This window comes from Furipterus horrens, unplaced genomic scaffold (assembly GCF_987537825.1).
Source record: "Furipterus horrens unplaced genomic scaffold, mFurHor1.1.pri manual_scaffold_6, whole genome shotgun sequence".
Classification (NCBI taxonomy): Eukaryota; Metazoa; Chordata; class Mammalia; order Chiroptera; family Furipteridae; genus Furipterus; species Furipterus horrens.
In genome coordinates this window covers 168,071,873-168,143,961 of record NW_028327176.1, presented here as the reverse complement: position 1 = coordinate 168,143,961, position 72,089 = coordinate 168,071,873, and the positions used below count along the sequence as shown (strand labels likewise).

The following is a 72,089-nucleotide window of genomic DNA, read 5'->3' as shown; positions in this document are numbered from 1 at the left end:
GAAGAGGAGGCTCCTGGTCTCTCAGCAGAGAGTGAATGGCAGGAATCCATCTTGGGCCCCTGCCCCCACACAAAATGCCACAGTGTGGTGATAAGGGTCACCCAGTTGTGATGAGTGCATGGGCCTCCACCCCCTATAGCATAGGAGGTGTGACAGCCCTGCTCAGAAAACAAAAGTAAACACAAAACTGTCAGGATGGCACAGATCATTATAGAGATCCCGGTTATACAGCTAATATCTAATCTAACCACTCAGCAGATAGGAAATCTTTTTGAGGCACAGTTCAGAGCTTTGGTTATAAAAATGCTTACAGACATAACAGCAGATCTTAAACAAGGCGGGGAAGGAATGAAGGCTCGTCCTGCTGAAATGATCGAAAACACATATGAAACTAGTGGTGAGGGAAAGAAAATCAGGGATCAAATCAACAAATCAGAACATAGGGAAGGAACAGTCAACCAGTGCAGAAAGAGGAAACAAAAAGTGAGGAAAATGAGGAGAGGCTCAGAAACAAATAGGTCAGCTATAATTGGGCCAATATCCAAATCATAGGGTTGACAGAAGATGAAGAAGAAGAAGAACTAGAAATCGAAAAAGTATGTGAAAAAAAAAAACAATGAAGCAGAACTTCCCTAATTTGGGGAAGGAAATAGACTTATAGGTCCAGGAAGCACAGAGAGTTCCAAAACAACTGGACCCAGGGAGAACCACACCAAGACACATTATAATCAAAATGTCAAAAATTAAAGCTAAAGAGAGAATCTTAAAGGCAGCAAGAGAGAAGAAGAGAATTACATACAAAGGGGTCCCAATAAGACTCTCAGCTGATTTCTCAAAAGAAACTTTGCAAGCAAGAAGGGACTGTCAAGAAATATTCAAAGTAATGAAAAGCAAAAACCTACAACCATGATTACTCTATCCAGCGAAGCTGTCATTCAGAATAGAAGGTCAGAGAAAGTGCTTCCACGACAAAGTAAAACTGAAGGAGCTCATCAGATCCAAAACACTGTTATATGAAATGTTAAAGGGACTTGTTTTGGAGAAAGAGGATCAAAACTATGAACATTAAAATGAAAATTGTATCACAAAAACCAACAACAGAAGCTAGGAACCGAAACAAAGGCAAACTAAGTAGGAAACAAGAGTGGGAAAAGAATTATAGGTATGAGGAACATTATAGGGGGAGGTCAGCAGGGAGGGGGAAGGGGGTAGAGAAAGGGAGATGGTACAGAAATTAAGAAGCATAGTAGGAGGGAGTGGAGTAGACAGGAAGATGTCGAGAAGAACTATATGCACAATCAGTGGGCATGGACTAAGGTGGGGGACAAATGGTGGGGGGTCACTGGATGGAGGGGAACAAAGGGTAAAGAAATTGGGACAACTGTAACAGCATAATCAATAAAGCATATTTTTTTTAAAAAGGACTTATGATCAATTATTCTCAATTATTTCTCTTGTTGAGACAAATGTACACAAATAACCCTAAAGCAGAAGGGATACATGAAACTCACTGAAAAATTAAACAAAAGACTTTATAAATCCAGTGTGTTTAATTTTCATCTTTAACTAATTGACAGGATAAATTATGATGCTGTGTTAAGAAGGAAACAAATTATTGAGACCTGTGAATAGTGTAAACTAGGTCCCTTGGTACTCATTCAGTGCTCATTTGCATAACATACAACATGCAGAAGTAGTTTCTATTTGTAGTATAAAATCTGTCATCTTTGCAGATAGAAGAGGATTCTGCATACCTATGTCTACCTGCTACAAAAAGGACTTATTCCCATAAGTGATTCTGATTCCTGCCTCTGTAAGTAGCTGGGGAACCCTAAGTTCAATTTATTAGAATTTGCTTAAAAATTTTACAGACTAGTGTTAAGATAGATAAGATACTTTTTCACATCAGATATTCCTCCGAAGATGTATAAATACTGTGTTTTAGAAATTGCGAAGGATGCAAAACTGAAACAAGGCAATTTCATTCTTTCAATTCGTTGCATACGAAATTTTTTTTCTTGGGAAGAGTTGAAATATAATTGAAAAGCTTAATCTGTTGATTTTACTGTCAATTTATTTAATCCTTAAAGAGGAGACCGAGAAGTTACTCTTTACCTAAGTAATGATTTGTTAACAAGAATTAATTTTTTGCTTGGCTCAGACTCATAACATTAAATATCATTTTACCTTTAACAATAGGTAACTTATCCAAGTGGAAGAGACACCTTCTCAATAATTGTATAATACCTCCTGTGAAATAGCTATTTTTTCCTTTGAGAAAACATTTAGCTTACATCTTTCTTCTCTTTTCTTAAGGGTAGCATCTTAACTCGTTTCCCAAGTTCCAGTCAGACAAACCAGGGCTAGCAGAAGTAACTCTTATGAGACCTTGAATCCTGTGCTATATTTGATTTCTCAGGGTGCGTTTGATTCAGTACTCAGAAAAATTGTACTACATTGCCCTTTAGTTCCTCTCTAGATCTCACTCCAACTGTTTAGCAGATAAAGATCTATTTATTTATTTATCTGTTTATTTATTTATTTTGGGGGGACAGGTGGCCTGATGTTAGAGAGAGAAGGAAGAGTAGGAACCATAAATGAGCGCTGTCCCCAACCAAGGTGCTGAAGACCACCCCCTGGTGTTCTGCTACCAGGTAAATGGATCTTGCCCCAGGACTGTCCATCCTCTGGGCATCCAGTTGACCATCTACCTGGCCTGTGCAGCAGGCATAATGATTACAGTCCTAGGAAATCTGTTTGTGGTGTTCACTGTGTCCTTCTTCAAAGCACTGCACACTCCCACCAACTTCCTGCTGCTTTCTCTGGCCCTGGCTGACATGCTTCTGGGTCTGCTGGTGCTGCCGCTCAGCACCATTCGCTCAGTAGAGAGCTGCTGGTTCTTTGGAGACTCTCTCTGCCGCCTACATACCTACTTGGACACCCTCTTCTGCCTTGTCTCCATCTTCCACCTCTGCTTCATTTCCATTGACCGCCACTGTGCCATCTGTGAGCCTCTGCTCTATCCCTCCAAGTTCACAGTTCGGGTGGCTCTCAGGTACATCGTGGCAGGGTGGGGGATGCCAGCAGCTTACACGGCCTTCTTTGTCTACACAGACGTAGTTGAGAGAGGACTCGGCCAGTGGCTGGAAGAGATGCCTTGCCTGGGCAGTTGCCAGTTGCTGTTCAATAAGTTTTGGGGCTGGTTAAACTTTCCTGTGTTTTTTCTCCCCTGCCTCATCATGATCAGCTTGTATGTAAAGATCTTTGTGGTTGCTGCTAGGCAGGCCCAGCAGATCAGCACCTTCAATAAAAGCCTGGCTGGCACTGCCAAGCGTGAAAGAAAAGCTGCCAAGACCCTGGGCATTGCTGTGGGCATATACCTCTTGTGCTGGCTTCCTTTTACCATCGACACGCTGGTGGACAGCCTCCTTAACTTCATCACACCCCCTCTGGTCTTTGACATCTTCATCTGGCTTGCGTACTTCAACTCAGCCTGCAACCCCATCATCTATGTCTTTTCCTATCGGTGGTTCAGGAAGGCTCTGAGACTCGTCTTGAGTCCAGAGATCTTCTCACCTCGAACACCTACTGTTGATTTGTATCAAGAATGACTCCTTTACTGGCTTCAGGTGAACAGCTGGGCTCTGCAGGAAGGCTACGTGGTGCTGTGGCAGTGGATGAAGAGATGAGTTCGTGGGCATGCTTCCAGGGAGCCTGGTTTAAGTGGAGGAGAAACATCAACTTCTTAAGTTGGAAAGAGATATAGCACTCCCTTCATTCAAGGTTTCTATAGTAGAATGCAGGAAAGAGAGAGGGGGAAGGAAGTCCTCTAACTATTTATTGGATAGGTTAAAACTCTGTGAAAATATTTGGCTCTGCATTCATTGCTCCATTGAGACAAGTAAGATACAGAAGTGGAGGGAGAAGATCACAGAGGTCAGTATATCTGAATTCTCCTCCTGGTTTTGCCACTTGGCAGGGCCGGGTGAGACTACTTCAGTCTTTGACTTCCTTCCCTATCACCAAGCTTCCTCCTTTTAAAAATGAGGGGCATGTACTGTTTGTTTCTAAGGTGTCCTGAAGCTCAAATAGCATATAATCTAACTTTGGGAAGCATTTTTTGAATCCTAATTTCACCTTACTTTTCATAGTCATAGCCAAGTGTTTGGAACATTTTTCAAAATGTCCCCTTTAAGATCCCTGTCTCCTTGGAACCCAATGACAATGTATGCCAGTTTTGTCTATTTCAATGATCTCTGAGTAAATGTATTATAATTTTTAATATGTTATATTTTTGAAGGAATATTTTCTTCCTTTCCTTTTGTAATAGAAACTTTAAAATATGTGAAATATTTTCCACAAAAAAATAATAAAAATAAAAGTGATAATGAACCACATCTCGCCATTTTAGTTTTCCTCCTCTTTTTTTTTAATCACACAAGTTATAACTACTATCTTTTAATTTTATGATAGCATATTATTTTCTTTGGAAAAACAAATACTTATGCCATATTCTTGCTCAGAACTGAACCAAATGTTTTTCAGGAACTATTACTAGTAAAGGTAATGACACCTTTTATGTGCATCTTGCTTCTGGTTTTTTCCTAAATCTTTTTCTCTGATCTCTAGTCATTCTACTTCCACTTAGGTTTTGTTTTTGTTGTTTGTTTGTTTGTTTTTCAGATTAATACTTGTTTATTTGGAAAACTTTGTAAGTTAATTTGTGGTCTCTGGTGCACAGATGTACAGATACATGTAGTTATAGATAAAGATACGGACATATCAATCTCAGTAAATAAATAAAGTCATATTTTGAAGTTGGCTGAAATAGATTTATTCCATCTATTTCCTTTTATGTGCTAAAAAAATAACCTCTTGACACAATTCTTATTTCTAATTTTAAAAATATTATGAAATATTTTAATGTATGTCAAATGCTTAATTTTCTTTGAAAGTAATTATTCCTTTCCATTTAGCTCTTAATCATTAAGAGACAATTAAGTTACAAATGAATTATAAAATGTTGACACATTAAGAAACTAGGAACACTTTGTCTTAGATATAACAATAAATATAATTTGCAAAGTATAAGTCAGTCATTACTTTAAAAACACATTTCCCTCTTACCATCCTGGAAATAAATTCACACGCATTCCCAATCCACTGGGCATGGCACTGTCTGTCCTGGAAGTAAGAACACTCAGCTACTTCACAGGGTGGAATTTGCATATTAGTCATTTTCAGAGGAGCAGGAAATGATTCTGCTTTCCTCACATCATAGTTTTCTGTTAGAGGGAGAAGGCTGCATTAACCAAGCAAGATTCCATGATAGAGAGAAGGGAAGGATGGAAAGGAAATATTCTATTTACTGAAAACCTAAGCATCTCATTAACAGCCCACAAACCCTGCGAAGCAGATATTATCAGCCTTATGTTACAGACGAGGCACACAGATATTCAGTGATTTACTCTCTTTTTGCTTAAATACCCTGGCTTACCTACTATGTCTCTGAGATATTAGAGAAAACTGGACAGCTAATAAATTTGTGGGTAGGACTAAAATTTAAAAGCAAGAAGCAGACTTCAGCTTCTAGTGAATCACAAAAACCCTAGAACATGAGTGTCGTGGCACAATGTTCATATCACCAACGAGCCAGGGGAGGGTGAGAGCAAGAATCACACCCATGGTGACATCACAAAAGGGCTGCAGGATCTGATGGTTAACAGGTCAGTCTCCTGATGCCAAAATTTGATGCCCAGCCCCTTCATCACCTTTGATATGACAATAGGATGCAAGAAGCAAAATTGTTGCACCCAAAATATCTGGTTAGGCCCTGGGATCAATGATATTGCCCTGAGACATGAGTAGAATGTGCATGGTGGTCCTTTCCCGTTCAGGGGTAATAACCTTTTCTCACTCTGTCTCTCTGAATGAGAATTAACTAAATTTAAGGCACGTGTTCTTAATTTTTTCTGCCATGAACTTCTTTAGCACTTTGGTAATGACCGCAGACCTGTTTCAGAATAAGACTTTTAAGTTGATTAAAAAGTTTAAAAATCACATAGAATTACAAAGGAATACAATTATATTGAAATACAATTATCAAATTACCTCCTAAATTGCCAAGTTTGCAATATAATCATATATGTGCTTCTTTATGAAAGCATTAAATAACCAGGTGCAATAACTGTTGTAATTATGTAATAGTCATGAGCATAAGTGAAATCTCATGATATCTGCAAGAACTATACTGTGATTCAAAAACTGATTTCAACTGGTGACAAAAATCAGAGATAGTGCCAACATTACTGTGGTTTATTTTGCCTCCATTCAAAACAAAAAGAAGCGCTAAATTTCAGTTACAGATTAGTGAATAAAGACATATTTTTTCATCTAAGTTCATGGACACCTTGACTAAAGACTCTCTTTTAAATGTGAATACCAGATTCCTCTTCTGAGAGTGATGCCTTTGTGCTCAAACATGAACAGGAGGCAGTAGCAGTCAGACCTCTCTATTAATTGCAACAGCCCGCAGCCTGATAAATGCTCATCTTCATCTAGAACATTCCACCAGAAAAGAGCTCAACAAGAAGAATCATTTCTTGATGTTTTTGTACTTGTTTAGATTTTTTTTTTAATTCCCTGTTTCACAAAACAGCCTGATATTTAATTCCAAGAAGGATCCTTCTTGTTTTATATGAGCCTGACCATTATTTCTTCTCTAAACATCTTCTAACCAATTTAATCAAACCAGGGTATGCAATCTATATGTCCAAGGGTTTTGAGCAGGGCAATTTCCATAGCAAGAGCCCTTCTGTATTGCTTCTGAATAGCTATGTTCCACAGTTAGTTCTACAGGGGCATCAAGAATCAAGAAGTTACACCAACAGTTACCCACAAAGTGTGTCAGAGAATCAGGCCCCCTCTTTTATGCACTTTTATAGTTTGTGTAGCTTTTTTCCCTGGAACTGTAACAGCTGCAAGGTTGGAATTGTAGAGAAAGCCTTTGATAATCAAAGGGGAGAGTTTCACCATTCTTGGTCCTGACCTTTGGCCCCTATCACATAATGCCACTGAGATTTTATCTTCTATACTCCTCACCTTAATTTTATGCTCCTTTCCCACTGCAGCCTACACTGCTCCCTACCCCCTTGGAGGACACAAATGTCTCAGATCCACCAATGCTGTGTTTGGCCCTGTGACAGGCTTTGATCAATGTATGTTCAAGCTAGAGCATGAAATGTAATTGTGTGGTTCAGTCCAGCTCTTAACTTTCTGCTATGGTCTCAAGAGTAACTGCTCCGTAGCCTGGGTTCCAGAAGGAGGAGATGCAGGAGCAGACCTGCGGCTCACCTGCAGCTGGGAGCAGAGCAGCTGTCATCACAGCCCTCACGGAACACAAGCAAACAGTCAGTGTTTGTTGCAGAGCATTGAGCTTGTTTGTTATTGGAAAACTGACTAATCTACACAAAATGCCAGTGACTGTGTCATGGTGTCCCACTCTGAACTCAGCATAGAAGTAACTGCCAGTCTCGAAAGTGATCTTCCCGTATTTTCATATTTTGACCACATCAAGTATATTATGAGATATAACACCAGCCACCCTGGAAGAGTTTGAAACCAGAGGGCAAGCTTTCTTAAAAACTAGTATTTTGTATATACTTTTAATCCTTCTGACTTAGGACAACTTAGGGGTTTCCTTCCACTGCGGGTGTGGGTCCTGAACAGCAAACCCAGGATTGTTCTGAGGGCCTTACATATGTTATGAAAAATTCAGAGTGTATAGCCCTCACCTACCTCTCTTAGTGCTGAGGTTCAGAGAAATATATTCACTATTCAGACTCTCAACTAATATTTATTGAGAACCTACTATGTGCCGAGTGTGATGCTACATTCTGTTGGATTCAAAATTCTTGAAATGTCATCATTGTACTTAAAAAATCTTTCAGTCCAAGGGCATGGCAACAACTAAAAATAAGAACGAACAAGGCAGAATAAAAAAAATCAGTTCCCAGTACAGTTACAGCAAAGAGCTACAATCCTCAAAGAGGGAGCAGGCACTTATTTCTGGAAGGACCAATGTTCAGAAGTGAGGGCTACAGAGTCAGGCAGGCCTGAGCAGATTCAGATTTAACCCCTTCCTCTTGCTGGTATCTTAGGCAAGTTCTTTGCCTCCCAGAAGCCTGTTTTCTCATCTGAGATAATACCTTTCCTGCAGTGTTGGGAAGACGGGGTAAGATAAGCACATAAATAATTTGTCATAGTAGCTGACTCAGGGAGTGCTCCAGAAATTGTCTCAATCACAAAGACTGAAAAGAGGAAGGGACATTTGAACTAGGTTTTAAAGATGGGTAGTTTCTTAAGGGGTTAAAAAGGCAGGGAAATGTATTTTAAACAGGAGGATCAGAATAAAAATTAGTATGTACTTCATTTAAAAAAATCTATCTTGGGGGGAAAAATGAGACAAGTGTAATAGAACAGCAATAAAAAATGGAAAGAAATAAAAACAAAAATAAAACAATAAAAATAAAAACTTTAAAAATTTATCTTTATTAAACTTGAATTCTTATTCAAAAAAATTCTGTGAAAGGACAGGGTTCAAACAGGTTGAGAAGACTGTTCTAGGTCACAAAATTGACACAGAGCAGAGCTGAGACTTGAACCATGGCTGCCCTCGCCGGTGTCAATGAGCATTCTAGGAAACCAGCCTGCTTTTTCCCAGGAGCACAATTTGAAGGACTTGTCTAGGGTCTTGTTGACCATTGTAAATGCTCACAGAGCTGGATCATTGAAGGTACTTGAGACAGTACAAATAATGTGTCTTTTTACATTTTTATTGTTCTTTTTAAAAGAAGTTTTTTCAACTATAAAAACAATATCATCTATTAGAGAAAACTGAAAAGTATCAAGAAGCACAAAAGAGGAAAAATAAACTCTAATTCCCACTTTCTAGAGACAACTGATATCAATATTTTATATATTTTCTTTAGTCTTTTTGCTCAAAGTATGATGTTTGTATTGTGATTGTATTTAAATGTAGTTATTTTGTTCTGAGGTCATGGTGATTTGTAAATCTGATACTCATTTTCTTGATGTCCAGGAGAAGGTGGCATCACTCTGTCTTCTGCCTCTTGGTCACATCTCTGCCACTCTGACTCTGCTCCTCCCCTCCTTCCCTCATAAAGACACTCGTAATTACATTGAGCCCATGTGGATAGTCCAGGAAAACCTCCTCATATCAACATAACATCAACAAAGTCTCCTTTGCCAAGTAAGATAACTTAGTCATAGGTTCCAGGGATCAGGACACTGATGTCTTTGAGGGGACATTGTTCTGACTGCCACCAGTACCTATGATTCCCCTCTCATATATTTAATCCAAGATTTTGTAATTTCACTATCACTAACACAAAAGGCTGTAGTGCTGAGGCCACCTATGCTCATATGTTCTTGACTTAATAATGACTGAGTTTTCTTTACTTCCAGTTACATGTTTTTAATTCTGGATTGAAACAGTATGAATTTAACCTGAAAGCACAGCTCACCTAGTAACCAGTACTAAAAAAAATCAGAATTTCAAGCAGGGAGGCATATCAATGGTTGTGTATGTAAGTCCAGTTTCCTGGATAACATCAGATTCAAAAATAATCAGTAGCTGAGATAACAATTATAAAGGGGTAGATCCCAGTTATTGAGTCCTAAGAACAAAAAATCTTGCTGAACACCAAATGTTAAATGATTTAATAGCATATTCAACAAATTCTTCAGACATGACCAACTTACTACTTTTTAAAAATACATTTATATGCATTCTCCTAATGCTAGGGCATGGCTTTTAATTTTATTTATCCACTCAACTAACTGAAAGAAAGCAATAACAAAGGAACAGAGTGTGTTTGTGTGTGTGTGTGGGGGGGGGGTCCAGTAAGAACTGCCTGGTTTTCTCACGGTGATTCTTAAGAAAGTGTCTGACCTCATGGAGCTTACACATTATCCAGAGGGACAGACAAAACACAAGTCAATATATAAATAAGGTTATAACAAACTTAAAAGTACAATTAAGGCAACGAGAAAACAAGTTAAATGAAAGGCTAGAGAGATACCAACATTAGCTAAGACAGTGATTTTTGTGAGGAGGTGAAGTAAAAGCTGAGGCCTGAGGATGACAAGGGGACACGTCAGCGAAGACCTGAAAGAAAGAGCAATGCAGGTAGTGAGGTAACCTGTGCAAAGCTCCTGAGACGTGTTGTTGGGGTACTCAGAGGGTAGGAGTGGGGAAACATGGTTGGAGCATAATGGGGTGGGAGAGAATGTAATAGGATGTGGTCAGAGAGTTTTTCAGGATCAAGGCTATTTGAGCCCTGACTGGTGTGGCTCAGTTGGCTGGCCGTTGTCCCGCAAAGTGAAAGGTTGACGGTTCAATCCCCGAGAGGCAACGGATCAATGTTTCTCTCTCACATTGATGTTTCTCTCCCTCTCTTTCTCCCTCCCTTCCCCTCTCTCTAAAAATAAATAAATAAAATCTTAAAAAAAAAAAAAAAAAGACTATCTGAGACCTCACAGGCTATAATAGAGAGTTAGAATATGATTATAAATATATCAGAAATTGAGCTTTGGCTTTGAACTCTGAGACTATCACAGAACCTAGAGATTAGGCTCTGATGCTGGAACTAGCCAGGAACTTACAGAAGCTGTTTTTTTTTTTTTTTTAATGTGTGTTGCTGTGGCTAAAATTACCTGTAGTATGCTCTGTCCTCCTATAGCCTCCTACATTCTAGCTCCGCATGGTAAGGCAGCACTGCCGATGAGATTCTAATTGTACTTTAATGAAGGCTGGTTGACTTTATGTGTTTCTGTTGGTTGCTCAGAGACTGTAACAGAAACTGGAATATAGTTGGATTTACGGATGTCTTGTGAGGTCTTAAGCCCCCTGAATCTCCTAATCACTCATTTTAAAAAGAATACTCTCGAATTGCACTAGTAAATATATCATATCTGATAGGCCTTTCTTTAGAACTTTACATGTATAGAAGTCTTTGTATTTTTAGCTGCTAAAACTTTGTCTTTTTAGTAATAAATAAGTTTAGAATTTGATCAAATACTTTTGTTGCATTTCATCAGAATCATAAAAGTTAATTTGTCAAAATGATGAATATATTAATAGATTTCCTAACATTAAGGCAAACTTTTATTTTTAGCCTGGACTAAAATCATGATATATTACCGATGTTAAAAGTCAATGTATATAAGTCCTTCATGTTGAGAGCAAAATACTGAAAATAAAAAAAAAGGAAGGAGACTCAATATTATGAAAGTTTACATTTTTTTCTAGAACTTTTTATCATTAAATATAAAATTATTTTTAGTGATAGGGTTAGACAAATCTTATTAATAGCCTAAAGCTGGATTTTTCTTAAACATTGATCATTAAAATTTTTCTATTTAAAAAAAGCCAAATAAAGAAGTTGGGATATTTTTAAATGTAAAAGACTAATAGATCATTATTTGATGGGTGAAAATAAAGAATTAATCATTCATCTGCTTAAAAAGGTATCTTTATGGACTTACTAAGTGCAAGGTACTAATGTGGACAAATAATTATCAGCAAAATGAAAAGAACAAAACAATTTAATATTTTCAGTAAAAATCAAGTTACTCTATATGTAAAGTGTAGGAATATATCTAAAAATATATCTAAAGGCTAAAAATATCTAAAATTACTGTTCATTTATTGGAATAGACTTAGTTATAAATATAGGGTGGGGAAAATGTAGGTTTACAGTTGTATGTGAGCAGTTTATTCTTGTATTATTCTTTATTAATTATTGTTTTATTTTCAATATGCATAATTGTAAATCTACTTTTGCCCTACCTTGTATAGTTATCAGAAAAAAAGAACATGTATTTTACTTTTAATGCTCACTTCAAGTTAATACAATTTTTAATTTATATTTGTTTTTTTAAATATAAATGTAATGAAGAATCATTAAGACTGATATTTAAATATGTTGATTATAGAACTGTATACTTGAAACTTATGCAGTTTCATTAACAAATGTCACCTAAATAAGTTTAACAAATATAAATAAATAGCTTATAATGTGTCAAAAATGAAGAACAAAAACATAAGTCAAGGGCACTGTAGGCGAAAAAAATAAACATAGTATCTTACAAAGTTGTAAACACATGAGGCATTCATGAAATTGAAGTAAGCATCAATTATGACATCAGTAATAAATAAGTGCTGTTATAGCTATACCCAGTTAAATTGGTAGCTCTCTGAGAGGACCTAGGTAATAATAATGGTCTATTCTGTCTTCATAATTTGTTATTGGTGGATTACTTTGAACCCTGCCACTAATGGATATAATTGCTCTACACTGAGGCAAACTACAGGAATTGTCCTGTAAGCTTCTATGTATGAACACTCGGTTTCAATACTGAAAATTGCACATATACACAAAGCTCCATATAGTGTAACAGTTGTACTTTCAGTATCAATTAATTGAGAAAAATGCATGTGAACAAAAGCTATTATGAATTCAGTAATGCTTTTAAATAAATTTGTACTTTATTAATAAAAATAAACATGTATCCTATTTTTGACTTAATTTTTATATTTACACTATTGCAGATGTCCCCATTTTCCAGCCCACCGTTTTTCTATTTATGTAATTCACACTTGAATCTCTCTCTGAGTACTAATAAGAATTGTTTAAAGACATCTTATTTTCTCTACTTTATCTGTGTTCCTTCTTGGGTCAGTTGCCCTGTTTGTTCTTCTTGTTCATTTTTTCCCCTTTTATTAATTTCCTCAGTTATTCTGAATTAATCAGCTAGGATTTATACTCACCTCTATCCCATCAACTTATTCTTTTCTTCATTAATTTATTTTCTTGGTTTTGAGGGAACTTAATTCATAATATAGAAAAAATTTAATTAACAACATAAATTATGATGCTTGAAAATAAAATCCCTAAAATAGTAGGTAAATGTAGGAAGGGGGTTGGAGCATGTCTTTATTACTGAACTATTTCAAAGATAACACTGGGGAACACAATTTCTGTTGAGTTAGATCTGACACTTATTTTCGACTAACTTTTGGCATCTGACTCCAGAAACGACCCCAGTTTTTCTCTGTCATGTCAACTTTTTAAAGTACAGGGTATCCTTCTTTTGTTCCAAGAATCATACAAAATATACATACAAAGGAAAATAAAGAAAAAGTTACCTGAATATACTGTTTATTTAGAGTCATTTTATTCATATAAAGGTTATATATTGTTACTGTAAGTCAAATTGTGTACAAGTAGAAAAGTTCTGGTACCAAACATGCATATTAAGGTAAAATTTTATGCTTATATTATTTTGAAGCTCTCCAAGAGTTTCTGGACAATTTTGGTGCAATTCTGTGCTTGTGTATTTCCAAGAAAGTCCTTGACAAAGTTTTTGAATGACAACCAAGCATTATTTTGGAGTTCTGACATTGTCCCAATGAAATGTCCATCTTTAATGAGCTGCCAAATCTGTGGACCATCAAACACACTGGCCTTTATCTTTTCAAATGACAGGCTAGGAAATGCCAAAATGAGATACTTGAAACAGTCTCGTTCAGTTGGCAAAGCTTTAACAAATTGCTTCATGAGACCCAGTTTTATGTGCAGAGGTGGGAATATAATGTTCTTTCTGTCAACAAGTGGCTCGTGTAAAATGTGTGGGTCACCGGGTTTGAGGTCAGATCTTAGAGGCCAGTTTGACTCCACCCAATGCTTCTCACAAGCTCTGCTGTCCCACATACACAGAAAACAGGGATACTTGGTGTATCCGCGTTGCTGACCAAGAAGGAAGCAGACCGTTTGAAGGTCAACACAGATGATTCAACTGTACTTGTGATATTGCAACAGATCAATGACTCTCTTTATGTCTTTATATTCTTCACAAAAGCAAACTGAATGGCCAATTGGGACTGCACCAAATAAATTGCCATTGTGGAAGAGGACACACTTTAAGCTCCACTTTGAGCTATTGATGAAGAGTCACCATTCAGTTGCATTATAGATTGGAATTCCCAATTTCTCCATTAAACCATGTATGTTATGACAATATGCAAAGCCACCATCACTTCAAAAGTACTGCAGAAATGCACTTTCTCTTGATTGAAAGTAGGATACCTTTGCTCCTTTTTCAAGCAAGTTTTTCTTGTGCAGTCTTGATGCTAGGAGCTCTGAAGCCTTTTTGGATAGTCCCAAATCTCATGCCAAATCATTCAATTCATGGTGATCGAATCCCTTACAAACTGAGTCATCTTCAATTTCAAAATCTTCATCATTGCTGTCACTTAGTTCATCACCATACTCCTGTTTTTCAAAAGAGAGTAGTTCAGTGAAAACTGGCACTGGGATTTCAACTGAATGAGGCACTGGACATATAGCTAATGATAGACTAGGATCCTCTATTTTACATTTATTCTTGTTATATCCTGACGTTTTCACTATACAAAAGTAATAGTCACTTGAATGATCTCTGGGCTCTTGCCAAACCATAGGTATACCAAATGGCAATTTATCACATGTTTCCTTAGTCCACAACTGTAAACTCTCGACACACTGCTTGCACACCTTGTGAAGGGCCCAAGACTTATCTTGATCACCAGTTTTACTTTAAAATATGCAAAATAAGCTGGTCTGACAAATGCGCTGATGTTTGTCCTTTGACTGGGAATGGTGAAACTGCCACAGATAGAACAAGACGAATCAGGGTTGTTTAGGCACTTACGACGAGGAATAGCAGAGGCAGACATGATGAGAAATAGCAGAGGCAGACATGATCTGAAGGAAAGGAAATAAATACGTATGTAAATTTAAAAATTGATTATGCTAACTCCTTGTATACAGACAAGAACTCAGACTACACTTTGGAATACGATTCACTAAATAGAGCGGCACACAACCTCTCACCATACTGTCTCACATGTAACTCAATAGCCTAGACAAGTATAAACCTGTCACTGGTCTCCAAGGTCATCCCCTACCCCGTCTCACTCAAGGGAGGTTAGCTCTCAGCCAATAGAAGAGCACTAGTGCTTGCCTTGATACAGTCTAGAGTGGTTGCATTACAATAAGCTATACAGAAAAAACTTGACGTGATAGAAGAAAACTAACTGCATTTTAAAAATCAGCATGCTTACTTAAGTCTAACACAGATGAAAAATCAAACTCAACAGGAATTCTGTGAAAAATTGTTCCCCACTGTAATATCTCCGATGTGCTTTGCTGTCCTGTTTTTTTTCTGTACTCTGCTGCCCCTTAATGGTCACTCCGAATAATGCTGGGTTGACCAAACAAGGAGTCAAAAACTAATAGCTAAGTGCCTTAGAGGTGCCTGTTTAAAAATGACCTCCTCCCAAAAACAAAGGAAAAGGAGAAGGAGGAGGAGATAAGGAAGGAGAAGAAAAAGGAGGAGAAGGAGAACAAAAAGGAGAAAAGAAAATGGTAAAAAAGAAAATGGAAAGGAAGATACTTCCACCAAATATTTTGAAAACATGCCAGTTAGATGTCTATCTACTACTCTCTCCCTTCCAAGGCACCCTTCTGTGAAACAACTCAAAGAAAGGTTTTTAAACTTTTGCCTTCATTAGAATCACATGAATGGTTGTTTAAGATTTTCAGGCCCTACATCCAGAAGTTCTCATCTCTCAGACTGAAGTAAAATCAGAAATATGCTTTTTAAATCAAGCACCCCAAATGATTGTGGCATTCCACATAATACTTTTTGAGAAATACTGCTCCAGGAGAAGTAGCACTGTTGTAAAGAAAAGTGTTCTAAACTTGAGTAGAAATAATCCATTCATTCCACCACACTTGCTGAGCACCTTCTAGCCAGCCAGCCATGCTAGGAGCAAAGAATGCAGATAAAAGTCACAGTCTGCCCTGGAGGAGAAGTGGGGGAGGGCACAAACCTGGGGAGAGCTGGGTTTGGTTCTATTGTAGAAAGTTCCCTAGTCAAAGAGGCTCTGAAGTGAGTTAATCAGGACAAGTGGGATTCAAGTTCCTAATTTCTGTGACCCTGTACACATCTCCAAACTCTCTGAGCTTATATTTATTATTCATAGTGATACAAAGATATCAGATCAGGTCGCTGGGGAGGAGTGAGGGAGGAGTTGTAGGAGGAGGTTGCCTGAGGCAATGGTAAACAGTTAGCACAGGGAGTGACAGACCTTCCTACCCTAGTGGGGACGGTGCCAGTCTAGGCCAGGATTGGCTGAGGAGCTGGATACCTTCAGATCACATGGAATTATGGGCTGGAAGATTTAAACAGAAGGAGGGCAGAGACTCACTCTCCTTCTCTTTCTCAGGGCTGCCTACATGATTGTGCTTCAGCTGCCTGCATTTCCCAAACGATAGTATTTTAAATGCGAGAAGGAACTCCAGGCACAGTCTAGGACTTGTCCAGCCTGGAGGAGGGTTTCAGGCTAACTTTTCTCTGGGTGTCCTAGAGGGGATGGGCTCTGAGGCAGAAGCCAACCACTCTTCCAAAATTGAGTAGCTTTTGTTTCTTATGGTGTTTTAGCCTTAGTTGATAAGCTTAAGTGATTAAAGCTGTAACTAAAGAGTTAAAGATTTTAGCCTTAGTTGGTAGGTTTAAGTGACTAATGCCTGTGGAAAGCTGTTATTCCAGAATGACATCGCTTTTGAATAAAGACTCCTTTCCTTACTCACCAAACTTCTGCCTCCAGAATTTTGCCTAGAGGGTGACTGGGGGCAGCAGGACCCCACTTGCTGTTTGGTAATAATATAAGAAAAAGAAACATTATGAACATGTGGGTTTGTCATTGTTTGGCTGTTTCTGGTGCTTTTCACTTTCATTTCACAGTGTACTTACAGTTTACAGGGGTTAAAGTGTTTGTACCAGGTAAAATAACTGACCCCAAGATACCATTCACTGACTCCAAATAACTCCCACCCAATGTTTTATGGCTCTGTGGGGGAGGAACAAACTTTCCTCTACCCTCAAGGTAGATACTGATTACAATCGTTGTGGGCAGCCCTCTGTCTCGAGAGACGATGGTGTAGCTTCTTAAGAGTCTATCTGCACTGCCGAGAATGGCTGTGCAGTCCGACTCGGGAGTGACATGATATCTGTCTCCTCCGTGTTGAATCGACATCTTGCGATGACGCTGGAGTGTCCTCTCCAGTGAAGCTGAAGCTACAGAGACTGGGCAGGGTGATATGGAGGGTCTGCTGTTGCCCATGCAGCAGACCCCCCCTCTCTTCGCGGCTGAAGGGTCCAAGGGAAAGACGGAGTCAATACAGCTTGGCTTCAGGTGCGCCGCAGGAGTTGCCGGTGTTGACTACAACGTCAAACCGCCTTAGGGACTCCGGCTCCGGATTTTCTGTCGGGGTTTACTCCCTTAGCCTTTCCCCTGAAGAGGTATGCCGCAAGGCAGAGGAGGTTTTTTGGAGTCAGAGTTTTCCTTCTCTGATGTGCCCTGACTGGAAGATCGAACCAGCGACACTTAGCTCGCAGGCCGACGCTCAATCCACTGAGCCAAACCAGCCAGGGTACTGATTACAATATTACGCGTATATTACAGTATGGACACTACACGCTAGTGTGCATTAGCTCATTTAATCCGCCTAACAAGCCTATGATGTAGGTAGATTTCTATTTCCCAGGTGAAAAAACTAAAGTACAGAGATACTGAGTTGCCCAAGATTACATGTCAACAAATGCTGAAGCTGGGGTTTGAACCCAGGCGGCCTGACTCCAGAGAGCAACCTTCATCACCACACTCCGTCTGACTCTCTGTTACCTTTGTTATTGCCACAGTGTTATGTGTGTGCAAGTATCCTTAATGAATCTCGCTTACAGATATTTGTTCCCAAATTGCTATTTAAAATAATATTATGATATATATTATATGAGCACACTTGTCCAAGCATTTTCTCAGTATAGATTTTTTAAGATGAGGTTGATGGGCTTAAAAGGTAATACATTACAGGCGAAAGTTTGCAGAAAGGCTGTGTCAGTGTGAAGCACTGCCACACTATAAGGCAGCGTCCATCCCCACAGAACACGTACCCTCGTCGGCACTGTGTATTACCATTCTTTCTCATATTGCCAGTCTCTTCGGTGTCTGACAATGCTGAATGATACCTGAGCCCTGCGATGCTGAAAACAGTGATAATTAAAGAAATCCTCACATATCTGTGTTCTGGGAAGTGACTTATTACACATAATCACCTTTCTTCCAACAACATAGATAAGAGACATGGAATTCCCTTCCCCAAACACCCCAGCTCCTGTTCATTTACCTATGACAAGGCCAGAGAGACGGGGCCAAATTCCCATTCTTTGCTTCATAAATGATTAGCTAAACTTCTGGTAGATACAGATCAATCAGAACGAAATGCTTGCTAACCAAACTTTGGTTAAGAGTCTCCTCGTCCCTCAGGTGCCTGAACTTTGGTCCAGCCTCACAGCCTGAGCCAGCCAAGAGCCAGCTCCTCCTCAACGGAAGCCCCTCCCGTAATTGACTGGCTTCAGAGGGAAACATTTTCTGATCTTGTCACATCCATTCATTCCAAGTCCCCGCACCCAATCCTTTCTAGTCTCCTTCACTCTTCTCTCTAAAAACAAAAAAACAAAAACAAAAAACAAATAAACAAAACCTGGCCCTGACTGGTGTGGCCCAGCGAGTTGGGCATCTCCCCACACACTGAGGTGTAGCCTGTTCAATTCCAGGTTTGGCCTATCCCTGGGCTGTGGGCGGGGCCACCGGTTGGGGGCCTGTGAGAGGCAACAGATGGATGTTCTCTTGGCACATTGATATTTCTCTCTCTTTTTCTCTCTAAAAAATAAGTGAATAAAGTTTTTTGAAAGTAAAAAAATTAAAATATTGTTTAAAAATCCTATTGCCTCACTCATGAGACATCTGCAGATCTTCTATGGTCAAAGGGTTCTCCCCAATCCAATAGCCCTTCCCCACCTTTGTAATAACTTCCAAACAGAGTCTTTTCTTACGCAACCCAGATTTGTTTTTTATTTGCTAGGTCAAAACAACAACAACAGAACATCTTCTTTATTTTGCTTTTCTTTGTGTACTTTTGTTTGTTTTTCAAGTGTAATTATTGGCTATTTTGGTTCCTTCTCATACAGTTTATAAACCTCCCCAGATTTGTTCAGTCACCGACGACGTCAGTCATTTCTCCCCAGGAGATCCAGCCACCAGGGACATTCCAACACCCCTGCAACTCTCAGCCTTCTTCCCTTGAGTCTGGGTTTCTGTAAAACCTCCACCATGCTCCCTGAGTGAGCCACAACAGGGCCAGAGCACAGTTCCACAAGAATAAAATCCACACAGACTCTGGCTTCCTCCCCCTCTTTCCCCTCAAACAATGTATAGTTCTAAGTTTGGATCTGACTTTCTAGAAAACCTGGGTAACACAACCTGAAAGTGTAGGGGAACTTAGTGCCCCATGGGATGAACTTTGATCCAGTAGAATCGAGACAAGGAAGGGAGGCAAAAGTAAATACATCTTTCTTCTCCCCTTTCCCTCTCACCCTTCCAAATTTTCTTCCAAGGAAGAGTGGTTATTCGAGGCCTATCTGGAAGGTGCCTCAGCCCTAAGTGATTAAGCCCTGTTTTCTTGGTAATATGCCACTTCACATTTGCTCTCCCTTTTCCTGCCTTGTTTCCCTTGCCCCTTGCTCTTGCTGCCCTGGGGTTACTGTAAAGCATTAATATTTGAGGGGAGTAGGGGGAAGAGGAGAGAAATTATTTAAGTGTACAAACTTGCAAGTGGTGGATAAAAAAGTCTTGCAGATCTAATGTACAGGGTAGTGATTATAAACAACAATACTATAGTACAAACATCAAACTTACTGTTAGAAAATACGATATGATCTCACTTATATGTGGAGTCTAATGAACAAAATAAACTAACGAACAAAATAGAAACAGAGGCATGGAAACATGGAATAGACTGACAGCTGTCAGAGGGGAAGGGGGTTGGGAAACCGGATGAAAGAAGGTGAAAGGATTAAGAAAAAAAGATGTATATATAACACAGAGGCACAGACAACCAGTGTGGTGATAGCCAGAGGGAAATGGGTGGGGGGTTACGTGGGGGTGGGCAAAGGGTGGGAAAATGAAGACAGAAAGAATCTTTGCTTGGGGTGATGGGCAGATGTTTTCTTGAATTGTACACTTGAAACCTGTATGGTTTTGTGAACCAATATAACCCCAGTAAATTCTATTTAAAAAATAAAATAAAATAACCATTATCCACACGTCAAAAAAAATGATTAAATAGGGTAATTTACAATGATACAAATAAATTTTATTTGATAGTTCATGAAGGTGACAGTCTCCTTGCAGTTCACAGTACTGCACATTGGGGTAGAAGGCAGGAAACTTTCAAAAAATAAAAAGAAAAGAACAAAGAAAAGAGAAAAAAATATGTATCTAATTGGCTGGGGCTACGTAGTCAACTTTATTTGGAGTAAGAAGGCCAAAGTTGGTTAGGCATTTGGGGATTAGCTAACTGGATAGACTGCGTTTCTGGTCAAGCTGACATTTACAGGGACATAAAAGTTATCTAAGTTGCAATTTGCTGATGCGGCACCCCAGGTAGGACTCACTCCATCTTGGGCCTAGAAATTTATTTTAATGTTGCTAAAAGACTAGATCTTAATTATCCCCACCACACACACACACACAAAGATAATTATGTGACTTGTGATACAGGCATTAGCTTACACTACAATGACAATTATATTGCAAATACAAATGTATCAAGTCAATATGCTGTACACCTTTAACTTACATGATGTTATATGCCAAATATATTTCAGTAAAAAAGCTTTAGCATGTGAAGTTTTGCATTAGGCTTTATTTTTTAGGGAACTTGAACTGACACTTCTGTGAATTGTTTATTTTGAGCTTTTGCAAATTTTTCTAGTGTGATGTCTTAGGTTGGTTTCTCTAGATGCAGAAACCGAAGTGTGGAACAGGAAGAGTTGGGAAGAACACTCAGAAAGAATGGGAATAAGGACAATAGGAAGGAAAAACATGGTCTCCACTGGAGACTAGTTTCGGTCCATCCCACTGGAAAGTTGTGGTGCACAAGTGACACCACAGAGTTCCACCGCAAGTCTGGGAGTGAATGACAGTCAGTCATTGACTCAGTCAGTGGGGCCAGGAAATGTTGAGTCTTGTGGCAGGCAGCTCCCCTTGGGCCAAAGGCAATTCTATGGAGGTGGCAGCTGTGACTAGTTCTTAGCTGATACATCAACTACGGTCTGGTTACAGTGACAGAAGGAACCTGGTTGGGGAATTGATAACATCCACAACATGAGAATTGCCTTTCTTACAAATGATAAAAGGATGTGAACCATTTGAATTAGAGCTAAATGTAAAATATAAAGCTACAAAACTTTAAGAAGAAAATAAAAGAGAGAATCTGTGTAATTCTGGGTTTGGTGATGAAGATTCAACACCAAAAACATGATCTATAACAAAAAATTTGGCAAATGGAATTTTATCAAAATCATAAATTTTTGCTCTTTGAAAGACACTATAAGGAAAATAAAAAGACAAGCTAAAAAATGGGAAAATATTTGCGAAAGACATATTGGATAAAGCATCAAAATAAAGAGCTCTTAAAACTCAACAATAAAAAGACAACTTAACAAAATATGGGCAAAAGATCTGAACAGACACTTCACTAATGCAGACATATGGGTTTCAAATAAACATATGGAAAGATGGTCAACATAATTATGGAAATAAAATTAAAACCACAATGAGATACTACTACACGCCTAGTCTCTCTTTCTCTTTCTCTCTCTCTCTCTCTCTCTCTCTCTCTCTCTCTCTCTCTCTCTCTCTCTCTCTCTCTCTCTCCAGTCTAAAAGTTACTTCCCTTTAATTCCCTCCACCTCTCTACAGTTTCCTTCATTGTATGGGTTCAAGGCATCTGGATGAATCTCACTAAGTAGCAGGCAGATGCTCAGATGGGATACAGTAAATGCCAGGAACTCATTTACCCTCTGTGCCTCTAAGTTTTGCAGGCTTACCTAAACCTTTCATATTTTTTTTCCATTTGAATACAAAGGAGTGAAATCTTATTCTTAGTTTTCAAAAGACCTGGGATGAATCCTCTCATAACACATTTGAACACATGAGAAATTGGAAGGAGTCCAAGAAGAGGATTCAGATAGCTGAGCTTTGGTTCTGATTTCAACAGTAACCTGAAGAGGCTACATAGCCTCAGGTTCATTGTGCTTTTCCTTCCTACAGTCTAGGGTTTTATCAAAATAAAATGAAAGGATGTTTGGAGAATGCACCAGGCCTTATGTGGTATAAATTCTTTGCATGATAATTCTTTGAATGATTGAAATGCCTCTTCCTAAATTCACCAACCACTTCTTGATTCTCAAGTCCAGTGTACAAGTTTCAGTTCTTAATTTACTTGAACTTCCTGTGACATGTAATATCAAAGATTATTACCTCTTTTTGAAATGTTTTCCTTTATTCTTTAGTTCACCTTTTCCTAGTTTGCTTCCTGTTTCTCTGATTACTTCTTTCCAAGGTTCTTCTTTCCCTGCCCTCCTCAAACATAGAAAGTTTATAACATTCCATCCTTAGAGTTAGTGAGCTCATCTCTTTCCATAGCTCCAACCACACCTCTGTCCTGAGCACTTGACATTTCCAGGTACCTGTAGGACATTAAACATCTCAAACTTAATATTATTTCCCCAGAATATTAAAATATAACATGTTCAACACTAAACTTATTGTCACTCCATTCCCTTATTTCACCACCTCCATCTTAAAGTGGAATTACTTTATTAACAAATTTAGGGCTCAGCTAGATCATGTTCCACTCAATTTTGCATGTCCTAAGAGTAGGAGTAACCTCCATATCTAATTGATTTCCAAGTTTTCTTAAATATTTCTAAAAGCAGTCCTCACCTCTTCTTCTTCTCCAATGCATTTGCCTTAGTGTAGTCCTTCAATCTCTGATATTGGGGAGTTTCTTATTACAACAGCCTTCTAAATGGTCATAATCGCCCTCCCTCTCTCTCTCTCTCCCCACCCTCCCTCCCCCCGTCTTGTCTCAATGCTATTTTCCTTTAATTTCCCCCACTTCGCCAGAGTTTTCTTCATTGCATGGAATTATGAGCACATCACACCCTTGCTTAGAATCCTTTAATAGTTTAACTCCTATTTGATATTCACTTAACATGATAATGATGTAGAGGCTTTACATTATATAAACTGCACTTGCCCTTCCAGTCTCCTGGCCCTCTAACCTACCCACTATGCTTTATCTACATAAAATTATATAGCGATCCCCAAGAGTTTGCACTTACCTTTGATTTTATAAATTTTTATGTGTTCTTCCTCTTGCCTTTCCCATTTTTGTCTTCCTGGTGAACTCTTACACATCTTTCAAGATTCTGCTAATACTTCCCCTTTGGAATGATTTCTGACTCCATCAGATCCTTTGGGAATCCCACGGTGTTGTGTACAGATATTTATCACAGCACTTCTTACAGATCCTGGAAAGGATCTCACTCCTTGAGCTCCTTGAGGGAAAATAACATACTCTAGTCATCTTAATTATCAGCAGTGTCCAACACAGTACCTGACTTAGGACAGGCTTTCAATGAATATTTGCTGAATGAATGATATGATAGGAAAACCTCAAAACCCTGAATCGGGTCATCTGGACTTGTGCTGCTCATAATTGCATGTGTGATTTTGATGAATTTCTTTGGGTTTCAGTTTATTTAATCTGTGAAATTAGGGAGTAGAACCTGATTTTGTATAAGGGCCTCTTTAGCTTTAATACTCTATGGTTGACACTGTTGTCTGTTACAGAGGTTTAAACATGTTTTATGTAATCACAGAATGTTTAATAAAAATTTGAGAATATTGAAAAAAGGAAAAACTTTACCTAAAAATATGAATTTCCATTACATCTTGACAAAGCAGATAATCTGCCTATATTGGGCCCAAATCCCTAGAAGTCTGCAAATGGCTCTAGCTGAATCATGCTGTACCTTTAGATGGAATGTGTTTCTGCTTGGCCAGCATGCCCATCTCTCTTTATCCCTCCATCTTTACAGGGATGAAGTAGTCTGGCCCCAGAGGAGTGATGTGCCTCCTGCTTCTAGTGTAGTTTTCCTCACTGTAGTTTTCTTCAATAAAGATGAAAGATAGAAAGTACTTCTTGCTCCCATTCTTCTGTTAAAAGTAGAAAATGAAAGATAAACCGAGAGATCCTCATGTTTCTTATTCCTGGCTGACCTTATTTATGTACTTAAGCATATGTATGTATAGCACCAAAGAACCTAGAATTTGCTCAGGTGGTACTAATTCAAAATAGTCTTTTTCTCTTCTTCTTCTTCTTCTTCTTCTTCTTCTTCTTCTTCTTCTTCTTCTTCTTCTTCTTCTCCTCCTCCTCCTCCTCCTCCTCCCCCCTCCCCCTTCCCCTCCCCCCCCTCCTCCTCCTTCTTCTTCTTCTTTCTTCTCCTTCTTCTCCTTCTCCTTCTTCCACCTAATTGCATCTGGTCTTCTGATGTCTTGAGGATCTTTTCAGAAAATAGAGTCATCTTTATATAAACAAAGGCCAAGCCAATCTATCTCCTAATTAATTTGGTGTGTTATTTCTTTCACCTGGAGATATTGATGTTTTTACTCTAACAACTACATTATGTTTATTTGAATATTTATCATTTGAAGAGTTTCTGCTTTTTTCAAATCTTGTGCAAAATATGCCTTGTTCTGCAAGGATGCTTAAAATGACTTGCACCCTGTGAAGACTTGTCTACTAAAGGAGCACAGGGAGGTGACTCTTTACTTATTCCTTAATTGTTTCTGCTAGGATTGTTGATTTGCATTCTCATTTTTTTTTTTCCCGAACTGTAACAGCGGTCTACTGCAGAGTGAAGGGTTAGGAAACAAGATAGGCGTGAGCTGATGGGGCGGGCTGAAGACCTGAGTCTAGGAAGGCAGGCATCACCAGATACAGAAGACAGCTGCCTTCCATTTCCTTCTTCTTCTTCTTTTTTTTTTTTTTTTTCCCCACGCAGTCTAAGGCGTTCACCATCTGTTTGCCAGCCCTCCAAGAAAACCTCTCGCAATTTTGCTGATACCCCCACATTCCTTAGCTTGGAACTACAGGGGGCGGGAGACAACAGCTGTCACTCAGACCCATGGTCCAACGGGAGGGAAGCAAGCCCCGCCTCCTTCCTGGGCTGTATTACGGGCATGCGCGGTGCGCATCCCATCGCCAACACCCTTCAGCTGAGAACTGTAGCTGGGGGTTTTGGGGCCCGTGAGACCCTGCGGCCGGAGGAGGAGGAGGAGAAAGCCGAGGTCTTTGGGGTAAGACGAGCGTAGGGAGGAGGGTCCCTAGCCGGGCTCCGGAGGCGCGTTGTCTTTGCAGCTTCGGCGCCGCCTCGTTTCTGTGCGTTGTCAAGTTGCCACCCTGTGCTTTGCGGCGGCGCTTCCCAGCGTCGGGGGCGCCTGCCGCTCCCTACGGCCCCCGGCCGCCGGCCCCCGGCCCGGCGCGGGTGATCGGCGCAGTCAGGTGGCCTGGCCTAGCGGCCGGGCCAGTGGAACCAGTCCGGCGCCTGCTGCCCCGCCGCCTCCCCTGGCCGCCCCGGGCCGCGCTCGCTCAGGCGCACCTGCGGGACCGGCCCTGGAGCCAGCCCGGGCCAGCTCAGGAATCCAGCTTCTGCCTCCATCGGGACACGAAATGACCTCTTCCTCTTTTAAACCCATTGAATTAGAAAACGCATGTTAAACTTCTTCCGGATATAGAAGAAATAGAAATATATGGCTATAGTAACGGAACCGTATACGTTTATTCAGAGGTTCATTGTGGTTGCTTTTCCATTGGGCTTGATTCATGCTCACTTTCCTTGATCTCAGTACGCGTCATTAACAGGTTTATATTAAGACCTTTAAAAATACATAAAATATTTCAATATGCCGCACCTTATTTTCTAGGTTATAAGTTTCTTTCATTTGCCTGGCTCTTGTATGAATTTTGTTTAATTCCCATCAATGTATTCTGACTTTATATGTAACTTAAAACTTGTACAGAATCTGGAAGAATAAGAAATGATTATGAAGTGCTGTTCTGTTGACTAATGTTGTGGAGGTTTCTTCTGGGGGTGGCCTGAGCCTCAGAGGGGCATAAATTGATAACAGTGTTAAACTGTCTTGTGACAGGACAAGCCTCTGCTTTCAGGCCACTTTGTGAAATTTGTCTCAAACTTGTGACTAGTTAACAGTTATGCTCTAGTTTCAAAGTTTCTGTAGAAGTTAATATGATACTATATTAACTGAGTAAAGTCTACATGATTTTTCTTTAGATGTTTCACTTCTGCTGCTCTTGATAACAAAGTCAAACCAAAAGTTTTGGTTAGGATACCAAACTTTAGCTAAGTGCTGGTTGGTTGAAAATATATAAAACACCTGCGATAAGTCTGAGCGAAGTTTGCCATGATTCCATTTAATTTGGAAGTTTAGTGTATGAAAGGGTAAAAAATAATCCTTGGTATTGTGAATTAAAACCAAGTAATAGTTTAACAGATGGAAGAGCTGAGCTGAAGAATGTGGTTAATCTCTCATATTTATATTCCATGGGTAGAGAGAGATATTAAACAATATACTAAGTGGATCATTTTAAATGGTTATTAACACTATGATGCAATAAGTCAAAGAGATCAGTGAATTGTGTCAGGGATGGTGACTTCTCACTTCAGATCCAAGTAATTTCTATCTGAAGGCTTCTCTATCATGTGACAAGACATTGGGAAAAAGGGGCCAGTCACATGGAGATCATGGGAAGAAGAGTCTTCCAGAGATAGGAAATGGCATCAAGCATAGGCCTCAAGGCAACAATAAGCCTGGGACATTCTGGATCTGAAAGAAGGCACTGAAATTTAGTGTCTTAGAAATGGCGACATTTACCCTCAAACCGGTTGTGTGTTCTTAGGACAGGTACATTTATTCATCCATTCTATAAATATTTATTAAGCACCTATTATATAAGCCAGGTACTGAGAACAAAGCCGTCTACAAATATAGACTGCCTGCCCCTCACTAATTGGTTTATACAGAGGCCTTTAAAAATACATAAAATATTTCAAGATGCCTCTCCTTGCTTTTTAGGTTATTACTTTAAAATCAGCCATGGAGAAAAAAGAAAATTGCCTTTCTGTAAAGTGCTATATTTTGACAAATATTTTTTACATTTTGGAACATGAGGTAGAAGGAGATCCAATGCTTTATGCTAGTGCTCAGGATTAATAAAGTGAAACTATTTCTATTGCTTTTTCCATGCCCAAATACTTAATATCTTCTCCAAAGTAGAAATCTCTGGTGGTCAAGATTTCTGTTGGCAGCTGAAAAGGAAATTGGCAAGGGTCTGTAACTTCAAAGACCTGTAGACACTAATTAGAGTTAAGAGTGTGACTTGGAGACATGTATGTGAGACTCGCTTGTATATAGGTGTTTTTGTGTATGTGGATGGAGGAGCCCCACCTAAGAGAGCAGAAGAGAGTACATAAATAAGAAAAAGGAACATTTCCTTAATCAGTGTGTTTGTGTTGGCTGCGAGCCAGTTTTTCTAGAGGTCTAGTTGAGGGAGGGAAGGGAGAAAGAAAGATGTCATTGAGCCAGGAGACCGTTGTCTCCATCATGTGGGAAGATATTATTTGGCTATAAAAGGAATGAAGTATTGATTCATACATCAATATGGATGGACCTTGAAAACCTGCAGAGAGAAAGAAGGCAGTCACAAAAGAACACATATTGTGCTATGCTTCCAACCTATGAAGATATGAATTGGATTAGTGGTCACCTACAGCTGGGGAGGTTGGAGAGCAAGGGGGAGTGACTGTTTATGGGTATGGGCTTTATTTCTAGGGTAATGAAATGTTGTAAATGTGATGTGTTGATGGTTGCACAACTTTATGAATATTTTTAAACACTATTGGCTTGTACACTTTAAATGGATGAATCAAATGATATGTGTATTATGTCTCAGTAAAGCTCTCATTGAAAAAGAAAATAGATGCAAAATTTCAAGATCCAATTGGTGGTTTGTAGGATGCTTAGTCTCATTGAATCCCCACACCTAGTCTTATTCTGTCTGGGCCCCAGCACCTCAGGTCACTGCAGGCAATGGCCAAGGCTACCTGAAAGGAAGTTTATCCCTGCCACCTGCAGCAGTGGTTCTGCTGTCTGAGTTGAGGTTTTAATTTGCCCTTTTATGAAATTGGTTTTAGGTCTGTCTCTAGGACATGGTGAGGTCCAAAGGGCCCAGAATAGTTAAGTTGGGCCTGTGGATTAATGAAGAAGAGTAGAGAGCATCTAAAAGCTCCCAGAAATTCCAGAGTGGCCAGGCACTTGCCAGAGTTTCAGGCATATGGAACCTGTACTGTTCTACCCATCTCAACAGTTAAGCTATTGTACTTCCTGCCAGCACTGACCCTTAGAACAAAAACCCGTATTTCCTGCGGCCTCATCTCTCCTACCAGAAATCTCCAGTGGTTTCTTATCGCAACACATTCAAACGAAACCTAGCATCTAGGGCCCTCCCTCTTCTGTGACATTTATTTTGTGTGGTACCCAAGCACGAGTAGCTTTGAAACCAGAGCCCTGGGATTGAAACCCACCTCTACCTTGTGGATGGATTGGGTTACCTTTCCAGCTACATACTAATCTTTGCTCTTCACTAAAACAAGGTTTATTTGCTACTACCTACTTTAAAGGGGAGATTTTGAAACTTGAACTAGATAATCTATGTGAAATGCTTTCCATTTCACAGGTGTGCAGTGAGTGTTAGGTCAGTCCCCTCTTTCTTTCAGTGTCATCTCCCCCTTGTCCCAGCCATGAATCATCTGACTTGGAGTTGACCAGGGACCTCTCCTTTCTTTGCTAATGACACAGTGTGTTTGCCTTGTCCACGTGTTCTGGTTCTGTCCACTCCAGGCTTTATTGCTTTGCTTTTGTTGTTTTCCACACCAGTTATGCCCAGGCATCCAAATCATAGGCTTCTGTTTTTTTAATTCTTTTTAGATAAGGGCGATAGTGATACTTCCTTTTCATGGTCCCTATCCCTAGTGACGTTTCACTGATTCGTATTGCTTCTGTTGCTTTATACATTGTTAACTTTATCCTTTCTCCTAAAAGACAAACTTCACTTGAGCAGCTACCTTATATTTATTGTTTTATTTGCTTGCCGCCCCCAAGTGCTTATTTTAACACTTGGCCTGTAGCAGACTCGTAGTAGAGAGCTGGCTTACAAATTGACCGCTTATGACTTCGTAGGGTACAGTGCACACTCAGTGAAAAGAGGGTGTAGGAGTAGTTGAAATTCTTTGTTGTGCACAGCCCTGGACACAGTACGCTCCTTTTCGTTCTTTCTTTTCAAACTCCGAATGGTATGGTGTTGTAGAGGAAGAAAAGAAGCTCATCTTACCTCCTTGCTGTAGCAGCATCCCAGCTTAGCTTTCTGTCCTCGTGCTGGCTTTGGGAAGAGGAGTTGTTCTTGTTCTGTCAGGAAGGTGTGTGTGTGACAAGCATTTTACCGGACATTCCTTTTCTCCTGGCTTGTTGGCTTCACTCTTTCAAATTTAACCTTCTTCCATTTTGGTCTCTGAAATTAGAGATCCATTACTATGTTCCTGAGCTGTTCCTACATGTATTAAGTTAGATATAGTAATGAAATTCCTAGGGATAGCCTGAAGTCTGTATTCCATTTAGTAAATATTTCAGTACCTGTTCTGAGCCAGGAACTGTTTTAAATGTTGGGGAGAGAAAGGTAAGTAGCATGTGGCCCCAGCCCTATAGTTGCTCAGAGTTTAGTTATGGATAAAATATATAAACAATTAAAATTACACACAGAAAAGGGACTTAATAACCCTTCCTTAGGAAATCACAGAAGTTCAAAGGGACTGTACAATTTAAACCTTATTTTGTTTAGACATGTTTCACTTGACTCTGTCCTTTAAAGTTCAGGTGTTTTTTTTGAGAGACATAGGAGTTTTACTATTTGATGTGTCTGTCCTGTTAGGTCAATCAGGTTTGTACTTGTAACCTCCCAAACTGGCAGTTTGGAAACTATAAACCCGTCGTCGTCGGCAGCCGTCCGTCTCGAGAGACGATGGCGTAGCTTCCTGAGAGTCTATCTGCACCGCCGAGAATGGCTGTGCAGTCCGACTCGGGAGTGACAATCCCTGCCTCACTTGGTACAGGTGAAGGCAGATGGCTGTTGTTGCTGCTGCTGATGCTGCTTCCGCCTCGATCTTTTCTGGACCGCCTCCTCGCTGCGCGCAGCCTCTGCGCATGACGTACCTTGCCTGACCGCGAGCCTCCAGGCTAGGCGGTCGTCTGCTTGAACTTCCCATGTGTTGAGATTGATGGAGCATTGTGTCATGTCCTTTTTGCAGATGTCTTTGAACCGCAGTTTTGGGCGCCCTGTCATCCTCTTGCCTTCTGCTAGCTCGCCGTAGAGGAGGTCTTTGGGGATACGGCCTGCATCCATTCTTTTGACATGGCCGAGCCACCTGAGGCGTCTCTCGCTAAGAACTGCATGCAAACTGCTCATATTGGCTCGCTTCAGCACCTCGGTGTTGGGGACCTTATCCTGCCAGGCGACATGCAGGACGCGTCGCAGGCACCTCATGTGGAAGCTGTTGAGTTTCCTTTCGTGCCTTGCGTAGGTGGTCCACGTCTCGCTGCCATAGAGGAGAGTGCTGAGTACGCAGGCTTGGTAGATGCGCAGTCTGGTTTTCTCAGTGAGGCTGGAATTGTTCCACGCTCGCCGGTTCAGTCTGGCCATAACTGTGGCTGCCCTGGCGATTCTCCGGTTGACCTCCAGGTCGACTGACAGAGAGCTCGAGATGGTGGACCCGAGGTAAGTGAAGTCGTTGACAACCTCCAGGGTGTATCCGTCGATGGTGATGCATGGGGGAGTCCCCGTGCCTTGAGCCATAACATTCGTCTTCGTCAGGCTGATGGCTAGTCCGAACTCCTTGCATGCGTGGGAAAGGCAAGTGACTAGCTGCTGGAGTCCCTCTTCGGAGTGTGATGTCAAAGCTGCGTCGTCGGCGAAGAGCATCTCACGGATGAGCACCTCTTTGACTTTGGTCTTGGCTCGTAGACGGGCCAGGTTGTAGAGCTTGCCATCGGATCTGGTGTGAATGAAGACACCCTCACTGCAGTCCTTAAAGGCGTATTGGAGGAGCATGGAGAAGAAGATTCCGAACAGCGTAGGCGCGAGGACGCAGCCCTGCTTTACTCCGCTGCTGACTGGGAAGGCCTCAGAGGTTGCGCCGTTGTAGGACACCGTGCTGTGCATGTTGTCGTGAAAGGACATGACCACAGCAAGCAGATGTGGTGGACAGCCAATCTTCCGTAGCAAGCTGAAGAGTCCGCTTCGACTGACCAGATCAAACACCTTCGTGAGGTCAATAAAGGCGAGGTAGAGTGGTTTATGCTGCTCGTGACACTTCTCCTGCAGCTGGCGTAGGGAGAAGATCATGTCCACTGTTGATCGGCCAGCTCTGAAGCCACACTGGGACTCTGGGTAGACGCGGGAAGCAAGGGTCTGCAGGCGGGCAAGAGCGACCCGGGCGAATACTTTGCCGACGACGCTGAGGAGAGAGATGCCCCGGTAGTTGTTGCAGTCGCTGCGGTCTCCTTTGTTCTTGTACATGGTGATAATGTTGGCGTCTCTCATATCCTGGGGGATGTAACCCTCCTTCCAGCAGAGACAGAGTAGATGGTGGAGCGGCTGTAGCAGGACTGGTTTCCCGCTCTTTAGGATTTCTGGAGGGATTCCGTCGCTTCCTGGTGCTTTCCCGCAAGCAAGGCGGTCGATGGCTTTGCCGAGCTCTGCCGCAGTAGGTGGGGTGTCTAGCTCCTCCATGACTGGTAGGTCTGGGATGGCTTTAAGAGCAGTGTCTGTTACGGTGTTCTTCGTTGCGTACAGCTCGAGGTAGTGCTCGGTCCACCGCCGCATTTGCTGTTCCTGGTCAGTGATGACCTCACCTGTCTTGGACTTAAGGGGGGCGATCTTGGAGGGGATTGGGCCTGTTGCCTTCTTGATACCCTCATACATTCCTCGTGCGTTGCCTATATCGGCGGCTTCCTGAATGCTTCTGCACAGGTTTAGCCAATAGGTGTTGGCTATAAACTATAAACCAATAACTTTAAAAATACAATAATGTGGCTTTTCTTTTATGTTATTTAGGTGACTGCCTAGGAAACTGCACTGCCCACCAACAGCTGATGAAATTATTGAGTAAGCCAAGCAGCCATGTCTTACACTCCAGGAACCGTTGGTGACCCTACTCAGCTGGCCCAGCGTATCTCTTCCAACATCCAGAAGATCACACAATGTTGTGAGTTAAGTTTTAAATTGACTTCTCTGTTTGTTTTCAATTCTTAACTGAATTTGTTGGAGTTTATGAAAGGACAGCTACTAGTGAGGGAGGAGCATTTCTTTAAGAATAGATCCTAAAAGGCTAGAATTATTTAGTATGAATATAAGAAGTAATTATATGTAGAAGAGATAACCCTTAATCGCGTTTTCCTTTAGTGCTTCAGGCACATAATACACATAATTTCATTAATGAAATAAAGATTTTAAAAGGTAGATACTTATTTTTGCCTTAAAACTATCCAGTTCTAGAGGAGATTAATGAGACATTGACTAAATCTCACAGGTTTGGAAGTGGGCAGCACAATCACATTTTTAAGGAATATTTTTATAAAGAAATCTGACTGGATATGATTTAAGTTAATTTTGTAAAGGGTAAACACGTTGTATGTTATTCAGGACCAGGGAAGAACTAAGGAGGGAACAATTTTATCTATTGAGGCAGATAGAGAAGATAACTATCTGGATTCCTCCCCGTTTCCTTTGCTCTATCTGTCAAAGACAGAATACTACTAGACTAACCCAATGTGGCATTTTATTAGAAATTATTACTCCTTGGAATATACATAGGACTTAAAAAAAAATCACTGTAGCAGATTTGAGCGTATAGATTTTTGTTCGTTTTCTTTTTTGTTTCTAAATCACAGCTAATCATATACCTGGTTGATGCTAGTCATCTTGGGGTCAGTATTTTGGCCCTCTGGGCATTATACAGACAACACTCTTTCAGAGTGTTAGTATAGGCTACTCTTTTTACCAGAATGAGAACCTATTGTGGAAATAAAGGCTGTTTTCAGACACCTAAAACTCTGTATCCTGTCTAATCATTAACCTCCCAACAATTATTACTCCACATGAATGATTTAAACGAAATGTCAGTGTGTTTTAGGAAAAAGGGAGTAAAATGAAATTATACATAGTTCTAAGAAAAGTGCCACTGTGCACAGCTGTGTAGAATAACGCTTATTCTGATTTGGATTAATTCTTCTTTTCTTTGCCTGTTCTTAGAGGAGCAAGGAAGTAAACAGTGTGGAGGTGTCATGTTGTCCACAGCTAGGACTGTATGAATGGGACATCAGGGATTGTTCTGGTTTGTCCCAGGGTACCAGCATTGTCTCCACCCTGTTTGGCTTCCTGTCTGTTCTGATGATAGTCAAAAGGGCCTCTCCTTTCTTTGACTCCTTGTTGCGGGTTAGAAATCATGCTGGTCTGGCTCAGGCTACTTGTGTGAAAATTAAGAGAGCTTATCGTTTTAATTTACATGTGTAGAAAATCAGGACCTTTGTGTAAGAAAAGAGGCCAGGAGGCCTTCCAGTAAAGAATAGAGCAGGGCAGGTATTCTCAAGCTGAACGGTGCCAGGACTTCTGGAAAAAAGGAAAAATAACTATAGTGTACTGAGATTATAGAGGCAGTAAGCACTTGGTCGTATGAAAGATACATCATGTGGAGATTGCATGTGAGCTTGAAATGGAAGGGGTTAAGGGTTAACTTAAATCACGTCATGCTCCCTGAGAAAAAGGTCAGTTGATCCAGCCCAATGAAAAGTGATAAATTGGACCAGAGTTGCATATACATGGCTTAGTTGTTAGCTGGGTACAGGACTACATTGCGATTCAGTGCAGTCTTGGAGTGGTGATAAGACCCACTGCTGTGCTTTGTGAAGACCTTTTAATGCGGAGAGTGTTCAGCCATGAGAAGGTACGATCGCCACCTTTAGATATTTGAAGCTGTGTCTTATGTAAAACATAAGAAACGTATTCTGCATAATCATTAAGGCCTCTGCAAATGAACAGAAGGAAGGTCTTTTGAATAATCAAAGTTGTTCTGCGGTGGAGTTGCCTGCCTCAGGAGGAGTGTGATCCCCGTTATTAAGTGACCAGCCTACGGTCATCAGATATTTTCCAGGTCTGTTATTAAGAGTTTTGAATTCTGAAATAATGGTTCAGACAAAGTGACTTTTAAATTTGAGAGGCTGTCTTTTTCATGCAGCAAATAGTTTATTGAGCACCTACTGCTTGCTAATCACTGTGCCAGACCCTGGGAATCCATCTGTAAACAAGATCCACAGGGCCCTGTTCTCCTATAGCTTACAGTGTAAGGAGAAACAGATGGTAAAAAAGGAAGAATTAATGCACAACCTCATTTCCTATGAAGAAAATAACATGAGAGTAATGTGAGAGCAAGAGACCAGGGGAAGCTGCGTTAGCTCAGATGGAGTCCTGAACGCGGATGCAAAGGGGCTGATGGTGAGAAGATAGTGGGAAAGAGCGTTGAAATGGAGTCCACAGGTGATATTTTAAAAAAAAAGCAGTCCAGAGCTTGGCATGATCAGAAAATTAAAAAAGAAGAAAACTCCAGTGTGTCTGAAACACAGCACTCGAGGCGAGAGTGAGCAGAAATGAAATCAGAGAGGAGGTTGAGCAGGTCACCTAGAGCCTTGGAGGCTGTCTAGGGAGTTTAGGTTTCACTCTAAGAGGCAGTGAAGAAACATGATCAGATCTGCACTTGAAAAGATTGCTTTGGCTTCTCTTAGAAAATAGACTCTGGGGAAGTAGAAGCGAGATACACTGGCCATCACAGAGGTCCTATGAGAGAGATGTTGGCTTCCACCAGGGTGGTAGCAGTGGGGACAGAGAGAAACGATGGGCTTGCTGATGAATGCAGATGGATTGAGAGAAAGAGAGGGATCTGGACAACTCATGGTTTTTGCATTGAGCAACCAAGTGGGTTGTGGAGAGCATGGACTGAGGTGGGAAATACTCGTCGTCATCGGCAGCCGTCCGTCTCGAGAGACGATGGTGTAGCTTCTTAAGAGTCTATCTGCACCGCCGAGAATGGCTGTGCAATCCGACTCGGGAGTGACATGGTATCTGTCTCCTCCCGTGTTGAATCGACATCTTACGATGACGCTGGAGTGTCCTCTCCAGTCAAGCTGAAGCTACAGAGCCTGGGCAGGGCGATATGGAGGGTCTGCTGTTGCCCATGCAGCAGACCCCCCCTCTCTTCGCAGCTGAAGGGTCCAAGGGAAAGACAGAGTCAATACAGCTTGCCTTCAGGTGCGCCGCAGGAGTTGCCGGTGTTGACTACAACGTCAAACCGCCTTAGGGACTCCGGCTCCGGATTTTCTGTCGGGGTTTACTCCCTTAGCCTTTCCCCTGAAGAGGTATGCCGCAAGGCAGTGGAGGTTTTTTGGAGTCAGAGTTTTCCTTCTCTGATGTGCCCTGACTGGAAGATCGAACCAGCGACACTTAGCTCACAGGCCGACGCTCAATCCACTGAGCCAAACCAGCCAGGGCTTGGGAAATACTACAGTTCAGAGAAGTGGGGAGAGTTTCGTTTTGCTCAAGTAAGTTTTGAGATGTCTTTTAAACACCTAAGTGAAGACACCAAACATTTATTTTAGATACGTGTCTTAGGCAATCAGAGTGGCATCTGAGCATAAATGGTATTTAAAACCTCAGATCTAAAATAATCACAATGTCAAGGAAAGTTAAAAGAAGAGGGCTGGAGCATTTAAAAAATGTAGACATCAGGAAGTCAGGGAGAAAGCAGCATAAAGTATCAGGCGAGTGACCAGAGAGATAACAATAAAATTAGGATATGGTGGCTTTCCAGAAATTAAAAAAAAAAAAAAAAAAAAAAAAGAGTGTTTCAAGACTGAGTTAGGCATCACCTAGTTTAATGATGCTGAGAGATGAAGATAAAAGCAGGGAATTGGATCTTGCAACTGGTGACCTTGTAAAGAGTCGTTTCATGTCCATGTTCCAAGTGTAGATGGAGAAAAGGAGGAAGAAGGACCAAGACTTCCCAGGATCCTGCTCACCTCTGCTTATATTGCCACCCGAATTTAGATATAGTCACAGGGCTATACCGAGGTGCTAGGAAGGCTGGACTTGCCGCATGCTCACTAAAATCAGGACTGCTTCATTTGAGAGAGGAGGGAAAATATCAATATTTAGTAGACACCCAGCGATTCTACCATGGAAGTAGAAAGAGGGTCAAAGAAAGGGTTGCATTTTTCCACTACAAAAGGGAGATTCTAGGGAGAGTGTAATTGTAAAAGGAATGTCTGAAGGCTAGAGGGAAAGGGCAGTGGATCTCTAGTTTCTGGTTTTCCTTTCGTCCACTGCACAGAGTTGTGCGGTGTGGATGGCAAATGTGGTGAGTGAGGACGGGGAGGGTCTGTGTCAATGAGCTGCTTTTAAACGAAGTAGGAGGCAAAGGCTGCTGAAAGTCCATGGAAAGAACAGAAAGTGATCACTGGTAGTTTTGACAATTGAGAGAATTGACATACCTCGGAAGCAGAGAAGGGTTAATGGCAAATTGAGTATTCATTTGAGTATTCAAACCAGTCATCACTGTGTATTTTTTTCTAATTCTGAGATTTGGTGTCTAAATGAGGGAAATTTAGATTTAAACGGTGTCAGTTATTAAAAATTTAACCTACTCTCCAATGTGTGTCACAGAGAAGGGCTGTGAAGAAATTACATGGAAGTGAAAGGCAGAAGTGTGAAATTTCAGTTCACTTTTTTTTCTCCCCCCAATCTGGTAATGCTAATAATACTGTGTGTGATTGAATAAAATGGTACTTTGCACTACATTTAGCTGCATTTGCATCTTGTGGATTTGTGTCTGTACAAATTATCTAGTTTTACAAAAGAAATCTAAAGAGAAGATGCTGTAAATAAAGAAGTACCCTTGTAGTTAGAATATGTGAATGTGTTTGATTAAAGCTCTAGTTTTCCTGAGCATTGCAGTGGGAAAAGTTTATTTTTAAATTAGATTTGATATAGATCAATGAGAACTTGAAAAATATTGAATTGTACGGTTTAGTTTATACCAAAAAAAAAATAGCAATCAGAAAGATTTTTTATTCTTGGAGGAATCCAAGGATAACATTTAGTAAGATGGGAGTTTGGGTTGTTTTTCTAGTGTTTTATTCTGGCAGTTCTATTTTGCAAAGAATAGGATAGATGAAACAAAATGCATTTAGACTTTTTTCTTAAACTTTTTGTTAAAAATAACACATAGCCTTATCAATTTACTTTACTAGTAAGCTATTTAAACCATATTGCAATAATATGTTATATCAAACAAAATACTTAACTATGAATACTTAAATATTAGACCAAAATAGATTATATTAAAATAATATAAGTTTTTAAGAAGTTTATTAAGGATTTCTCTGTGGAGCAATTCAAATGATTAAGAAATATTTTCATCCTATGAGAGAAAGTGTTCTGTTGATGTGCCCCAGTGCTCCATCCTTTGCACAGGGCATCGGCAGTATTCTCTGTTGCCGGCCCCAACGTGGCATCCAGTCTTTCTCAACCCATTGCTCCAGGCAGCGATTCCCAGCAGACTGGAATTGGCCTATAAGTTAAACTGTTTGTTATCCCAGGTCTAGGAAATCATCATGAATCAAAGAAATAGCTAGCTTTAGTTCTCAAGCTTTGGCCTGAGATGTTCGAAAGTAACGTTTTTATTACCAGTGTCTGGAAATGAGATATAGACCCTTTTATCCTTTATCATCTGTATTTTCTTTGAGACGAACTCCTATCGGTGATGTATATAGTACAAGAGTAGAAAACTAGAGCTTTAATCAAACACATTCACATATTCTAACTACAAGCCTTTGTGGGTTGAAATGGCTGAGCCTGTTGTGTAAAGTAAACCACAGTAGGATATTTTCACTGGGGCCACTTACCTTCACGTAAACATGAACAATATAGAAAAATGTACTCAGGACACACAGACCGCACAGAAAGAGCTCATGTTTTTGAAAGAAACAGAATAAATATATCGAAATCTATCACATAATTATTGTTTTTTAACTTTAAAAAATAGATGTATTATATATATATATATTAAGTAGTACACCAATTATTAGTGTGTAGCGCAACAAACAGAACATTTCTAGCCCCTGAAGCTTTTCTCATGCTAATAACCCTCTGCAAAGATAACCAGTGTCTTCTGACATCACTGATTAATTTTAGAGTTTTTAAACTTTATTTAATAGAAAGAAGTAATATGTTTAGGGTTGGACTTCTTTCTCCCATTATGCTTTTGGAATTCATCCATGTGGTTGCATGTAGTACAGGTCTTTTGTTTTCATTACTGTATAGTTTCCCACATTTAAACATACCACAATCAATTCTTTCTCTTGTTGATGGACATTTTTGGCATGTTCCTGTTTTTTTGTTTCTTTGCTATTATGAGAAATGCTGAACATTGTTATATGTTCTTTTGTTTCACGTATGTACCTAGGAATTGGGTTGCTGGGCTATAGGATATGTGTATGTTCAGCTACAGTAGCTACAGCTAAAGAGTTACCTAAAGTAGTTGTACCAGGTTATACTCCCACCAACAAGTGTATCAAAGTTTGTATTGCTCCAAATCCTTGCCAAGTTTGGCATTTGCAGTCATTTACATTATAACCATAGTTGTATCTCATTATGATTTATATTGCAATTCCCTGATTCAAATCAGACTTTTTAGAATATCGCCTAGTTAGGGAAAGCAATGAGATGATAGGAAAAGTTATAATTAGACTAGCTATGTGTGTATGCATGCGCATTTCCTGAAATCAGATCCAAATAGCAGGGTGACCTTGAGTGAGCTATTTCACTTTCTAGGACATGGTTTTCTTATATATTATTTCTGTGGGTTAAATTATGGTCTTCCAACTTTTAACAGGCTATAATTTTAACCAAAGTTTTAAAGAATCCTGAAAACTCTTCTAGCATATGTAGGATTATTAAGAGACCAATTGCCATATCTGGACCCATAATTCATACTTTTAAAAATCCTATAATAGAAAGTCATTCACAAGATCAGCTAAAGTTCCACTAAGATTTGGGTATTATTTTTATATTAAAAGGTGGAATAGTTGTAGTCACAAGGGATCCTGGTGTGAATCATGTCAGAATTAGCTAAGTTATGAATTGGAGGAAATTGAAAAATAGAATGATCACAGCTGACCATGAAACATAGTCCATGAGATAAAATTTTCCCATATGTACATATTATAGTAAATCTTCCCACCAAGTCTTTATTAAATAGTAATCTGAAAGAGGAAGATGCAGAGTGGCTAACAGTTTTCTTTTGGAAAACGAACAAAGTTGATCCATTGGTAACATCAAGTATACTCACCTGAATTTATGAGGTCAGAAGTTTTCTGCTAAAATATGCAGGGTTTATCACATGTGCTTTTGTGTGTGTGTGTGTGTTTTCCAGAAGATTTCCGAAAGCAGAACTTTCTGGGGAAGCATAAAATGTTTGAACTTGAGCCTGTGTTACAAAGGTTAAGAGAAGGTGACTAAAAAATGTTCATGTTAAATCTTTGTTTTATTTGTTTATGCTTTAGGTTCTATAGATTAAAGCTGTTAATCCAACACAGACTTGTCTAGAGTTGAAAAAAAAAGTATGAGTTTCTTTGTGCTGTAATTAGCTTCTCATTCTGTGTGCATGCTGTCCTTACTTATTAGTAAGGACCAGCGCTTGACTCTTGTCCCCGTAAGGTTCTTAGGACTGTGAGATGAAATATAAAGTCTGTATACAAATGTGAGCCCTTTTGCTACTTACAAGAATGAATATAATTCTTTTAGAGTCTGGTGAAGGGAACACTTGTTTTTGCATCTTAACAGATGATTGCACAAAAGGGAAGCTAATGCCTACTTCTCTTTTTTTGGTGCCAGGACAAGCTTTTCTTGAAACAAAAAAAAAAAACAAAAAACAGTTGCAGTCCTGAGCAGTTAATGAATTTACTGGAACTGTATGTTTACCCAGGAATTGGGGACATATTTTTTTCCTGTTGGTGAGCATTGGTGGATGGGAAGACAATTTATAGAAGAAAAGGAGTTGAAAACTGTTCTTCCCTTTCTCCCTCCTCCTCCCTACCTCCCTCCAAAACTGCTGTTAGATAGATAGATATAGCTGGATTGATCTACTTCTAACATCACTCATCTGAAAATGTTTATTGGTTTCTTCCCCCTTGAGTAGAAAAACGTCAGTAGCTTTGATGACATTGTGATTTTCTTCATGCTTAAGGTGTTGACATTAAACATAGGTGTGGAAATTAATGTCTGATCCAAGGGAATTTTAACAGAGAGCAACAACTTCTTTTTCTCATCAGTGACTTCTTCATAACCAAACATGAGTGCTGTTTTTGACTAAATGTGAGTGAGCCCTTTTTGATTTAGGAATTACAACTTTAAGATGTGGTTGGTTACTTCAGGTAGCTTTATCACTCATTGCTTCTGTATGTGAGTCATCTACATGCTTCTGCCCCAAATGTGAATTTTCTTAGTCTTGGTTCCAGCCCCAAACCCTAGTACTCTGCGTCTTCACTCCCCGTATTCAAAAGTGCAAATCCCATTGTTTCTGCTTGCCAAATTTGTCCATTTTGCTCCATATTTGCTATTACCAGCTGCTGCTGTTTATTTTTTGCATGGCTATAGCCTCCAACTTGTTCTTCCTGCTTCTGTTCCTGCCTGTCTACAGCCTTTTCTCCACGCTGGTGAGTAGTAGCCACACAGTGTCCAAGGTGAACTTTTAAAACTACAAATCAGATCATGTCATGCCACAGCTTAAAACACTGCAATGACTCACTGTGGCACTTACAATCAACAGAAAATCACAACCATGCCCCACAAAGCCCTCCAAGATCATATTTCTGCCCCTCCCGCGTTGTCATTTCCTACCACTCTCCCCCTGGAAGCTGCAACATTACAGCCACATTGGCTTTCTTTACACTTCTTCAATCTCATTCTTACCTCAGGGCCTTTGCACTTGTCCTCTGCTTTAGACATCTTCCCAGACACTCATATGATTGGTTCCTCCCTGGTGCTCAATTCTCAGCCCAAAGGTCACTTCCTTAGAGATGTCTTCCCTGACCTATCATCTTGTTTCCTCCAATTATTCTTTTTCTCATGAACCTGTTTTATTTTTATTATGCCTTTTATTAGTAAATTAAACTACTACAATTATTTACTGATGTTTCTTTTCTTTTTTTTCTTTTTTTGCACTCACTACTAAAATGTCAGCTCCCCAAGAGAAAAGAATGTCTTTTCACAGCTCTATCTGTAGTATACGAACAGTGCCTGGCTTCTGTCAGCCCTCAATAAAATGGAAATCGATGCCCTCAGGAAGCTTACTCAGTGTATTTAAATTACATTTCACTATTTTCAAAAAGTGGGGTAATAGGCATTGGATAAATGTTTATTTTTCTTCCCTTTGGCTTTAGGGCAGCAATCTTCTCTCACTCATTTCATAAGGTGCTGGATTGTGTGGGTTTTTTGTTTGTTTGTTTTTAATTTTATTCTTTAGTCTTTATATATTCTAAGTGCCGACATTTTTTTAATTATCTGTTCTATAATGTCTTCTATGGCAAGGAATCACGTCTTTTATGCATAATTATATACTTCAAGGGCTTACATACAGAGGCTATTAGGGATTGTTGGTTGACAAAGGCTAGGACAAAAGATTTTAGAAAAGAGAATGTTGTGATTCCAAGATGTCACAGGGGAAGGAAGTCAGGCAGTGTAATAAGAGGGGAAGCTCTCAGCTCCCTGAGGGCAATGTAAGATCACCATAATAAAGGAGGCTCAAGGTATCTAAAGAAACCTTAAAGGAAAGGCACATTCTCTTTCTGTGAATTCCATTCTTAAAAGGAAACCACCGTTATTGAATATGAACAACAGAAAAGAGACAAAGAGGAGTGAGAAGTGTAAGGAGATCACACTGTGACACATTGACACACCCAGCATTTTGAAAGTACTGGGAACACTTCACCTAGAGGGCAGCTAGCGCTACTGCTTCCAGTGGTAAATGGGAGCCAGGTGGAAGAGGCTGTGACAATTCATATCTTCATCTCTTTCATAATTTTTTGTTGTTTTTCACCAATGACCGAGCAGTATTTCTCATTAAAGAGTAATTGCCTTTGATACTTACTCCAGACTGGGTTTTGTTTTTTTTTAAAGCAGTTATTGATTAATTTGCCTATTAATTGATTTGGAAAAACCCAAAAGTTCATACAGAATAGTGTTCTGTGTCGATACATTTATTTTTTCCAGTCATCCTTCTTGACATAATGCCATTTTCATGGCCATTATTTGAAGAATCCATCATTGCAGTAGCATATTACTTATGTTAAGTGTGGCCGCCTACTTCTCTGGGATAGTTCAGTCTTCATCCCATTTAAAACCCAAGAGGGTTCCCACTGGGGAGTGCGGAAGCCTTTAGCTAAAAATTCTGCTGCAGCCTTTCATTTGTGAATACCCAGAGCAGTACTGGAGTACAGGAGGAGAGCTGGGCAGAACGACCCAAATCATACGCTGATTTTACCGGTGTAATATTGCCTGTACGTACAACCCACTTTATTCAAAAATCTCTTTCTGGAAGGTATGTAAGTATCTTTTATTCACTGTTTACCTGTGCCCAGTAGTTGGTATTTATATCTATTTTTTGTGCTTTTGTTATTTGCTCTTCCAGCCAACTCTGGCAGGTGAGAAAATTTGGGTTTGGGGTGGATAAGTTACTTGCTTAAGTTCATACAGCTATTAAGAGGGGAGGCTGGTATTTGAATCCAGGACAGTCTGATCCACATAGCAGTATGCATTTGGATCATGTTTTATATTTTACTAAGGCATGACTAGTACATTCATTCCAAGTGTATTTATTAAGTACGTGTCTGGATGCTGTGGTCAGTGAATGAAATACACAAAATGCCTGCCTTTTAACTTTTAGTGAGAGAAGACAAACATAAAATAAATCATATAGTATATTGGGAGAAGATGTTAAGTGTCATGAAAAGCAACGATGATGAAAACATACCGGTGGGGACTGGGTATTCTGGAGAGGGGATTACATTTATAAGTGAGGTACACGAGGAGCCAGGATAGGCCTTAATGATGAGATGGTAGTTGAACAAATATTTAAAGGAAGTGAGAGAATGCATCCTTCAGTATCTGGGGAAAGAATGTTCTAGATGGGGAAAGAGCTGGTACAAGGGCCCTGGGTGAATGTATGCCTGGGGTGTTAGAATAGTGGTTGGGAGTCTGGGGTGCTCACAAAGCACAGAGAGTAGGAGCTGGGGTTGGATTGAATGGGGGGGCCTTGCAGACCGTTGTAAGGACTCAGACTTCTACTCTGGATAGACAAGGGTTTGGAGCATTTCAATAAATGGAATATGGAAACAGACATGAGAATTGTATCATTTAGTCAGCATCACACTTTATATAGATAGAACTCAGATTTATTTGTGAGGCAGCATAAATAGTAAGTTACCCAACTTTTAAACATACAATCTTTGGATAAAATGTCCATTAACAGAGATTTGGTTAAATGACATGTGGCATACCCGTGTAATAGAGGAGGTGCAGTGCTGGGCGCAGCCTGAGTTTTGGATTTGTCCAGTGGTGAAGATGAATAGTGAGGGCCTTGAGAAAACACGGGTGAGAGTGATATGCTGACTGACTGTGGAGCCTAAACTGGGTCAGGAGGAAGTGAAGACATGGGGGGGGGGTGGCATGAGGGAAAGTGGCAAAGCGGTAGGACCACAGGATGGTAGGTCCTGGCAGGTCAGGTGCTTGTTGGAGTCAGGGTACCAGTGGGTTTGAGCTGGGCATACAGGAAGTGGTGATCTCTAAGTGGCAGGCATGAAACTAGTATGGAAGAATTACAGCTGTTGGTAATGAGAAGGCATTTGACAGGATTTTGCAGTGTGTGGCTAAGGTAGGGTTGGGGACAAGGAGAGCATTTGGGGAGAAACATGCAGAGAACTGAGGCCAGGGCAGTGCAAGGATCATTGACATGTGCACTGAAGTCAAGAATTGCAACAAGTTGAGAGTGACATTGAGCCAGGAGCTAAAACCATGAGAAAGGGGGTGGGGGTGGGGGGCGCATGTGGCCTAAACAACCCCAAATGACCACCTGCTCTCATGGGCAGTGATCATGGGCTCCTGCTTTCTGTGTCTGGCCTTCCTTGTGTTCCTTGTCACTTAGTCTTCATTCCTGAATTTGCTTTTCTCTTTCTTTCCTGAGTCCCTCTAGTTTCTACTTTGCAGGTACCTATTATCTGCCCATCTCATCTATGAGTTCTTTTGTGATCTTCCTTTAAAGTTGTAATTGCCTCATTGAGTTAAAAAAAGAAGTGTGGTTCTATTTTTATTTATAATTTTTACCTTATCTGCTTTGTAGCAACTTTTTTTTTTTCCTGTTATGTTTGCTTTCTAGGGAGTTTGATATTCTTTTCCATAATTTTAAATATATTTTTGTGTGGTTCTTGAATCTGTTCTTCTTCTTGTTATTCAGTAGAGTGAATTTGATTTCCTGGCAGGAGAGTGTTGTGGAGGGAAGGGACATGCCCCTTCTCTCTGCTCAAGGGTCTCCTTTCTCTCTGTCCTACCCTGAGGCATCTTTCTTTCCCCATCTGCCTCTTAGAACCCTGTCTGGTGTAGGAAGGCTTTCCCCACCAGTCCCAATGTCCCCAAGAGGCAAGCCATCTCTTTCTAAGGAGTCTGCCTCATCTTAGAGAAAAGGGGTGCTCTCAGAGGCTGGGCCCCTGAGTGTGGTTCAAGCCCCCCTCTCCCACCTCCCCCAGCAGAGTCCAGAGTGCCCAGTTCCTTCTCAGCCCTGCTCCTGGTCCCAGTCAGGGTGCACGCTTCATCATCTGGAAATGGATACTCGCTGGTGACGTCTTGAAGCTCTACCTCCACTATTCTGCTCTGCGAACTCCCCTTATTCCCTACCCCACGCATATGCTTCCTACTCAGGATCTGCTCTTTTCTATTATTTTTAGCCACACGTACATATTTTTGAAAAATTTTTTGTCTTTTTTTTAATAATTTATTTTTTATTTGTTTTGTTTATTTATTTTTAGAGAGAGGGGAAAGGAGAAAGAGAGGGAGAGAAACATCACTGTGTGGTTGCCTCTCACTTGTGCCCCCAACTGGGGACCTGACGTGCAACCTAGTCATGTGCCCTGACTGGGAATCGAACCAGCAACACTTGGCTTGCAGGCCGACGATCAATCCACTGAACCACAGCAGCCAGGTTGTTGTCTTAATTTCTCTGAAAATGTCACTTTGGTGGGTTTCCTCTTTTCCCTCCATCTTTGTTCTGTATGACTTGGGGACGGAAGACGAGGAAAGATTTAGAAGCAAACTTCGGCCATGTTCCTGTAGGAAACAGAAGTCCATTTTCAGCGTTTTAGCAACATCTGAACAGCCTTGTCTGACAGATAGAACTGATCAGAAGCTAGGACTGACTGGGGTCCCCGTTTGGGAATCACTGCCCTGTGAACTGGCAGGGAACTTCGTGATGTGTTAACACTCACTGCTTTGGGAGCTGAAGGCCAACCCCCCGGTGGGTGACCGAAAAACACTCAGCAGGGAGGTGGGCCAAGGAGGGGCCGGGAGGGCTGGAAACCAGAAAGAGTGAGGCTTCCCTTTACTCCCGGGCCCCTTTTTGAGATCCTTTTTCTTGGTGGGTGGTGGTGGGGGATTGTTTTAAATTTTAAAGCTGCAAAACAGACTTAATACATTCTGCTATAAATAAAAGTAACCAACAAGGCAGAATTCTACATAAGCAAACAGAGTACAACTGTTTTCAGAAAACCTGATAAAATAAATGCTTTACAATCATAGGCCATCCAGTTTTTAAAACTAAAACTGTTGAAAACTCACAGGTCTTCAAGTTGCACATACAAGACACCCTTGAAGAGGGAACAAAACGTGGTTCTGCTATTTTGCACTGTTCTCACATTTTTTGAAAATCTGCGTTTACTTAAAGGTCTGTTCCATAACTCCAAAATTCAGTTTTGATTTTTTTTTCTTTTTCTCAAGACCCATAGAATAGAAGCACCAGTAACAATACAACTTTGTTTCCAAGAGCCTTGTAACAAAGCATTGTCCTTTTTAAACATATGACTGAAGAGGCAGTGAGAGAATCCTGGAGCAGTTATTTTCCAGAGGCAGGTTTGTTTTTCTTTTTGTTTTTTGTTTTGTTTTGTTTTTTTTGTTTTTGGGGTTTTTTAAAAAGATTTTATTTATTTTCAGAGAGAGGGGAAGGAAGGGAGAAAGAGGGCGAGAAAAACATCCATGTGTGATTGCTTCTCGTACCCCTCCAAGTGGGGACCCAGCCTGCAGCCCAGGCATGCACCCCTACTGGGAACCGAACCGGTGACCCTTTGGATCACAGGTCAGTGCTCAATCCACTGAGCCATCCCAGCCAGGGCTGGAGGCAGGTTTGGAGCTGGCTCGCACACCCCTGTTTGCTGCTTACACAAGTCACCCTCTCCAGGGCCCACAGCCTCCTCTGGGCCTCTGTTCCTCCTCGTCCTGGGCTCTCAGAGCAGGTTAACTACACAGGCCCATGTGATACAATGTGAGGACTGAATGCCTTTGCTGAGAGCGGGCTTGCCGTGTTCTGGCCATCTTAGAAATCTGAAGTATTGTTTGCATATCAGTTGCCACATGACATGTTTTCGTACTTTATTTTTAAGAACCGTGCCTTCAGGTTTAACTCTATTAACCTGCAAAAATTTTAAATGCCCTAAATTTCCACTTTGTTAACCTCTATTCCTTTCTACTTTTGAAGTATCTGGGAAGAAAACCAATGAGAAATTTAAAATTAAATGGCTCTAAGTTAGAGGTTGCCCCGTGGAAGCAGGACATGCCTCCAGGTGCTGGGAAGGGGAGCGCTGCAACCGATGGGCTTGGCCCCTGGCGGCGCTTGTCCATCCAAGACCAGTCCTTGGAAGATCCTTCCTCTTTCTCGCCAACCCTTCTCTCCACAATCTGTGTCAGTTCTTTTTCCCACAAAGAAGATATAAGCTCCCTGTTCGGGTCACAAGACAGAGCATGAGATAGCCTGTTGGAAAAAAGCCCATAATTATTTTAATAGCTTTCTTCCAGATTCTCTAGGGAGTTTCTCCACTTGCGATGTGCTTTTTAGAGTTACTGTACACTTTTCTTGGTTTTTCATGACATATGAGATAGATGAAGTCCACCTGACTTTTTTTTTAACCTTTTTTATGTTTATACTTATTTTCAACTAGCTGATACAGTATTTTCTTGTGATACACTGTCCCCTGCACCTTTTACCTTTTAGTGAACCTAACCTCATGATTCTCGAATTGTAGTCAGCTTACTAGTTTTCATATATATCATCTCCTCCTGTAATACTCCAAACCACTGTTTATAACAGGTAGAGGGTTTGATAGGTGAGGAAAGAGTTGAGTCTAAAACAGGGTTTGTTTCTTTTAACATTTACTTGTTTTTTTCTAGTTGCATTTCAATCATATCACTGCTAGATACTTGTTGGGTAGCTATTTCCTCCTAAATATGGGCTAAAACTATCGTGTGTCGATTGATATTTATCATCTCTAAAATTCTTATATCAGAAATTAAGTGTTAGTGCCCCCAACCCCCTAAAACATGGCTCACATTAGCTAGTTATGTTAGTAAGAATATTCTTGTGGTTCATTTCTGACTTCAGGAGAAAAACATAAACCAGTTTACACTGTTAGCTCTCACTTATTGAGTTCTTACTATATCCAGTACAAGGTGCTTACAGGCATTGTTCTCAGTCGACGTTCATTGTAACTGAGAAGGAAGTGATTTTTTTCTCGTTTTGACTCTTGAGGCAATTATAGCTTGGAGAGAGTAGGTAAATTGGCCAAAGTCAGCAGCCAGGAAGAACAGAGGTCAGATTTCCAAATCAGGCTGCTTCCTGGTCAGCGTTAAAACCTCTTCATCCTCAGAGTGATGTGGGTGAGACTGAGTCAGAATCTTAAAGTCACTTGTCCAAGGATTTTACCTTTTTTTTTCTTCTTTTTACTGGCTATTACATCTCTGAGTTATTCTGAGTTGAGCAACAGTGATGTTTTGTGCTGAAAGAGAAGATAGCTGTATTCTGTTCTCAGTTTTCTGGAGACAAGTCTTTGAAGGTGTTCTTGTGTGCCTAATAGGGCAGGCCCAGGGCACCCCCACAGCCTGCCACTCTCAGTGGTCAGACAGCGCCCTCCCCGTCCCCGGTGAGCACTGACAGGTTGTCACATTACATAGCCTTTGATACCAACTGCTGCCTACAGTTTTATGACGATCCACCCCAAAAATATTTTTTACTATGAAGCACTTTTTAAGTAATCCACTAGATGGCATCAGATCCATGGGGAACATAATGATGGTCCTCAATGGTGAAGCTATGAAGATTCAGAAAGTTTTGGTTTTGAGGAAATAGCAAGACACTTCTTTTATTTTTATTTTTTGATGTATAGGAAATAGTGTTCTTGATTTTATGAAAAAGTTTAATATATTCTCTTAAGTCACCTCTAGAAGTAATAGTGCAAATAGTTCCAAATTGTGAATAATGTTAAAATAATTTGTTCATTGTACTCTTGCAAATGTGCATCTTGATTTAATCCTACCTCTAGGATTATTAGCTAAATTGTTCTTCAAAAATCTGTTTATGGTTATGTAAAGAATTTGTTCCTTAATTTTCATATTTCAAGAATTTTCATTAAATTCAGACATATGCCACTTAAAATTAAATATGACTACTCCATAAATTTACAATACCCCAGGCTAGATAATGAAATGAAATCCGTTAGACCTGATGTGGGAGAAAGTAGGAATGGTTGTCAGTTTTTCCCTGTCATCGTCCTGTTTGATATCTACCTAGAAATGTCTCTCCCTCTTTCTCTTTTTTTTTTTTTGTCCTTAATTGCCTCTTTACAGCTGGAAACAAGGGTGCAGTTTGTATTAATACTTTTCTGCTTGAGAAGTCATTCCATATTCCTATGTTTTCATTCAACATCTTGGCTCTTTGGAGTAACCTAGACTTTCAAACTAGGGTCCCCTTTGCTCCTGCTCACATGCTACCTGCAACTTTTATGATTAAAGATGGCACAATTAGCTCCCTCCAGCTGCTCTCCTAGCTTTAGTTAGTTCTCCCTCTCACACTGGTATGAGTTGGCAAAGCCTTACTCCCCATTAGTAATTACCTCAGTCGATAACATTATACTCTCCTGGCACCAGATGGGCAGATGCAACCTCAGCCCCTACTCAGGTGAAGACAATATCCAAGGTGGCTTGGATATTGCCTCTAAGTCACCTCCAGAGATGGCAGAAAATTTGCTGATGGGTAATTTGGCATAAATGTGAAACATTTCTCTTCAGTTTCACCCCTTAGTTCCCAAATCTGAATTTTCCTTCTGGCTGTGGATGAAACAGCACCCTGAAGTTGTCCTTTGAGAGCATAAAGGACCTGTAGGACAGCTTTCCAAGATACTGTCTCCCAGGGGACACCATCAGTGAGCCTTCAACAGGCCGTTAAACATTCTAGAAAGAAGCCCAATGGGTTCTAAATAATGGAGTACAGCAGAGCAATGAATCCCATTGTCCTTAAAAATCTGTTATTTTTTTTTTTTCTCTGTAAAGTGAATACCTTGCTTGGAAGCACTAGTGTGTGGAATACCATGACTATGACTATATGGATAGGGAAGCTGGAAGAGTCTTGGGGTGATCTGCAGTGCTACTATTTCAGTGAATATAAAATTCTGCCTTTACTAGGGTGGAAAGGGTATAATCACATTGCCACTGGGTGACTGGCTGGTACCTCCAAGAATGGCACCATAGCACATACTTACTTTTGGTGGTTGCTGAAGCTGCATCACACCTAATGTAGAGTGGACAGCTCAGGTCACTTGGTTACCTAGCATACCATTGTTTACTTTTAATCCAGGACTTCGTAACAAGATCAGAACTATTCCTCAAAGGGACAACATGGATTTGCCAAAGAGAGCACGATTTTGCCTCAAGATTCGAAGGGACTCCAATGGGTTTTTTGTTTTTTTGCTTGCTTATTGTTTTTGTTTTTTTCTGTTGAGTCTTGGGAAGGTTTAATACAGCCTCCTGATAATACACAGGCACTTGAGTTACCGTTGGATCAACTGGGTCATTAAAGCCACATGGTAGAACTGCTTGCACTCCACCTGAACTAGCTGCATAGCTTTTTCTTTTGTGGAGTTGAAGCCAGAGCTGGCGACCTCTTGGGGCATTCGGTAAAATGGGTTAGAGCAGCATGATTCTCACCAAGCACTGTTCCTTGTTAGTACTGAGGCTTAGAAAAAAAGGAGTTTGTCATTTACTTTGCAAACATATGTCAAAAATCTAGACAGATTAAGGGACCAAGATTATTTACTGAGGGCCTCATATTTTCATGGAATTTATCTTCTACCTGCTGGCATAGCAACATCTTTCCAGGACCCCTAAAGATGTGTTGCTTCTTGCTTTTCTGATTCTAAAAGCAGATCTAAGCAATGTGTTGGATTAGTGAACTGCCCTGCAGGAGAAGATGACCAACATTCTGGAAAGCCGGCTTCTGCTACACAGATATGAGCATATATAAACCAAGATAAAACTATTAAGGCTCACTACTCTTCTGACAATTTGAAAGCAAACTTCTTCTCGTGTTTTCTGTTTTGTTTTGTTTTCTTGTTTGTTTTTTTAGGATAGAGCAAAGTGTACTTATCATATCAGTAGGTTTATACAAGGTGCCAGAGATTGTGATGATTTGTTCTAGTAATGATCACATTTTGAAGAGCGTTTCAGTTGGAGTCACTATCTGAACAGGCTTCTGCCAGCTAGCCATCACGAGTCTCTCTTCTGCATCCTCCAGACAGGCCAGTTAAATGGGAATAGGAGAGGGGTCACTTCTCTCAGTGTGTCAGGTTTTTGGTGGCATTTCTGAGCAATGTGACAGGAATAGGAGTTGTTCGAGGCTTACTGCTTTGTTAGAGTGCTGAGCCCCCAGGGGCTTCCAATTAGTTCTTCCTTTCCCTAAAACCCTTAGAAAGGATGAAAACTGGGGCTCTTGACTATATCTGCTTGGGGGGGGGGGGGGAAGGGGAATAACCATTTGGTAGATTTAGGCTCCCACTGGTCTTATCACAAGTAGTTCAACTTAATTCTCTTTCTTTCTCTCCCTTCTTTGATGAGTGAGTGACAGCTTTATTTTTTTTCCCCCAATTACAGCTTGCATTCAGTATTATTCTGTGTTAGTTTCAGGTGTACCGCGTTCTGGTACGAATCATGTACTTTCAATTTAATTGTTCTTAATGGCTAAATAATTTTATATAGCCTTCATGCATTAAAGTTATTTATCCTTTAGAGGATTAGTATACTTGTGAATTTTTTTTTTTCCTATTCATTTTTTTCAGTGATCATTACCAAAGTTCCTGTGTTTGGCCCATTTTTATCCGAGCTTGTCTGACCTTTTCTCAGTTATTTCTGGCTCCTCATATGATATAGCTGTTGTTTCTTCTTTCTTATATATGTCTTTATCTTTTGTTTTTAAGACGTTTGATCGTTATTCTTACCTGCTTATTTTTCTTGATTTTTACCACTCTGAATGTGAAAAATTGATTATCAATGAAGTTGAATTTCTTACATGTTTATTTGCTTATTGTAATTTCAAGATAATATCTTTTGTCCCTTTTTTCTTGGGCTATTTTTTTATTACCAAGTTTTAAGAGTTTGTTTTTTAATATTAGGGATACTAATCCCTTTGTTCATCATATGCTACAGATATTTTCTCTCATGTATACACACAAACATATTATTTATATATATTTTAACATAGGTATATATTTGTTATATAACATTTAAAAATTTTTGTGTTTTTTCAGTTTGTTATATTTTCCTTCATGGTTTGTATTTTTGTGTCATACTTAGATAATATTTTATACTTCACTCCAAGATCATAAATAAGATCATGTAATAAATATATTTTATAGTATTATGTTGCAGTTTGATGGTTTCAACTTTTAATGTTTAAATTAATAATTTATTACAGATTTATTTTGCTATATGAGCAAAGATAGGGTGCTGGAACGCCCAGATGGTTAGTGACTTTCCCTGGTATCCTTTTATTAAACAATTTATTTTTTCTCACTTAATATGACTTTTTAAAAAACAAGAACCCTCTAAAGAAAGCAAGAACCGTTAAAGTTGAGATAAATGCCTACTTTTATCCTGTAGAGGTCTACACTTCAGTTAATCTAATCAACATACTTTATTGTAAAAAAATAAAAGCTTTAAACCTTCTAAAATAGTCCAAGAAAATCTGTTGAGGTCAAAAAGAAAATATATATAACTAATTGCAAGCAGCCCTAAGTTATAAACAGCAAATAAGAATTCTCCACCCTATAAAAGATAAATCTGTCAAAATAAAGGCAAGGAGAGATTCCTTTGATACTAGCTGAATGGTTAACAATAGCTGTATGCTGTATGATTGCTCTTCAGTATTTATCTTTTTCAGCTTTGATTTGAAAGCAGTGTTGTCTACACCATCCTCAGTGAACAAAAGTTATCCTTTGTTTTGGAATACCATCATTCCCTTGGTTCCATAAATAAATAATGACTATTTAAAAGCATTTAAGCTATATAAGTAAACCATTTATTTTTAATGAAAAGAACACGTAGGTTGAATTAGTTTACTCTAGTTCTTGAAAATATGAAAATACGAAAATCCCTTACCTTGAGATGGATTTTCAACTTTTTTATACTTGGCGTTTTATTTGTGTACACACAGGCATAAATAACACTATGGAACCTTCCCCTGTTGTAAAGAGCCTTTTGTTTTCAGTTTCAGTGGTCCTTAAGCTTAGCATGAATTTTAAACTCCTTATTTTTACGTATTTTAAACCTTCAGAAAACTAAAAGTATAGTACAATGAACTTTTTATATATCCTTCACCTGGGTTCATCTATTGTTAATATTTTTTAGAAGAATTTACTTATTATTTATTTCAGATATAAGGGAAGGAGTGGAGAGAGAGAGAGAGAGAGAGAGAGAGAGAGAGAGAGAGAGAGAGAGAGATGTCAGAGAGAAACATTGATCGGTTGCTTCTTGTATGCATCCCGACTGGGGACTGAACCCATAAGCCAGGCAGGCATGTGCTGTGACCAAGAACCAAACCAGTAACCTTTTGCTTGGCAGGCCAACATCCAACCAGCTGAGTCACAGTGGTTAGGGCCAGTTATTGACATTTTTAACATTTATTTCATATCTCTCTCTCCATATTAAAATTTTAAATTCAAATTCTTCAGTTGTCCCCATCATTTTTTATAGCATTCTTTTTTCTAATTTAGAAACCAGTAAAAAATCATATTACCTTGTGTATGTTTTATTATTTGGGGCTTTTCTGTTTTTTAATTTAGAAAGCTCCCCTGTTTTTAATTGTTTTCCTTGAGTAACATTGACATTTTAATTTCAGGCCAGGTGGTTTGTAGATTGTCCCACAATCTAGATTGGTCTGCTTCTTTCTTATGATTACTTAAGGGTTAAATATTTTAGCAAGGAAAATACATAGGTCATATTTTGACCTTATTAGTGCTAGTTTGTACCATTGATGGTGCTAAGTTTGATTATTTGTCTTAAGGGACAAATTTATCTATGATGAAGTTAGCTCTTTTATAATTAAATGTGATCTATGTGGTGATAATGTGAGGTCCTGTGAATATCCTGTGGATTTAGCCTCTTTGATGATCCTTGTTTGAATCACTTATTGCAGAGATACTTGGAAAATGAATTTTCTGAATTCTCTTATTCCTTCCTTGTTTATTAACTATAATTCATTTACTATATATTTCAGTGAATTATGCAGTTGTTACAATTATTTTGCTCACAATTTTTAAGTAAAAGTGTATGTGCCATTCTGCTAAATGTTCTGATGGGAGATGGAAGAATATAATACTTTTGGATCATAAGTGCAATTTCATATGTTAATGCCCCCACACAACTTCTTGAAAATTAATTCATTATCGCTAATTAGATTTAAATAAACAATTTATTTCTCTTTTCAACTGTTTTCTATATTTATCTTTACTTTTCTATCATTTTATCATTTTCTAACCGTCAAATTGCTTATATTAATTTCTAACTCATTTTCTGTTGCCCTAACATCTGTAACAATTACACATTTATTTTCCATCATAATAGCTGTGGAAATACAGAGGACTCTGAATCAGCTTGGAACACCTCAAGATTCACCTGAATTGAGGCAACAACTGTAAGTATTTATTTAATTTTTTTTAAAAAAGAAAGAAAAAAACAGGAAAAATAACATTTTTTTGACAATGTGTTGTGTTACGTTTGCTGGAGAAAAGAATGGAAAACTTATAAGGTATTTCGGCTCTCTTATTTTTAACAAGGGTTTGTGTAAGTTTTTTCCTGTCCAAAGTAGGCAGATATTTGTTTTTTAAAGATCTGGCTTACTCTCTCAAAGGAGAACTCCTTCAGTTATTTCTGTTATACTTTTTAAGTAGGTTGCTTTCGGTGGCTTTTGAAAAATGGTCCGCTAAGCTTCTTTGTGTGTATGATTTACTTCCTGTAGCTACAGTGGCCAGATTTTTATTTGGTTTAGATCAAATGCATATCCAATAGGAACTGTTCTCCAAAAGATTATATCTACATACTTAAATTTCAGAAAGCATAAGTCTGTTTTTTAAAAAATGTTACAATAAAGTTATATAATACATGTTTTACTAAATCAGTATGCCATTAGAAAAACAGCAATAATAATTTGTGATGTTAAAGATTTTAAAAAGTGTTTTTATACATTTTCTCATCTGAAACTAATAAAATTGGAGTGAGGTAAATCAAAAGAACTATTTTCATTTTGCTTATAAGGAAAATATGTCTGTTGGCGGTTTGATGATTTGCCCAACATCATTCTGATCCTAAGTTTTAAATCTTAGTTCAATGCAGTTACAGCTACAAATTTCAAGTAACATATACATAATAAGTGATATGCCAAACAACATTAGATTTGGAAGGAAGAAATTAAAAGATAGGTAATAATCATTCATATTTTTTATGAAGCACAATTTGAAGAATTGAAGAATTTATAGTTATTTATAATTTATATTGTACTTTTGTGTATAGATGTCAGGGTGGTAAAAATGCCCAAATCTAAATAATAAACCATCATTTATTAAAATAAAATAAAATAGAAATACATAATTCTTAATAGCTAGAATATTTTGCTGAGGTTAATAGTGGAGATTCTGAATATGTAGACATCATTAAAGTGTTCATTTTAGAATTTTAATTTTAATTATATTACTTTTTCTAAAGATTTAAAAAGACATTAAAAATAGCATACTCAGGAAATAGATATAAATACAGATATCTATATTTAAATATACTCTTGTAGTATCATTATTTTAAAGGATCCTAAGTGTGACTAATATGTGTTTAAAATGAGAGATAATACATCTGAGGGGTACTAATGTTGCAGTTTACAAAACATCATATGAATACAAGCTTTTTTCAGTGTTACGTTCTTTAGTTAGAAATCTTACTTTTTACTTTATAGCTAGCTAGCAAGATAGATGTAGATACTGATATAATTTACTTCTTTAATTGTGTTCTTTATCCACAGAAAAATACTATTTTTTGTTTCTAAAGTGAACTTAAATAATAGTAGATTTGTACTAGTACTTACTACCTCTTCCCCCTTTTTTCTTTTTAAGTATCATTACAATATAAATGCCAAGGTAGAGAAATATGAGAGGCTAGAAGTACCTGAGAATGAGGTAAAGTTCAAGGTGACAAATCCTCTTTACTTATTAATGACCTCCCAAGTGTGGGATGCAGAGCAAAGGCTCCCACACCCCAATATCTCAAACATCAGACATCTCATGATCTTGAGTTGGCTTGAATCATGTTCCTACTAAATGGCTACTGATATTTACCTCTCAAAGTTTGGTTACCTGCACTGAAATATTACCTTTCCATGTAATATTTGCTCAATATTTGTCAAAGAATAGAAGCTGAGAAATTTATTTTCATAGAGAAATTTGGAGCCAGTCTGTAAAATAGTGATTTTTATAAAACTATTCATCAGGTTTGACTCAAGTGACAGACTTGTAGCTTAGGGAAATATATTAGTTCTTTCTGTATATTGTGTATTTTCTCATTTTAGGCAACAGAAGCAGCAGTATACTAACCAACTTGCCAAAGAAACAGATAAGTACATTAAAGAGTTTGGATCTCTGCCCACCACCCCCAATGAACAGGTATCAAACTTTAAAACACATTGTTGATGTATTGAATGTAAAGGGAATCAAATGTATTATCATATCTTTGAAATGTTATGCTAGAAAGAAAATTAGGGGGAAATTCTATTTGAGATTAGTTCACAGAACACAAAACTATATTTAATCACCCAGGTAATATCCTGTGGTTCAATAAAGCAAAAATTATTTCCATGCATTTGCTCTGACCCATAATTAAGTAAGTGCTCAGAAAATGCCTCCTGTGTAATTGTTTCCTGGCCTTCCAGAAGTGACTTCATGGAACATGCAAACTCATTAAGATGTGAGGTTTCCTAGGGGCACATATTTATTTCTTCTCTTACTTAGTGGACATTATTACATAGGTAAGAGGGCAAGGTTTTATCACCCCCACCCCCACCCCCAGAAAAAAGAAGAACTACTTTAAGATAAAGTACCCCAGTTTTGATCTTCTTTTTCTTAAATAAGTCCCTTCAGCATTTCATATAATAATGGCTTGGTGATAATGAACTTTAACTTTACCTTGTCTGGGAAACACTATATCTGCCTTTCCATTCTAAATGAGAGCTTTGCTGTATAGAGTAATGTTGGTTATAGATCCTTGTTTTTTATCACTTTGAATACTTCTTGACAGTCCCTTCTTGCCTGCAAAGAGTTTCTTTTGAGAAATCAGCTGATAGTCTTATGGGAACCCCTTTGTAGGTAACTCTTCTTGCAGTTTTTAAGATTCTCTCTTTATCTTTAGCCTTTGCCATTTTAAACTATGAACAGTAAAATGACAACAACTCCCAGCTATCAACAACTGAATCTAAAAAACAAAAACAAACTAAACAAACCACTAGAACAGGAACAGAATCATAGATATGGAAATCGTAGGGAGAGTTATCAGTGGGGAGGGGGAAGAGGGAGAATAGGGGAAAAGGTGCAGGGATTAAGAAGCATAATTGATAGGTACAATAGACAGGGGCATGTTAAGAATAGTAAAGGAAATGGAGAAGCCAAAGAACTTATATGCACGACCCATGGACATGAACTAAGGGGTGTATTGCTGGAGGGAAGAGGGGATACCAGGTGGATGGGGACCAAGGGGGAAAAATTAGGACAACTATAATAGTATATTTGAGATGAGAAATTCAGCACTATGGGCTTTTTGCCTCAAGGTAATTTTATACAGTATTAGAACATATTGTCAAAATGTTTATTGAAAGTCTATCAGAAAGGCCCTATAATTGGAGAGTGAGTAATAATTTCAAAATTAAATAAAGGGCCAGCTCATGGTGAAACTACTTTTGCAAATTTTGTAGAATTTCACAGCTTGATTCTAGTAGGTTTTTATTCCCCTTTGCTCTAGCGTCAAAGGAAAATCCAGAAGGATCGCTTAGTGGCTGAGTTCACAGCATCACTGACAAACTTTCAGAAGGTCCAGAGGCAAGCTGCTGAGAAAGAGAAAGAGTTTGTTGCTCGAGTGAGAGCCAGTTCCAGAGTATCTGTAAGTATTTAAACAGGCATTGTAGAAATGAACATAATAACCTATAGGAATCCCTTAAAAGATGACATTGGCATGTTTTTTAAGTCATAAAGATCTGGGAATATCTTGGAAATCAGTATTTGAGTAATTTTCAAGTGTTTCTGGTCAGTTTTTAAGAAGGATGATAGTTATGTATTACTGTGGTTAGTTTGTCCATGTCATGGGACAAAAGATTGAAGATTATATTAAAAAATATAGAAATATTTTATCAGAAAAGGTTAGGGATCAAATCCTTAGTAATGTTCCCACATTTACTTGAACTTGAAGCTGCTACTTAGTGTTCATGCTAGTGTAGGGAGCACTCTACTCCTGGGTTGTATGAAGATGGAAATGAACAGACTGAATATATTTTACAAATATTGAAGAATATTCACTTGGAGAAATATAACCTAGAGAAAATAAGTGAAAAGATAATTTAGAGTGGAATTTTGACTTAGTCTAAAACTCCCTCAGAAACTATCACAATTTGTTTTCTTATTCCTTAATGTAGAGTTTCCAAGTCTATGTTATATTTTAATTAAATAATTTATTATATGGCTCTTGGGAATATTTAATGAATGCCATCCTTGTCATCTTAGGATATAATTTCATTATTACTTAAGAATTTGACCTAAAATATTAGAACAAAAAAATTATTTTTTTCCTCTACACTTACATTCACATGCACATGTAAATTGGACAAGATTATTATAAGGGGAATTACGATTGTTGTGTGTTTTTTATTGTCCCTTCTCAATCTAATCTATTACTAAATTATTCAGGGTGGTTTTCCTGAGGAGAGCTCAAAAGAAAGGAACCTTGTATCATGGGAAAGGTAAGAAGTATAAAACATTATACAGATCAAAAGATACTTATTCAAATACATTTTATACATTATGGTCCCTAGAACAGAATTAAAGCATTCAGTATATTACATCATGACTATCCTAAGTTACTTATATAGGAAACAAATAATGAATTTGAAAAAAAAATTGTCAGTATTTATTATAAAATACATAAATATATTAAAATGTTCCAGTATAGGAATAATACTTCATAATTATTTGTCCAAATAAATATTATTGCTTGTTATTTAATATAGATTATTCACTTGTGTGAGTTTAAGTCAATCAACAAGAAATACCCACCTGCCAAATATAGCTTCCAATAATTAAATCATAACTAAAAAATAGTGTCAGTGAAATTAAGTATGAGTAAGATTTGATTAATATTTTTCTTATATTCTTAGAATTTGAGCAATTCTCTGACTTTGAAAAGGTATTCCATTTAGTATTTATTAAATAAGAACGAAGTCCTATTGTTTTAATACAGTCTTTTCTTTTTTTTGTATCCTTTGTATTAGCCAAACTCAATCTCAAATGCAAGTGCAGGATGACGAAATTACAGAGGATGACCTCCGCCTTATTCATGAGAGAGAGTCTTCTATTAAGCAACTTGAAGTAAGCTTTACATTGATTGTAGAGTGGGACTGCTGCTCTGTTCTTCGTGAATTTGTCCTCAAGATGCTTAGCTAACGCTGGGAGAGGGGTCGAGGAGGGAAATTAAGTAAATATATCAATTTGGTGGCGTTTCTCACAGAAATTAGAATGATTCCTTTCTTAAAAAAAAAAATCTCTTTAGAATTTGTGCTGGGTGAGAGAAGATACTTTATTCCATGCTAACTTTTTTATTTTTAATTCTGTTATCTCAGGTGACTTTAGCATTGAGAAAAACAGCAGTATAGAGATAAATGTCTGTTCAGGGAGTCTGGATGGCTTCTGTGGCATATGATACACATCTTACCTGCATGAGTAATAACTTTTACAAGGGCTCTAAAAGTATTTTATTTCTCTTTGGTATGTTTATGACATCAAAGAAACCTAAAGCCTTAGTTCTTATGGCACCTGCCTGTTCCCTAGAAGGTGGGCTACTAATAGCTAACAATAGCCGGTTTATTGAGGGTGTCCATGTGCTGATTACTATGTGATAAGCTCTGCATGTTCATTGTCTCGTTTAGTTCTCATAAAACCTCTGTGAAGTGGTCAACTGTGACATTATCATTGCCACATCACAGATGGGGAAACGTAAGACACAGGATGAGTATGTAAATGGTACCACCCCTCCTAAATAAAGTATTTTAACTTCCCTCTTTAATTGGACAAAATGATAGTTATTATATATTGAGGTAAAGTAATTTTATAACACTTTTGTCCATCACTGTTCCATTGCATATTCAAATTTATTAATGTGATACTTTAAATTTACACTTAATGTTTTATTTTTTTAAGTTATCAAATTGATGTATACATTTTTACCAGGAATACATCATAACAGAAATGTTTCATCCATGGTGAGGAAATAGCAAAACTAATGTTTGTGATAACAAACAAATCAGGTGATTTAACAAGCTTAGTGACCATAGCCCTTTCCTAATATAGACCCTTCACTTCCATCCTGCCTTGCTTGGTATTTTTAATGTCACAAACCTGTTTTAGAGAACTGGTTACTGTTACTCAAGCTCTACTTACTTGGGATTGCTTATACTTAAATACTCTGCTGATATTTCTAAAACTTATGTATTAAGTCTCTATATATGGTGGCTTTGAGGTATTTTTTATTTTCCCCTTCTGTGGATTGGGGATTGAATTTCTGATAATAATAATATGTGCCTTTTTCTCTTAGGCTGATATTATGGATATTAATGAAATATTTAAAGATTTGGGAATGATGATTCATGAGCAAGGAGATGTGATAGGTAAGCACTGTGGATTAGATTTCATGAGGTGTAAGCAAGCTACATGCAATTTACCTGTAGTTACTTCTCAAGCAAGAGTAACTGCTTCCTCTCTGTTGTTTCCTCTGGAATCAAAAACATAAGTCTACAGGAGACAAAACATTACCCTTGTCATTATCTAAACCAGATTTCGTTTTTGGCTCCTAGTGATTGAAATGACCAGCCTCATTTATTTCAGAATACTCAAATCTAATCAGGGCCACCTGCTGAGATCATGGGAGGCACCATCTAACTCCATTCAGACCAGGCAGGACCTCTGATTTTAGTCTTTTCCCAACTTAATTCTCATCAAAATAAGGACTTTTAGGGAAAATTGTGCTATTTAAACTGTGTGTGCTATCTTGCCTTTTAGATGAGCGGGAATAGGTAGCTATTTGTTCCATCATTTGTTCTAATAGCTTTTTGATATAGATTAATTTAGCAGTATTACTTAAATGCTCAGAATTCTTTTTTTCAAATTCTTAAACCAGTGACTAAGGCTCCCTTTAAGTTTTAAATATAATAGGGATTCATTTAAGGTGTAATTATCAGCACTGATCAGGATCCTGATTATTTTTATAATTTTGAAATATGAAGATATATATATATCTAAGGATATGTTTAATATGTTTTCTGAATTTAGTTCAGTTGAAACACTTGAGCCTATAGTTTAATATAACTATTGTCCATTTACTTAGACTCTTCTCTCACCTGAGTACATCACTGGATAAAATTTTGTAAACCATTTATGCATCCAACAAATATTTATTGAGAGCCTACTGTATCCAGGCACAAATCAAGGCATTTGGGGGATTCAGCTAAAATTAAGCAACATACAGGGGAGGGGGGAGGCAGAGAAGGGGGATAAGTAAGGGAAGGGTTTAGTCAAAGAACCCGTATAAATGACTCATGGACATGGACAACGGGGAGGGATATGATTGCGGGAGAGGGGGTGGGTTGGGTGGGGGAGAGAAATTGGGGGAAAAGGGGACAACTGTAATTGAAAAACAAAAAATAAAAAAAAATAAAAATAAATAAAATAAAATTAAGCAACAGATTAAACACCCTGACTTTATAGATATTATAATCTAATTGAAGAAGAGAGACAATTAAAAAGTAAAATAGTTATTTGCTATGGGGGCAAAGGCCTTCCAGGCAGAGAAGTGTGCCAACATCTTTAGTGAGTGCCGAGAGCAAGAGGAAGGTGGAGATGGTGTCAGAAGTCACAGGGGCTGAGGTTTTGAGTTAGGTGACAGGAAGGGGATGAAGTGCACAGATGGAAGCATGGACAGTTCCTCCTTTACTGTGCACTGGAGAGATGTCAGGAACAGGTGTGTTGTCGCCTGTAGCTGTGAGTAGGGCCAAAGGAGAAGAGGGGACTGTCTCCTAATATTCTGTTCTCTCAGTGATCTAGCATTAAGGTCACTGGCCAAGAAGGACGGTACATGTGGAGGCATGAAAAGTTTGAGGGAAATGGAGAAAGTATGCCATAGTCTCCAGGAGTCAGGGAAGTGAGGTGGGTTTGCGTGGCGGTCACAAATAAAAGTGAAGGAAGTCAGCATAGGTTATACCTTTTTGCACCCACGTTCGACTTCATGGGGCAGGTTGGGCCATTGTCGTGGGAGTAAAGGGAGCTGAGGATAAATGTAAGAAAGCAACGATAAGTGATGTCCCATGGTATCCACGCTAGGTAAGGAGGGCAGGGGAAATGTGCCCGGACCTGTGAAGTTGAGGTGTTAGTGAGCGGGAGGTGACCAGAGGGGGAGACGTGAAACAGAGTATGGAGATGCTGCAGTTATTTGTAATGACCAGGTTTGTGATAGGATCATGGGAGCGAGTGGCTGAGAAAGGGTGACAGGCGAAGTCTTTGAAAACTGTGTCCTTGAGGAACCAAGGGGCCAGGCTGTCAGGTCATCAGTAAGAAATCCAAGTGGCCAATCTGGATAGCAGGAAAAGGACTGAAGAAAACACCAGTGAGTCAGGGACTAAAATGTATTCGAGGCAAGAGAGGAAAAGACCGAGACGCACAGATGTCTGCGTCTGCACGGGTGGAGGACTCGGGCAGCACGAGCTTTAAACCCGAGCTGAGACTGAAGCTCGGTCTCAAAACAGCCAGCGGCTGCACGCGGCAGAGCCTCAGCTGCTCCAGGCCCTAGTGAGAGGGCCGTGTAGGCCCCCAGGGAGGGCTGGGTGTCCCCACAGAAGTAGGTCAGCCAACAATGGCTTTTTGTCCTCTGTATTCACCCTAAATGACCTAAATAAAAGTTTACCTAGTAATATTAACCTTTGAATAATGAACGTGTTTAATCTGACCTTGAAGGAAATTCAGTGATCTGTGCAGCTCTGTCACTGTCGCATCAGCGCAAGTTTAACAGCTGTGTCTCTGTGTGTGTTTTATTTAAAGACAGTATAGAAGCAAACGTTGAAAATGCAGAGGTGCACGTTCAGCAAGCAAACCAGCAACTGTCAAGGGCATCAGACTATCAGGTAATATTAACTGTAATAAATTGTCTTGTATCTCAGACTTTAACTGTGTGTGTAATCAGGTTTGAAGTGGCCAGAGATGTTGAAGTTCATAATCCCATGGAAGACAGGTCAGAAATATGCCAGTTGGTGTAAAACTGGATTTAGCTTGATTATTTCAAGGACTGAACCAGAATGGTGACCCACGGGGCTAGGAACTTCAGTGTCTAGAGTGCTGAGGGGCGCAGTGGGGAACCCCAGGCTTTCCTGACAACCTCTGAGTTGCTGTGACACTCCAACCCAGAAACCTCTTTGATAGTCTCTGTGTTTCACTGTTCCCTTCTACTTTTTCTCCCCTTTTTTGTCAGTGACACGGAGGCAAGGAGTTTTGTCCTAGAGCGATCTCTTCAGTTCCTATGGAAATCATATTAGCTTGGAGTGTCCTTGACTGTTAGTGATTCTGTCAGCATTTGGCAAACCCTTCACTAGGAATAAATTGATTTCTTAAGTAAATCAGGTTAATATAAGGAGTCCGTATGTATGTGTCAAATAAAAAGTATGTGTAAAGTACCAAATGAATATTAGGACCATGAACTATTGAGCTATTGTTTAATATGTAGACCTTTGATGTTCAAAAGGGATAAGGCCAGGCTTTTTGGAAACCACTAAATTCTACCTTAGGATTTGACTTCCCTTTTAAAAGTCCATTTTTTTTGTTGTTGTTCACAATTATTTTCTCAGACCTTGTTGCCTTATAAAATATCTAAGATTTGCACCACCTTAGATATTTTCAGTTGCTTTTCACTTTTCTCACCGTAAAAGTTCCCTTTGATTTCAAGGCCATGTTTTCACTGGACAGATCACTGCATATTCAGTGATACGTAGAGAACAATGAAGCTCTGTAGAGAATGCTGAGTTACAGCAGGTCATAGTCACTGATGGGGTAACTCATGTTTACCGTGTCTGTGCATGTGACTCCAATATGCACCTCTGTGGAATTAATGTTGTTATGTCATAGACTGTATCATTCACAATAGTTGAGCGCACACACACACGCACACACACACAGTAATCTGTAAATGCCAACAGTTATAACTGCTCAAACATAGTGTTTAGCAGAATTCATCATGACTGGGCTTACATATTATTTTGTTTTGCTTCTGGATTTTGGAGAATGTAGATATACACAAGTTTTACTTTTCCTCTTCCTCATGGAAGGGGAAGCCTGCAGCCGCTCTGGGGAAAAGAAATACACCTGCCCAAGCTGCACCTCTGAAACTGGAGCTGCCCTTGTTCGTAACTCTGGAGGCCTTGCAGTGATGGGGAAAGGGTCGCTTTTGAAAGTCTTGATAATAACCTCATGCCTTTGCAAAGTACGGTGCTTCTAAATAGGTTGGGTATAAAGCATAAAGGAAGGTGATAAATGCTCTTATCACTGCAGCAACCCAAGGACCTCACTACCCCACCTTAGGGAGGGGTCCCCAGGTAACAGCTATACGGTAGTGGAATACCCACGGCTCTTCATAAAGGTGCATTACCCATACATATGTCTGTGGCAACCCAGTGCGGTCTGGGGCAAATACAAAAGCATGGTACTGAAACTTTAGAGGAATTGTGTTTTATATATAAGGAGTATTCAGTTGAAATATTAGGTGAACATGCAGAATATTAAAAGTATTCATGGTTTTTAGGGTAACTTCAGAGTTAGAAATGTATCTTTTTATAAATTTAACGGTATGTCTGGTTGACACAAAGTAAATTTACAAATTTTTTTTCTCTGTAAGAAAAAGGATTCCTGCCTGTTGCTGTGAGATACACAAGCCATTAAATATAGAAAACTGCACCTGGGCTAGCATTGAAGAACAGAACAGATTCTTAACCTTTATATTTTAAATTACTGTATCTTAATTTTTTTGCCTCTTTGTTTTTTGTTAGTATGTTGAGATTTTGAATGCAATTTTCATTAATATTAAAGAATGAGAATGATTTTTTTTTTAACTAATAAATTAACCTTGGGGAAAATTGCCACTTACACTTGCTGATATTTACAGAGAACTCCTCTTGAAGAACAGCTTTAAAAATAGATTTTTCAATTAAAGTTGACATACAAAATTATGTTAGTTTCAGGTGTACAACAGAGTGATTAGATGTTTATATACCTTACGAAGCAATTACCCACAATGTCTAGTGCCCATTTGACACCATACATATGTATTACAATATTATTGACTATATTCCCTATGCTGTGCTTTAAATACTCGTGACTATTTTTTCTAACTGGCAATTTGAAGAACAACTTTCTGATGAAAATTTTAAAATGTATAAGCTTTCAAGCTGTTCTTTGTTTTCATACATAGGTGACCTCAGTCTGTTGCAGTAACTTTTATTTTTCTGTGTCTTCTGCCTCAGAAAAATTACCAACAGAAGTTGAATAATTACCCCTTGAATTGTACTGTTAACATGAATATTGTTGAAAAAAGTAGTCCCATATGTACTGAAGAGATTTTTAAGAAGAAAGAAAAATGCAGGGCAGTAAATCACTATTGATTTTACTGTAGAAATGAACGAAATGATTTTCAGTTGCTATGAAGGTGCTTCACTACATTTGTAAACATATTTTTATTTTTGCATCTGCAGCGCAAATCCAGAAAAACCCTGTGCATCATCATTTCTCTTCTTGTCATCGGAGTTGTAATTATTGGTATCATATTGGGTGTGAAAAGCTAAAATTGTAAAGGAGCGCACTGTTGCACTACGTTAATCTAAATTATGCAGGAAGGTTCCTGTAATCATGGTTTTTTTAATTATTATTTTAAAGCTATTGCATTAAGGGTGGTTCCCATACTTTTATTTTTATTTGGGGGGAAGTTTCCTTTGTATTAAATTGCATATTTTCTAATGCTGCAGGTTTTTCTAAATATCACTGCTGGCATAACTTTCATACTTTTAAATCTAACAATTTAGTTTTTGCCCACATTATCTGTCTTTCACTTGTAATTTATTTATCCAGTTGACTTAGTTTGGGGAATTAATAAATTTAAAGGTGTATGTATTTTCCGTGGGCATCTGTAACATGCACCCAGATTTGTGTTACTTCATTATAAATTTCTTCATTTTGATTAGAGCCAGCAGAGGAAATATTGTTAATAACTTAAAAAAATTAACATATGTGTTTATGTCAACTTCCTTTTCTGGTTCATTCCAGCACTATCGTCTCTTAAGACCCTGATTACCCTGAGTGAAATTAGTGAATAATTTCCTACTATATTTCACATACCGGATGTGTATATATTAAGCATTTGCTGTAGATTGCCTAGTAAAATACTAAGGATAGATTGTTTTTACAATGGCTCTTGTTTAAATCTGACATTGACTGGGGAATGTGTAGTCACTATAAATGTTTAACGTGATTTGGATGGAGATATGACGAATCAATATTTATTGTGTTAGAATTCTAAAGATCCCCACCTGTTATTCTACTGTGTATTTCCACAGCTATTATAATGGAAATTAATTATCTTTCCTTACACCCTGTAGAATAATGGTTACACTTGTATCCTTAGGTCAAAGTTATTGGGGAGGTAACTGTGCCACAATTATTGTTTTTCAGTATCCAATACTTAAAATTTTGTGTTTACCTTGAGTACAATTTTGTACCATCCTTCATTAAAAAAGAAATCAATCAGATGTTTGCCAATTCACTCACTTGCCTTTTTATGTCAATTTTGTTTTAATGTACTAATCTGAATACTGTAAAGAGGATTATCTTAGTTTATAGTTTGTATTTTGTAATGTTCTTATACAGCAGTTTGATACCGAAGGCAACGTTTTACACGGCAAGCTATGAACTTCAAATGGGAACATATAAAACATTAAGTAACTAACAAAATTGTGCATTTGCAATCAAAATAAACATGATTTTAAAAGTATCTGGAGAGTTTTATTTCATGAGGACTCTGCTTCTGTGAGACCGACACTTGACACTTACCTCACACTTTGGCTACCACGCCACCCGAAGTCCCAGCAGCAGGCGTTCCGTCTCCATCTTTCTGGAGTACCGGGTTACTCGGTTTTTATTTTGCCAGTCTCAAAACGTTTTGCCACTAATAGGTAGAAGCTGTTTTGCATGACAGTAAAACTCATTTGTTTTTCTATAAAAGAGACTGTAGAAAACTTTTTTGTAAGTGATGAGAAACTCAGAGACTTTGTGTTTACCTGCATCAGCTGGCTTTAGTGGACGGGAAGGGGGATGCAGGGAGGAGAACCTGTACAGTTTCCACCTGTTCTGAAGTCAGTGTGAGCCCATCAGGCTTTCTCGATCATGTTTTTTCTTTGTAAATGCAGAGAAACGTGCTGTTTAATGTCGTGGGCCAGTCTTATGGCTGTAAAAGTCCCAATGGCTTTCAGAAATCACTTCAATTTTTTTTGCCACAGTTGTACTTGATAAATGTTATAAAGGTAAATACATTTACTTCTATTTATTTTATGGTAAGTTCCCAATAACAGCAAAGGCACTTAATTTTTTTGGCACAATTTGAGCACTGTTACTTAAAGTGTAATAATTTATAAATGATTTTAACTGGGACACAGATCAATGACTAAAAACAGGAACTTTAATGGCTTGCATTCTTTTAAGAATAATTAATTTTGAAGGAGAAATTTGCCCAAAATATTTGGAACACAAAGAATAGTCTTGATTAGAAAAAATGAAATGAAAACCAGTATAGTAGCCAATTATTTAAATTCTGGACTTTTCCTTTAGGTTAGTTTTAGAATCATTTGAAAAGTGGCAAAGCTTACACTGTAGAAAATAAGAGTTGTTTTAATGACCACCAACATATCTGAACCTGTCTGAGGCAAACTGAGTCTCAAACTGAAGTTTCCTTATCACATGACACATAGTGGTCATTTTAGGGTACTCTAAAGACATGCTTGAATGACTCAGACTGAGATTAATCAGCTTCTTTACTCAAACTGAAGACAGCATAGCATGAGATCTTTGGCCGTTGTATTGGTCATTAAATATGAAAATTTTTGGTTTTCCACAGTGATTGATGATGAAAGAGTAACTGGTGTCATTTCAACATAACACAGCTTGTTTTTTTAGTGGACATGGGATCAACTCCAAAAACATATGTAGATATGGGCAGATGAAACTCGTTCTATAACAGCAAACCATGGACACAGCATCTGGAGTCAGGCCCATTGAGGATGCCCGCTTCCGAGTGGCAACATCTGTGCTGCTCCTTGGAAAGGTGGCCCCTGGGTCCTTCGGGGTCTTCACTGCTTTTGCAAAAATTGGTCAAATTTTCTACGCAAAAAAAGTTTTAATACCAATCTTTTTAGACAAATTTATAATGAGAAAAATGACTTTTGAAGATTTCATACTCCATAAAATTAGTCTGTAGTTTATGAAGGAAAGTTCAGAGGCATTTTTCTAGTTGGTGTCATTTTTGTTTCTTTATGTAGAAAGAAAGAATGTTATAATAAAAGATAAAACCTGTATGAAGTCCTTGTCCATCCTTTAACAATAAAGAACAATTCACAAGGGGAACTTATTCAGCATTTATTTTTTTGAAAGGCAAAATTGACTGGTTTTTACAGGTGACCAGATTGCTTCAGAATGAGATGAAGAGAGTTATTGGGGTAAGTTATGAGCTGAGTGACATTTTTAGTTCATTTAAATGTGACGGAAATTCCTCATCAGTGGTAAATAACATCATCAAGCATCTTTTCCTTAAACAAAAAACAAAGTTGTATGTTTTCATGATTGAAAAACAAATCTGGCCTGTGCATCTCAGACCTCTTTAGAGGTCTTACCATAAGATTTGAGCAAGGAACTAAGTAAAATGTACACCGACAGGAGCTGAAACATGTACGTGGTACCAGCTCTTTTACAAAATGCTTGACAGCTCTACTTAACAACTGTCTCATCATAGTTCATAAATCAATGAAGAGAAAACCATTTTTCCCACATATTTAGGAGTGTAACACAGAAGTCATAAAGAAATTGCTTGGATGTAACCACCCAGGGTCATTTTATTTCAGCTGGGTTTCCCAAAGTATCATTACATTGACAGTGAAGCAGTATCTCATTCACTAAGGTAACAAGACACGAAGAAAGCTTGTTTTCCCTTATGCTAAGTTAAACTATTTTAACATTCCTATCAGGGTTCAGTTAAGAGGACAGCCACTTGATGTCAGCGAAATCGGGTTCAATAGGCAGACGTAGAAGCTTCCGCCAACCTCAGAAGGGCAGGCAGGGGAAGGAGGGTGTGCAGCAGAAGCCAGGGCAGATCCTAGGAGTGGGCCCAAAGTCACTGGATCTTGAAACATTGGAAGATTGGGCCTCCTCAGCTTGTAGCAGTAACGGTAGGGGGTCTCAAGGGGCTGCCACTAGCCTACCTGGCTATTGATAGCACCAAAGCAGGTGACCTGCAAAAGATCTTGAAGCTGCTGTGAAGCCCGTATTTGCTGCCTACCTACACTGGGGCCTCTCCTTTTCTGTCTTCCCGATCTCATGGGAACACCTCTCATTGGTCCCCTCTGACTTAGAACCAGAAGGTGAAGGAGAGTCTAGGAAATGTAGTTTCTGGCTTCCCTCCAATTCTGAGAACAAACACCTCAGAAGGAGGGTACAGGAGGTGACGACAGACTGCCCAGCACAACAGTGGAACACTGAAATGCAGAACGACCGTAAACTACATGAAGCCTCACAGAATTTTCTTGCCTTCCATTAGGGGATTTTTGATGAAAAAAAAAAATTTAGAAGCATTGCTTCTAAATAATATGTCAATGTTTCCAACCAGATTATATATATATAAATCACAGTGGGGCTCAAGCACCTAGTGGTTTCCCTCTCCGTAGTTCCTCGGTAAATATTTGTTGACTTAATTTGGCACTTCTTGCCAGACTGCTACCTTCCTGGGCGCAGAGGGTATAAGAGTGACCCAAAAGTGTATACGGTCCCTGCCCTCAGAAGCTTACCTTTCAGCATTCAGCGTGCAAAAAGTACTTAATGTGTAAGAAAGAAAGAAAACGGAAAGTGGGAGAAGAAAGGCACATGTGGGGATGGATTCATCACTCTTCAGACCACCTGGCACCTGAGGATTGGGGACCATTCGCTCTTATGAACTGGCTTCCTCATTATCCTAGTCCCCACTTACCAAGTAACTGAATTTCGTTTTCTTTGCTCCATTAACAGACTGCTAGAAAATTGATAGTTTTCTAAAGAGTACCTACTAATTTGTAAAGTAATTTGTATACAATGTCTCCAAAAAGGAACCTTCCTTCTTTTGGTGGCAGTATCTGGATTCAGACCTACAGTTTCCTAACAGGCAGGACTGACATTTATAGAACTTTCGCAAAATTATTGCTCCCCATAGAGAGCAAAGCATTGGGAATAAGGGAAAGATCCAAGGGAATTTGGAACCTATATATGTTTTAGAATGCTCTTAAAGCCAATGCATTATGAATGCTCCTGGCAAAATGCTCTTTAAAATGTGTTTATTTTAACCCTATCCTATCCCTTAGCAATTTTTTTTTTAATCAAAGGGAATAAAGAACACACTCTCAACGGCTCATTTAACACATTTTTTTAAATCACATACTATGTCAAAGTGTCCATCTTAATCCTTGGTTTTGGCAATCATTTGGTTAACATGAAAATTGTGTAATATCTTACTTTTCTTCAAATAATCCATTTTAAATGCAGAAATAGAACTAAATAACTGACACACTAAATAGATTTTTTTATAGACACTGTTGCTTCTGGCAGGTTTTTAAGAGGTTGGTCACTTAATTACTCAGAGTGGGATTCCTGTAGGTTTTGTGTAGTGATGGCATTTCTGCTTAAAATGCAAGTGGCGGAATGCAAAACCAGATTTCCTGTGCAGTTGTTACAGGCATAACACCCCTACTTGTTTTAGAGGGAGTCTGCTAGAACTGAACTGAGTCTTTAAATAAACTTGAAAGGGCCTTAATTCCCACTTTGGCAAACCCAAAGTACAAATTTTTAAGTGTTTACTGTAAGTACTGTTTGACAGTAGTTGCTAAGTCCAAAACCTATTAGCATTGGTGGAAAACTTAGAAATGCAGTCATTTACGTCTCAACAAAGATTTACTGATACCAGTTTTAACTTAAAATGTCTTCTGAGTTTTATATCAGCTGTTAAGTGGTAGATCTGAAACACGAAGTCAGACCAGGATAAAGAGAGCCCAGTTTACATCTCTAGAAACTAGGCATTTAACCCAAGAGTAAAGATACAAGCTTTTAGTAACTTGCATAGCTGGAGGCCTGATCATGAAAAGCTTTCAGGTCAAAGCTGATCCTTCTGTCAATATGGATTCTAGAAAGAAAAAGCCAAATTATAATTCAGTGGAGAATATTATATTTAAATGTTTTCCAAACCTAGTGTTAAAGTCATCTTAATTTCATTTGAAGGTGGTTCAATGTACTTGAGCACACCCAACCTCTTTCCAGTGCCAAATTTAATGTTTTAAATTTCCCCAAAGGTTACCAAAATTTTAACATTTAATTATCATTTTGTGGTGGGCTAAATACCAAAATTTAGTAAGACAACCATTATGTATCATTTAAATTAACCTATCTTGAATGCAAAAGGATATTCTAAATTAGGGCTATCCTGTTATCTCTGTATCTTTTCCTGATCTACGATTAAACATTTTTCTTAGTAATTTAAAAGTTTTCTATTTTGTATTAAACTTGTGTCAAGACAGGAATGGAAACAACTGACCAATACTTTCCTTTGAAATGACATGAGTATTAA

General features: G+C 38.9%; 2 protein-coding genes across 3 annotated transcripts; both read left to right on the top strand.

Moving 5' to 3' along the window:
- Nucleotides 1-2,597: 2,597 nt before the first annotated feature.
- LOC150007783 (trace amine-associated receptor 5) lies at nt 2,598-3,611 on the top strand. The gene has a single exon (XM_090280653.1). It carries the CDS (start codon nt 2,598-2,600, stop codon nt 3,609-3,611), a length of 1,014 nt encoding a protein of 337 aa, XP_090136779.1.
- A 21,672-nt stretch (nt 3,612-25,283) lies between these two features.
- STX7 (syntaxin 7) lies at nt 25,284-67,229 on the top strand. 2 transcript variants are annotated; one of them, XM_090279854.1, is made up of 10 exons: nt 25,284-25,399; nt 32,286-32,436; nt 54,480-54,549; nt 56,467-56,560; nt 57,909-58,046; nt 58,847-58,899; nt 59,428-59,524; nt 60,747-60,819; nt 63,242-63,324; nt 65,938-67,229. In XM_090279854.1, exons 2-10 carry the CDS (start codon nt 32,352-32,354, stop codon nt 66,025-66,027), a joined length of 783 nt encoding a protein of 260 aa, XP_090135980.1. In that variant the 5' UTR covers nt 25,284-25,399; nt 32,286-32,351; the 3' UTR covers nt 66,028-67,229. The 2 variants fall into 2 exon arrangements, with proteins under 2 accessions (XP_090135980.1, XP_090135981.1); XM_090279855.1 differs by lacking the exons at nt 25,284-25,399; nt 32,286-32,436; nt 54,480-54,549 and adding an exon at nt 56,015-56,077.
- The last annotated feature ends 4,860 nt before the right edge of the window (nt 67,230-72,089 follow it).

Coding starts and splice junctions, on each gene's coding strand:
- STX7 (XM_090279854.1), top strand. CDS start 32,352: ATGTCTTACACTCCAGGAACCGTTGGTGACCCTACTCAGCTGGCCCAG. Junction 54,550..56,466: donor CCTGAATTGAGGCAACAACT/GTAAGTATTTAT, acceptor TTCTCATTTTAG/GCAACAGAAGCAGCAGTATA. Junction 63,325..65,937: donor CAAGGGCATCAGACTATCAG/GTAATATTAACT, acceptor TTGCATCTGCAG/CGCAAATCCAGAAAAACCCT.
- LOC150007783 (XM_090280653.1), top strand. CDS start 2,598: ATGAGCGCTGTCCCCAACCAAGGTGCTGAAGACCACCCCCTGGTGTTC.